Raw genomic sequence first — 72,089 nt, 5'->3', positions numbered from 1 at the left:
GTAAGTGAAATACTAGTCCCTCCTACTTAGCATGCCTAATGACTCTTTCCACTTCACCAGTTAGGTTCACACAAATCCCAGGATGAACATTCTTGACTAATTTAAGAAATTTCTTTGAGTTTAAAAGGTTTGCAAGGTCTGGTGGTGAAGGTTTAGAGTTGTCAGGTTTGTGTTTGTGTTTGTTGTTAGTTTTTGTCTTAAGTGTGTTTTTGTTTTATAAACTCTGGCTTGAAAGGGTTTGGATGGTCTAGGGTTTGGAGCATGGGGAATCTAAAATTTTCTGCTTTGATAGAAAAGGATGGTATGGTTTCTAAATCCCTTTATTTGATTTCTTGGTGGAAAAGTCTTTTGGTGACTGTTTCTAGGGTTTGAAGGGTTTACAGATTTAAAAGAAGAGGCTTTATGGTGATGAAACTGTTTCTTTTCCATGTCTTCCAACATATATGGATTGGTAATGGATGGTCTTGGCTTAGGGTAGAATGGTCTGGCATTTGGATTCATAACTGGTGAAGTAAAGAATGAAAATGAATTATGTTTGTGTGTGAATGCAAATGTAAGTGTATGCATATACGACACATATATAAGCATCAGTTAAGAAAATAAATTTTATGTATAATACTTTTTCTACTATTCATGAACAGAGTATGTCATTTAATGTGGTTTGTAAAGTTTTTAATTTGCAGAGGTAATGGTGCATAGATCCAAAATCCAGGTTGTATTTATGTATAGCTAAATGCCGTAGAGTGGGCAATGTAATGCAACTGAGATGAGCAAACAGTGACACACATGATTAAAGAATGAAGTATGGTACTGTTAAAGTACAAGTTTTGGAAAATATGAGACATAAAGTTGACAGACATAGCTGACTCTATTACTTAGATCCTATATAAATGAGTACAAGCATTTAAGAATGTTCTCACCTTAAACATAATGCACATTTATTTCAATTTTGTGATATGCAGAAATTGATAGAATTAGGGTTTTGGAGTTTGAAAACTGTCAATTTTTTTAATAATGCAATTGAAAAACAAAAGTCTCATTTAATATGTTGTATTTATTTCTCAAGACACCGTACATAAATGTTTATTAATGCAAGTGCAACAAGAAGCATGTATGACATATTTATCACTTACACACAGCAATACCAAATGATATGCAATAAACATGCAAAATCTTTGTTCCAAACTTCATTTAATGCACACCAACCAATGGGATTAATATACGCCATTTAGGATTACTTTTTGTTGTGCGTGTAAATCTGCAAATCACTTTAAAAATACGTTAAAAAGCACCGCTCTTATACCGATTGTTAGGCCTCGTATGAGTGCTATATTAAGCTAGAAGGGGGTTGAATAGCTTAATTACCAATATAAAAATTAATAAAGCGTTTTAAAATAATTTATCCCTTTTTAAAAATTTATCCAGTAGTTATGCAATTTATATGTGCGGAAAAGAAACTGCAAGGAAAGAAAGTACCACACGGTGATTTTATCCTGGTTCGCGATGACGCAACCTCTAATAGATTAGTTCACCCCTACATCCAGCCCCGAGCTCCTCTCCCAGACTCAGGATTTTCCCTTATAATAAACTCGTTTCTTTAGTAGGCGGAGAAGCCTTTACACCCTTACAAATATTTTTTTTTGATGCGTAACACCCGGGTTACCAACTCAAAATAAATATAATACCTACACAACTTATCTTAGACAATAACTCCCCGCTATTTCTTCAAAGTTGATGTAGAGCCCTTGTGTAGACTTGACTTCCTTAGCTTTTGTCGGTCTTGGATCTTAGTGATCCGGTCATGGGTCTTTTCTTTTCTTCACGGTATAAATACTACAAAATCCCCGTTAGTACGTATAAGACTTGGGTCTTAGAACGAGAATCACCTAACGTCAATTCACCTCACTACAAAACTAATAAGACAATCCACAAAAGAAAACATATATAGAAAATATGGGTTGAACTAGTATGTTACGGTACTAGCCGACATGATAGTATAATATTCAAATAAGAATATTAAATATCAACTATGTATACTTGACTAGAGATATAGAATAATATCTCAAGTATACTTTCGATTACTCCGTCTTTACAGATTATATGTTTTTCGGAGTAATATAAGAAGTCTTTTATATATATAAGCAATATATCTTATGATTTCTTTAGTTTTCTTCTTCTTTCGATTATGTATTTATAGATCGAAGAATACTTTAGTTACAATCTCGGAATTGTAACTATCCTTTAAGATCGTAGGCTTAAGGATTTTAGTATACATATGTTTTGACAATTATAGAGCCAAAGTATACTTTTAAATTCGTGCACAATTTATAGGTTCTATATAAGTCAAGATTGTGATAAAGGAAGTGCAAGTAATTGGCTTTAGATTTGTGCTTTTGAAGTTTTGATGGACGATTACGAAGTTTACTATTTATCGAATTATAATCCCACAGAACACTGAAGATATTAATGGGGATTATACGATACTTTTCATAATGATTCATATACACAAACTATGCATTAGCCAAGATCGAGATAAATAAAGTGCAAGTAATTGGCCAACTCGCATGATTTAATCCGTCTTTGATATTTGAAAAAATTGTGAAGTTTACTATTGATTAATTTATAATCCCACGAAACACTGAAAATGTTAGTGGGGATTATACGATACCTTTCGTAATGATTCTATATACACGAAATATTTTGGCCAAGATCGAGATAAATAAAGTGCAAGTAATTGGCCAACTCGTGTGATTTGTAAAATATGAAATCTCACTCGTGAGGAGTTATAGAGATTTATGAAATCTCACTCGTGAGGAGTTATAGAGATTTAAGTACTTGAGATTTATGGATCTTCTTATTTATATGTTTCTTTTTGAAGATCAAGTACTTATTCGAATTCCGAGTTCGAATCTTTGTTCTCTTTTCTTTGAGAACATTCTTTATAAGAGATCTAGTATTAGAGCTTGAGATGAACTATAGAAATTAAGTACAAAGCTCAAATAAAATAAACTCAAAAAAGAATCTAAAAATTACCACTTTTGGAAAATGGTCTGAAAAGTTCGCCGAAAAAATTCGCCGAATGTTCGGCTGGATTTTGGCACTTTGGTCGAGCTTGGGTCGTCCTTCGGGAGGCCGGAGTGTGGTAGTGGATGATCTCACTTGGTGGGAACAAGTTTTGTTGGGTGAAGCTAAGCTTGTATATCAAAAACCTTGTATATATGTATATATATCTAAGAGATGAGGTTTTTGAGAAGAAGTACGTGTTCAGAATTTTAAAGAGATGAAGAGAGATATTTCTTGAAAAAATACCAGAAATTTTATGGCTCTTTAGCTTGGTTGAAATGGGTTGGGGTGGGGGTTTATGTATATGAGAAGTTAGGTAGTTTGAATGGTGGAGATTTAAGGAGAATGGATGGTGGATGATGGAAGTGGCATGGATTGATGACATGCAAAGCAAAGTGTGTTAGTTTTTTTTTATTTTCCACTTTCCATATAAGACAAAAAAATTTATAGAGCTCAAAAACTCAGCTGATTTATTTGATTAAATATATATTTTCCTTTGGTTTTAATAATTGTTTAATCATTTAATTAATCATTAAGCATCATTAAATATAACCACCCCACAAACTCTTAAATAAATACCATAAAAAATATGATAATTACCTAAATATTATAAAATGATATCCTGCACTTTTTGGTCTACCTTGGTCAATGGTAACTAGGTCAAACGTGGTCAAATGTGTGAACAACCGCCTCGAAATTTGTGCACGGACAAATATTCTCGAAATGTTACGAAATTTTTACCATGCATAGGAAACACCATTTAAATGATGTATACAAAATTTCAAGTCATTCTAGTATGTGGAAGTTATTTATCTAGATTTAAAACAGTTTAGTCAGTCTTTTCTTCCGAGTGAAAATATCATTGGTCTTGAAATGAAAGAAATGGATCTTTTGACCAAAGTTTTGACTTGAATAAATACTTAAAATATATTTCCTAATATATAAAATATATTTGGATAGTAGGAAATAGTTTTGAGTATTTTTGAATAATTTTCTCCCAGAAATGACGATTTTACGAAACGAGAGAAAATTACGTCAAATATACATTGAATGGGTTATAAAAATGGATATTAATATTTCAATAATTAATATTAATAAACTTTGAATAAAAACTCTTTTGATGTATGTAAAAATATATTTTGGAGCGAAGAGTAAAATATTTTTGATATAGCACGAGACTTTTCAAGATTATTTCTGATATATTCCTTTTTTGATATTGTTGCCTTATTAATGTTGCAACAGAGATCTAAAAAATATCATGTCTTGATATTTCTTATTTGATCATATTACCTTAAGAGATATATTCCATACAGATATAATTTTGATATTTCAGAATAATGCTATATCTGTTTTATATTAATAGTCTTGAAAATAATTTTTGCTAGTTTGACAATTTGACTTTGATTTGGATCAATTAAAATCATGTCCTAATGGAGAGGATCTACATGTATTTAAATTTTATATTTAATCCTACAAATACCAAAATAAATAATATATCAAAGATATCATTTCATATTTATTGCGTATAATTTTATGCTAGGGTTTGAGAGTTTCGAATTTTAATTGCTGCACTTGTGTTTCTTGACTTAAATCTGTTATCACAATATGCCTATGTATCTCTAGCGTGTTGAGAAATAAGCCAAGACAGAGTTATGAGAATGAGGGGTCAGACCATTTATATATGCATTGGACGCGTGTAATTTAGGGTTATGAGACTTGGGGGAAAAGTCTCCATGTTTGATTGAGTTTAGAATTCCCAGATTGTAAAGATTTACATCTTATGTTGCTCGGGAATGCTCTTTTAAGAGTTTGGGTCTCATTCTGATTTATTTTCCCCGCTGTAATTTTAGCTGTTTTATTACCTACGAATTTAATAATAAAATCATGATTTTTAGGCCTTATGCAAGCCTTATCTTGATATAATAGTGTGTCAAGCCCTTTAACTTAACTGGGTCTTAATCAGATCATTATTTTGGGCCTTTAGAGCCTAATTAATGTATACTAATTACCGGATTTTATTAATTACGCTTCGTTAAATGAAGCTTTACAGATTTATTTAATTTAATGCATATTTATGGTTATTATATTTAAACTAATTTTTTAATTGTTTTCCTTTAGAAAATATTATATCTTTATATAATAAGTAATCTTATCCTATCATGCATCCGAGTTGGATGTGCATATTGATATTTATTTGGTATATCCTATACAAACTTGCATCATAGCCTAGCTAGAGATCCTTCACAAGATTTGTAGGATATTTGAGTTTTATTTTCTTGTCTGTTTATCAATAGATTCTTGGTCCCCTTTCACCACTAAGATATAAATCTAGACGAAAACATGTGTAGTTTTGATCCTATTGTATCAAATTTGTACATCACGCACACTAGAAATTCAAAAATATCCTTAGATTTTTGTAGTTAGTGGGACTGAAAGTGACAATAATCATATCTACAAACAACAAATAGTAATATATATAGAAAGCAGTCATTAGCTTCCATTTTGTCAAGTGACGATCTGTGTAGCTACTAGCTGCGAAGAAAGTTCCACATATTGCTCCTCGAGGCGAGCCCTATGATATATTTAGCTATTAAAATGTTGGATTATACACTATAATATCATTTTCAACGTGCTGTAAACTTGGAAAAACAACTTGCCACGCCGCGTTAAAAGATGTACCAGTAACAATCTTGTTTTATTCAACTTGATCCCATCTTTTTATTACTCCCTGGGTCCTATTTATTTTATACTGGACCTGTTTGGTAGGGGATTATAAGCAAATTTATAATTCCTTAACAATTATAGATGAGTGTTGATTTATAAGTCGAATTTATAATTTATAAACTCATAAGTTTAATATTAGCATTTTTTTCAACTTATTTTAATATTTCATTTTCTTATTTACTTTAGTTTTAAAATATTAATCCAATTTAAAATTCATAAATTAATATAATTATATTTAAAAATTATTTGTTTTAGTTCATTTAAGTAAAATAAAATATGACTTATAAGTAAAATTATCTAAACACTTATATAACTTATAAGTATTCATCTACTTACCACTAATAAGTCACTTATTCAACTTGAGTAATAAATTACTTATTTTAAAATTTCTCAAATAGGAGCACTGTCTCACTAGGTACTATTTATTTTATATTATTCTATTCATTTTTATACGATTTTTTTAAAATATCACAATCAAATTTATACATTTGAAAAGTTCCTAAAATTAGTAAAATTTTATAATATAAAAATTAACAACTACTACTAAATTAATTACATTTTTTCTTAATTTCCGTGCACATTTTATTCGTATAGAATTTAATGGGACGGAGGGAGTATTATTTATCATTTATTTGGATTAATTATACCCTCTCTTTGTTCCTTTTTATTTGTTATTTAATTTCTCTGCGCACATTATTTGATCACATAGTTTAAATAATAAATTATTAACTTTTTTATCAATAGAAAATATATAACTTTAACTTTAGTTCATAATAATAATAATAATAATAATAATAATAATAATAATAATAATATTAATAATAATAATTTCAACTACGCTATCAATGTAATTTGAATTATGTACAAATGTCAAATGATAAATAAAATTCCTAGAAAGAAAGCAATGTTCTCTCCCTGTCATATATAATAATTATGTATAAAAAATATGTCCCTGTTACTATATCATATTAATATTTTATTTGGTTGAGATAAATTAAAATAGAAGCAATGGAATTTGGAACAGGTTATAACTTATATGAAGTTATTCATATTTTTATTATTTCCTCCATTTCATTCACACCAACATAAATTATAATTAAGAGAAAGAATGCTCAACTACTTACTATACCCGTTTTTTTCACAATTTCTATTATAACATGCTTAATTTTTTTTCAAATTTACGCTCCAGTTCCAAACTATATTATTGTTCATTAATTTTGATCATTCTATTCTATTACTTTCCACTACAACCAAAACAAACTTAAGTATCTGCTTGGATGTCAACGGCTAGTGCATGTGTTTCGAGTTTCAGAATAACCTAAATTCAAAGTTAAATGTTTTGAAATTAAATTTCTTCCAGAACAAAACAGTATAATCATTCAATCAAAAAGCATAAAAAGTGAAGTATGAGGGCATGTTATAATACCCCCAAATCATATAAGCTATACTTAAGTTCAAAAATATATTTAATTTTTAATTTATAAACTTTTATAATTATTATTAAATGTGAATAATATTAAAATTCTGAGATTAGAGTCATCCTACCCTATCCATTTAACTTCATCTTATACTTTTATACTCTTTAATAATTATAATTAAGTTTTGGACACATCTCAAGCAACAGCTAGACACTACAAGAAAACAGGGTAAAACCGACCGGACATAACCGACCGACGTCGATTTGGTCACCTTAAAACCGACCGACGTCAGTGGTTGGTTATATACCAACTAAACGACACCGTATCGATAACGTGGCACACATAAAACCGACCATCAGCTGGTGGTCGGTTTTATTGAAAAAAAATGACACTGTTTTGCTGATGTGTCACTTTTAAAACCGACCACCTACATGTGGTCGGTTATATCCACAAATTCTGCAGGTTAAAACCGACCATATATGGTGGTCGGTTTTGTAGAATAATAAAAAAATTAATTTAAAGTACAAAAAAGTACCCGTTATAGAGAAAACGGTGTCGTTTTATTCTTCTGACTAAAACCGACCGCTCTAACGGTCGGTTTTAACCTATTTTTTTTAATTTTTTTGTTTATATCCCTCATTTCTTGATTTTGGCCAAAAAATTAAAAAAACAGAGGATTGAAGTGGAGGAGTTTCAGAAAATTGTAAGTTATTTCCATATTTTGTAATAATGTGTGTGTGTGTGTGTTTATGTTTGTGGTGTATGTATTAAATGTTGTTGTATGTATTTAATATTTTTATTTTTTATATAATGTTTGTTGTGAGAATTGAAGTTTGGTAGTAGATAATTTGTAAGTTAGTTTCATTTATTGTAATTATAGTGTGTGTGTTTGTGTGTTTTATGAAATACGTTTATTTCATTTATTAATGTTTATTGTAGATAATTTGTTGTATGAGATTAATGATAAATTATTTATTAAATATGTTTTTTTAATTTAAAAAAATATTATTGTAGATGGAAACCATTGATCGAAGTTGGATTGGTAATCAATTGCAAAGCGATAAAATTTCATTGACCCCGGAATATAGAATTGGTGTAGATTTTTTTTTAAAATTTGCTAGCGAAAATGGAATGAAAGATGGTACAATGAAGTGTCCGTGTAAACGTTGTAAAAATTTGAATTGGTTAAAGATTGATGATGTTAGATTTCATTTGCTCGCTAAAGGGATGCTTGAGGGTTATACCGTGTGGACGTCGCACGGTGAAAAAATAGGAAGAAAACGTAGTCGAACATCACATCACCGTTATTGTGTTCGGACCTTCGAGAGTAGAAGAACCGGTAGATTTAAATGCGATGTTACATGATTTAGCCGGTAAAAATTATCAATTTTTATGAAACTACGGATACGGGAACTATGAATGTAGAAGAAGCTCCAAATGATAGTGCTAAAAAATTGTACGAGGTTATTGTTGAAAATGGAGCACCTATTTATCCCGGCAATACAAAGTACACTAGATTAAGCTTTACCACCAAATTATTGGAATTCAAAAATAACTCGCATTGTAGTAATAAAGTTTTTGATAGTTTGCTTAAACTTCTAACGGATGTGTTACCAAAAAAACCTACATTACCCGAAAGTTATTATGCAATGAAAAAAATTATGAAGGATTTGAGGGTTGAATATGAAAAAATTGATTTATGTGAGAATGATTGTATGTTATTTTATGGAGATGACAAGGATAAAGTTGTGTGTGATATATGTGGTGAAGATCGTTATCGGGATGTTTCTTGGAAAGATGGTAAAAAAATAGCAAAAAAAATCTTAAGACACTTTCCTTTGATCCCTCGATTACAACGCTTATATATGTCGGGACATACATCCAATCACATGAGATAGTACAAAAAAAGAGATGTGAAAGATGGAGAAATAAGTCATCCCGCGGATGGAGAAGAGTGGAAAAATTTTGACCGTCGGTATCCTTCATTTGCTCAAGAGATTCGTAACATAAGGCTCGGTCTTGCGACCGATGGTTTCAACCCTTTTGGCCCTAACGGGAAAAAAACATATAGTGTGTGGTCCATGGTGATAGTTGTCTACACTCTTCCACCATCGATGTGTATGAAAAAGCCTTATATGTTCATGACCGATATAGTTCCGAGTCCAAATAGTATTGGAAAAGATATTAACGTTTGTCTAAGGCCTCTCATCGATGAATTGAAGATATTGTGGAATACCGGGGTGAAGACATACGACCAATTTTTGAAACAAAATTTTACAATGAGAGCGGCTATTATGTGGACAATTAGTGACTATCCCGCTATGAGTATGATAAGTGGGTGGTCGGGCAAAGGAAAGATGGGATGTCAAGTGTGTCTTGGAAGCGTGCAAGGGTTTCAATTAAAATATTGTGGAAAATGTAGTTTCTATGGCACGAACCGAATATTCCTTGAATCAAATGATCCACTCCGTCAAAAAAGTAATTTGTTTGGTAACGAAGAAAGAAGATTGTTTCGTGGTCGTTTGTCCGGTGAGGGTGTTAAGGAATTGCTTGATGGTTTAGTTTTTCCACCACCCGGAAAGACTAATTCGAAGGCAAGGAGTGTCGGATACGGGGAAAAGCATCATTGGACTCATGTCCCAATCTTTACGAACTCCCTTATTGGTCATCACATAGTTTACGATATTCAATTGACATCATGCATACGGAAAAAAATGTTTTTGAAAACATTTTTTTTACTATTTTCAATGCGGCAAAGTCAAAAGATCATAAAAAAGCAAGAGCGAATTGCAAGCATTTTGGGGTGTTACCACATTTGTGGATCGACGAGAAAAGAAAGTCACCTAAAGCACCTTATTCCCTTACTAGAAAACAACGTAAACTTTTGTGTGAATGGATTAGTTCACTAAAACTTCCGGATGGTTATTCCTCAAATATATCACGTTGTTGCAATGTTGAGGAGTGTACATTTTATGGATTCAAATCCCACGATTGTCACATTTTTCTTCAAAAATTATTGCCTCTCGCAATTCGTGAACTTCTACCGGCGCCTATTGCCGATGCAATCACGACAATTTCTAACTTTTTCCAAGATTTATGTTCATCCGTGGTTACAAAAACCGACTTGGAAATAATGGAAAAATCGGTTAGCCGAAGAAATGATTTTTCCTCAAAGTTGGTTTGATTCGATGGAACACTTAGTTGTACATTTAGCCGAAGAAATTAGACTTGTTAGACCTGCTTATTGGCATTGGATGTATCCGATTGAACGTTTGTTGGGCAAATTAAAACAAAAAGTCGGTAATAAAGCAAAGGTTGAGGGGTCAATTTCCAAACGATATATGGAGGAGGAGATTCTTAATATTTGTTCTTTTTATTTTGCCTCTGACACGATCCATAATAAGGTACGTCGTAACGAGGTTTTGTTTGATGTGCAAAATTCCGAGAATTTAGAAGTGTTCAAATATCCAATTCAATCTCTTGGAAAGGAAGGAACTCGATACATGAGTGATGATGAACGAGAGTTAGCGGAAGAATATGTTATTTTAAACTCTCCTGAAGTTCAACCTTATCTTAGGTATCAAATCTTACTTTAAAAAATATGTGTAATAATTTTTGTTAATGACACATGCATGATGTTACTTTATATTTTAGGAAGTACCAAGATCGTGTTTGCGATAACGCCCGGAAACAACACCTCAAGATTTAGATCGTATTGTCAAAAGTCGATTTAAAACTTGGTTTAAACAAAAGGTATTTATCTATTTTTAATTTGCATGATTTTTTTTAAAATTCTTATAATTACAACGTCTCATCGATTTGAATTATTTTTAGGTAGATAAAGATGAGGTGAAAGGACCTCGTTTTAGGGACTTACTTGAAGGGTCGGTATTAAAAGTTATGACTTTTGAGACTTGTCAAGTTAATGGATATAAATTTTCAACAAAATCTGCATCCGGTTCTGGTATTGTTGTTAAAGGAACACGGAAATAATCTTGATTATTATGGTCAACTACAAGAAATTATTAGACTTATTTATCAAGGATGCAATCATGTATATTTCTTCAAATGTATATGGTTTGATAGTGTTGGTAATGGTGTGAGGATTGATAAGAATCGTGTGATTATAATTGATATGACTTCAAGATTGAAGTCAAATGAGATTTTTATTTTAGCTAGTCCAGCCTCACAAGTATATTATGCTCCTAGTGTATTGGATCCAAAAGCGAAAATATATACGGTGGTCAAATCTAAAAGTCGCCCAATTGATGAATCTATCGTTGCGCAAAATGATATAGAGGACGCTTTTCAGGAAGATAGATCTAATGCATCGACCTCATTTTCGCTCTTTGTCGATTTTGCACAATATGGACAAATACCGTTTATTTGGCGTGAAGAAGAAGAAGAAGAAGACGAAGAAGATGAAGAAGATGATTTGAAGGATGACGAAGATGAAAATGAAGGAGAAGAAGAAATAAGTGAAGGTGACAATGAGGATGATGATGATGACGAAGATGATGATGGTTTTGACGATTTTGAATAATGTCATTTAAATTTTAAAGATTATTTTTAGTAAATTTTGTAATGATTGGGATACTTTATTTATAAGTTATAGTAAATTTTTAATGGGTTTGTGAATTTTTGGTTTTAATGCTAAATTTTTATGCGTTTACGTCCGGTTAGGGCCAAAAAAATCATAATATTTGACCATAATATTTCCCAGAAAACCGACCGTCTCCTTGACTAAAACCGACCACCTTCTTGATAAAACCGACCGTCTCCTTACGGGGTGGTCGGTTATAATAATTAAATTGGCCTCTGAAGTAAAACCGACCACTTTGCACATTTGACCTCGGTCGGTTTTAGTAGTCTTGGTCAAAGTACATTTTTAATACTTATTTTCAACGATCGAACCGTACGGATGTTAATTTCATGTCAAAATATGCTTATGCACAAAAAATTAGCACTTTTAAACGAGTACCATTACGTTTTTATAAGTAAATTAACAAATTTAATTAAAAATTAAAAAAATGAATTCGATCTAAAAAGTATAATTTTAAAAGGTATATTTAACGATCCAACCGTACGGATGTTAAATTCATGTTAAAATATGCTTCTGCACAAAAAAATAGCACATTTTAACAAGTACCATTATGTTTTAATAAGTAAATTAGCAAATTTAATTAAAAATTAAAAAAATGAAAAATATAAAATACACATGATCGAATCGTATGGACGGACTAACGCGGTGAAAACGAATAAATGTACCAAAAATTAGGCTATTTGAAAAACAGTATAATCAAAATCATATGGAATATAATTATTTCAGTAAATATGTCGGCATTCTGTAGACATAATAAGTTGAACATACCATTCGATACTATAAATATAATTTTAAAATTTATTTTTAACGATCGAACCGTACGGATGTTAACTTCATGTAAAAATATATTAATGCACAAAAAATTAGCACATTTGAACGATCACAAATACGTTTTTATAAGAAAATTAGCAAATTTGATTAAAAAAGTGAAATAATTAAAAAAATATAAATTATAAAATACACATGATCGAACCGTACGGATGAATCGACGCGGTAAAAAGAGCAAATGTACCAAAAATTAAGCTATTTAAATAATAATAATCATGTTTTTATAAGATTTTTTTAAATTTAGGGGTTTGTAACCCCTAACCCCTAAACCCTAAACCCTAAAATTAAAAAAAAATTAAAAAATTAAATACTATAAAACCGACCACTTTGGGTCATAACCGACCACCAAAAAAATGCGGGTTTTTTTTTGTGAAAAATTAAAAAACCCCGCCTAGAGCAAAACGACACCGTTTTGCATGCTGCACAGGGTTCAAGGTTAAAACCGACCGACCTGGTGGTCGGTTTTAAGTGCCAGGCGGTCGGTTTTAAGTCTGTTATAAATAAAAAGAACGGTTCACTTTTTTTTTCTATTTCCTTCTCCATCTCTCTATTTTCTCTCTATCTCTCTCTTACACTCAAAACTTCACTAAAATACTTCGATTCAATGGCGTATTCATGAAGGAGCCCCAAATCATCTCTCATTGCCTCCGGTTTCGCTCTCGATGTAAGATTTTCTTACAATTATGATATTTTTTTACTCGATTACATATATGTGTGTATGTGTATATATTTTTTGTGTTTATATATATGATTCGAAGTTAATTATATGTTTTTTTTGTTTGTTAAAGTATTATTCTCACATAAATTGATGTGTTTCACTTCAAATCAAACTTCATTGATTTTCAGTTTTTATGTAAAGTTTTGCATGTTAAACATTCGTCGGTTATGTCAATTTGTTTAATATAGGTTAAAGTCATAATTTTTGGGTGTTTCGTCGATTTGTTTACTCTTTTTAGAAGTATAAATGTATTTTTAGGGTTAATTTTTAGGGGTTTTCTCTCGTTAACACATAAAAGTACTCGAAATGGATAATTCTCACTTAAATTGAATTTCATATGATTTTTCAGTTTTCATGTAAAATTTTGCATGTAAAAGATTCGTCGGTTTTGTCAATTTGTTGAATATATGTATAAGTATAAATTTTAGGGTTATTTTTAGGGTTAATTTGTAGGGGTTTGCTCTTGTAAACATGACCTGTACTCAAAAATGGATAAATATTGCACTTTATATGTGAGTTTGGAACTTTAATTTATTATATATATAGATTAAGTTGATTTAATTATTTAATTTACATAATTAAATAATGCTCTAATTAGTTGTGTTTATTTTTATCGTTAATTTGTGAAATGGATACGTTTATATGCATTTTATGTGATTTTAAATGCTTTTTTATGTAATGTGATTTACTAATGCAAGTCGTTTCATCGATTTGTTTGTTTTCATATTGGCTAATATATTTTTATTATTTATTTTAGGATCTTTTTGCTTGGATGTTGACATTGGTTATGATAAGTCTTGTGGTGTTGGCGATGGCGAAAAAAGGGAAGGGGAAAGACAAGAAGCCGGAAAAAGATAAGGGGAAGGCAAAGGCCAACGGAAAAGCTAAAGTCGCGAGTAAAAAGGGCAAGGGCAAGGGTGCAAAGGGAAAAGAAAGGAATTTGCATTTGCAGGATGAGCGGACGGATTCGGATTCGGACCCGAATGATCCTTAATATGTGATTTTATATGTATTTATGTGATTTTAAATGCATTTTTATATGTGATTTTATATGTATTTTTATTTGATTTTAAATGCATTGTTAATTGTTTTAAATGAACTTGTAGGAACGATATGCCGCCATTCTCGAGCGCATGCCTGTGGAGGTTACACAAACGGGTGATCGGGATGAGCCGTGGGATTGGTGGATGGAAGCGTTGGAGGTCCCCCAAGGTACAAAGCCGAAAAAGAATTATGTGGTGGGGTTCCCCAATGCTCGGGCCACCGATCTCTTGCCTACACTTGCTACCCGGTACCGAGATTCCACACGGAATGAAGCCGGCTCATCCTCATCCGCTCCGAGACAACGTGAAGCCATCCCCGACAATGTATATCTTGCCATCGTGAGGAATGTGCTTACAGAGATCCGTGCTAATCCAAATCGGTTTGCTCGCCAACTTTCCGATGCGGAAATAGCTAAATTCGCACGTACCGCTCTCGAGGCCTCGGATCCATCCTCCGATCCTAGCCAAAGGTTGCAATGGAATAACCTTATCGGTGGCGAGATCATGCATATCGTGGGCTCCTTGATTGAAGATATCGTCCAAAAGACGGAAGCTCGTGTTGCGGAGGTATAATTTTAGACCTTCTTGTTTATTTATTGTTTTCATTCACATGTAAATTTTGTTTCTTCTTTTTAACTAGTTTAATTAAACTTATGTATCTAGGAAAACAATCGGCGTGCTATGGAAGTCGATAAGGATTACACGTCCGAGGATGAGACCTCCGATGATGAGGACTTTGATGATGGCGGCGGTGATGGCGGCGGTGATGACGGCGGTGATGGCGGCGGTGATGACGGCGGTGATAGCGGCGGTGATGGCGGTGGATCGTCCGATGTTGATTTATCGGATTAGTTTATATTGATCGGTTTTAAGACTATTGTAATTTGATGGTTATGGGATGTAATATAATACGTTGTGATGGTTTGATACTTTGTCAGTTTAATCCTCCGGTTATCAGAGTTTGTGAATGTTTGCGTTGGAGTTAATTACTATGGTTTAATTATGAAATTTACTAGTTTTTGCGAATGATTTTGAGTAGTATAGTTTAATGATTATCATTGTTGTTTGTTTTGGTTGTTTAGTTGTTTGGTTGTGATTGGATTGGATTTGTGTATTGATTTGGTTTGGTATCCAGGGGCTGCAGAAAAACCTGCAATTTTTTTTTAAAATCAGACCTTAAAACCGACCGACAATAGGCATAACCGACCGATAAAACCCAGAAAACCGACCGTCTGGTGACATAACCGACCACCTTCTTCATAAAACCGACGGTCTTCTTTAGAGGGTGATCGGTTTTAGGACGGTTGGTTATGACATTTAAGTTAGCTTCTGAAATAAAACCGACCGATGTGCACACATTGACCACGGTCGGTTATGAGTTCCAGTTAACATTTAAAAATAGACATAACCGACCGACTCCTTTAGAGGATGGTCAGTTTTAGGACGGTCGGTTATGACATTTAAGTTAGCTTTTGAAATAAAACCGACCGATGTGCACACTTTGACTACGGTCGGTTATGAGTTCCAGTCAATATTTTAAAAATAGACATAACCGACCACCTGCGGTAGGTTATGACTCAGTGAAGTGGCGACATATGGGCACACGTGTTACCACGTGTACACAGTGACCCCACATTTTAGTAAAATGCCCAGGCACTTAACCGACCACTTTGTTGGTCGGTTATGAGTGTTAAACCCGACCAAAAGTCATAACCGACCAGGCTAAAACCGACCACGTCCTGTGTTCGGTTATGACCCTTTTAACTGACCGTTTTGCATCTTAACCGACCGTTTTTGACGGTCGGTTTTGTCCTATTTTCTTGTAGTGAGACAAGCATGTACAATTGGTAATATCCGAGCGTAACTAAGTAGAACCTAAGGATATTTGTAACATCTTAGGTTATTATATAATAAGTGATAGCCCATAGTAGTTCACACCCAATAAAGGGAGCCTAGTGTCACGTACCGCTTAAATTTGGACCCGTCTATGCCATTTTTCATTGCGGAACTTTCTAGAGTAATCTAGAATATTATAGTAATCTCTTGTACATAAAAGAAAACTCTAGAATCCTATGGAATGTACTTAGAAAATATCTTAGATAGATATTTTAGATGGAAACTCCTAGAACCTTCTTGAGTGGTAGAATATTGTAAAAGGTTCTAGAATCCTCCTTGGAGTAGTATAAATAGAGGAGGTCCCCTCATTTGGAGGATCATCCAAGAAGTTGTACAAGCTCTCATTTGTAAATACTAGTGCTCTTAGTAATAAAAGTTCCTCTCTTTCTTCAAAATACTTTAAGTGTTCTTGTGTGTGTTCACTTAGTTGGCTAGAAAGTCTTACTTAGTAGTTCTCAAGGGGAGACAAGAGCTAAGTGTTGGCGTGGTTGAACCAAGGGAGTTTTGAGTCCGTGACAACGTGGTATCAGAGCCAAAGGTAACGAAGGGCGTAACTTTGAAGGAAGACATCATGGGAAGTGAAGGAGACGAAGTCACTGATGCTAGTAATGTCAATGACCGAGAAAGGGATGCTATTCCATGCAATGACAAGGACAAGAAGTCTCGAGGCTCAAGTAAGTCCCATCTTAACCTTGATCAACTTGCTGAAAAAGTTTCTACACTTGAAAAATCTATGAGTGAACTAATCCCATGCATTGAGCAAATGGCCAATAACTTTGAAACACTTGAGCATCATATACTTGAGGAGGCGAAAGAGACAAGGTCAGATCTTGAAGGGATGAAGAATGATATCTTGGAGCTTCAAGATCAAGGCATGGTCCATGAGAAATGCTTGAATGTCGTGGATATTAGGATGGAAGAGGCGATCAATGAGATCAAGGTTCAACTCTCAAGAATTGAGACCGGGATTCATAATGGGGGCGTGGTGACTAGGGAGGCACAAAGGATCGAGATCCCGAAGCCCAAGTCGTTCGAAGGAAAGAGAGATGCTAAGGAAGTTGAGAACTTCTTGTGGTATCTAGAGCAATACTTTGAGGGCATGGAAGTCTCAGGAGAGCAAACAAAGGTACGTATGGCTACTCATTATCTTTCGGATATTGCTACTTTGTGGTGGCGTAGAAAGCGGGCCGACATTGAGAAAGGCCTATGCACCATCAACACTTTTGAGGACATCAAGAAGGAGCTCAAACGCCAATTTTATCCAGAGAATGTGATGTATGAGGCCCGAAAGAAGCTAAGGGAAGTACGCCATCGGGGCACCATTCGTGAGTATGTGAGGGAATTCACAATGCGGGGCACATTGGATCAATTCTCTTACTCAACGCCATCGAGGCCAAACCGGTGCCGAAACCACAAGGAAGCAAGGGGCTTATGTATATGGAGGCACTTGTGAATGGGAAAAAGGCCCAAGACATGGTAGACACAGGAGCGACTCATAACTTCATTACTTTGGAGGAGGCCAAGAGGGTTGGCTTGAAGATCTCTAATGGAAGTGGGTGGCTCAAGACCGTCAATGCTAAGGCCAAGCCTTTGAAGGGAGTAGCACATGGCGTCGAGTTACAACTTGGCACTTGGAAAGGCAACGTGGACTTCTCGGTAGCCCCAATGGATGACTACAAGGTTGTATTGGGTATGGACTTTCTAAGGTACGTAAATGCTATCCCGATGCCCTATTATAATTCAATGTGTATTATGAAAGAGGGGGCTCCTTGCATGGTCCCAACAATAGAAGGCACCAAGGAGGTGAAGACATTGTCATCCATACAACTATCTAAGGGGTTCAAGAAGGGGGAAGAAACCTACTTGGCGGTAGTCAGGAAAAATGATGAACTTAAAGAAGATGGAGCCGCCCTTCCAAGAATAATCAAGGAAGTTCTAAATGAAAATCAAGATGTGATGCCACCGTAGCTACCAAAGAAACTTCCACCAAGGAGGGAGGTGGATTATAAGATTGATCTTGAGCCGGGTGCTAAACCACCGGCTATGGCACCATATAGGATGGCACCTCCGGAGTTGGAGGAACTTCGGAAGCAACTCATATCACTCTTGGATGCGGGGAAAATTAGGTCGTCCAAGGCACCTTATGGAGCACCGGTCTTATTTCAAAAGAAGGCGGATGGGTCGCTAAGGGTTTGCATTGACTACCGGGCTCTCAACAAGGTAACCATTAAAAAATAAGTATCTTATACCTTTGATCGCAGACTTATTTGATAGGTTGGGAAATGAAAAGTATTTCACCAAGGTGGATCTAAGGTCGGGATACTATAAAGTAAGAATCGCTGAGGGTGACGAGCCGAAGACCGCATGTGTGACTCGCTATGGCGCCTATGAGTGGCTTGTGATGTCGTTTGGGCTAAGTAACGCCCCAGCCACATTTTGCACTCTTATGAATGAGATCTTCCACCCTTACCTTGATAAGTTTGTGTTGGTATATCTTGATGACATCATGGTCTATAGCGATACATTGGAGGATCATGCTAAGCACTTGAGAATGATGTTCAAACTCTTGAGGGAGAACGAGCTTTACATCAAGAAGGAGAAGTGCTCATTTTACAAGAACGAGGTGGAGTTTTTGGGACATGTTATCAAGGAGGGAACTCTAAAGATGGATGGGAAGAAGATAAAAGCTATCAAAGAATGGGAGTTGCCATCCAAGGTCCCTGAGGTACGATCTTTCCTTGGCTTAGTTAATTATTATAGAAGATTTATCAAAGAGTATTCTTCCAGAGCTGCACCACTCACGGACCTTTTCAAGAAGAAAAAAACTTGGGAATGGTCCAAAGCTTTCCAAGATAGCTTTGAGGATCTAAAGAAGGCGATCACGGAGGAACCGGTCCTCACCCTTCCGGATTGTTCTAAGGAGTTCGAGGTGCACACCGATGCTTCAGACTTTTCCATTAGAAGGGTACTCATGCAAGAGGGACATCCTATTGCCTTTAAGAGTCACAAGCTCAATGACACCGAGCGGCGCTATACGATGCAAGAGAAGGAGATGACGGCGGTTGTTCATTGCTTGCGCACTTGGAGACACTACTTGTTGGGCTCACACTTCTCCATAAAGACGGATAATGTGGCCAATAGCTATTTTCAGTCCCAACAAAAGCTTACCCCTAAACAAGCTAGGTGGCAAGACTTCTTGGCGGAGTTCGACTTTTCCATAGAGTACAAACTGGGCAAGGCGAATGTTGTGGCCGACGCCCTAAGTCGGAATGCGGAATTTGCGGCTATTACTCAAGCCACGGGGGATGTTTTGAAGAATATTAAGGAGGTATTGTCTCAAGACCCCGTGGCCTCCCAACACATGAGCATGGCAATGGAAGGAAAGAAAAAAAGGTTTTGGGTAGATGACGGGCTTCTCTACATAAAAGGAGCAAGAGTTTACGTTCCTAGATGGGGAAGTTTAAGGAAGACCTTTTTAAGGGAATGCCATGACACAAAATGGGTGGGCTATCCGGGGCAACGAAGGACTTATGCACTTCTAGAAGGGAACTGTAACACCCCCAAATCCGGGGTCGGGGATCCGGGTTGTCACGAGTTCCATTTCCCTTAATAACACCCAATCTTAATAAATAATCAACTACTCTGTACTGTGACCCCACAATAAACACACATACCACAAGTTATAGTCTCAGAGATGAATATCCAAAAAAATAATCACAAGTCATTTTATTCCATAATTATATGCCAATATACCTTAAAAGAGTTTCTGAATAAATTTACATTTCTTTGCCATTATTACAATTGATAAAGATACATATGTCTGGTACATCAAAAGTTGAAAGCCTAGCCTATTGGTAGTTCCTACCTCAGCTACAGCGACAACAACGCCTATAGGAAACTGCGGAACGTTTCCTAATCGCTTGCGAATCGGGAGCTTGGTCCTGTTCATCTTTTCTATCTGTTGTTGTGTGATGAAAGAAGAAAGCAAGGGTGAGCAGCAAGCCCACCAAAATAATATGTATAATGATTAAAAATATATGAGCCTTCTCATAGTACTCATGAAAGTCTCGGTCAAAAGAAATGAACCAAGTTTGATATTTGAATGCGATGAAGTCACAAAATATTCAGTATATGTACATATATACTTTTCACAATCTTTGAAATCCTCTGACGTGTATAATATACACAGAGTTCCAGTTTATAACTGTATAAAAATATCGTTGCAAGGTGATCTCATATATCTAACCTTGTCTCAACATTTTTCCGAAAATCTTTGACACGCACAAGATAATCATTTACTAGATATAAGTTTAAAAGATGAAGTTACAAGATACTCCAATTTACTTATATCTTTCCGAATACTACTTGAACTACCACCGTTCAAGTTATAATTAGTTTCAAAAGTTCATCACATAGATGAGAATACAAGATAAGACTTGAATAGATTCAATCTTTGAAATATTATTGAATGAAATGAAGGTACGAGATATTTCATTAAGTCCTGATATATATATATATATCCATATATATATATATCTCATACATTTCCTGAAAACCTCTGTCATGTAAAGTATGAACAGAGTTGCAATATGCAATGAATTTTGGAAAGAAAAGAATTTTGGCATAAACCCGATATCTTGCTGATCAGGCAAAGATACCAATAAGTAACCTTTTCTACTAGTAGATGGATGAATCCCCCACCGGTCATCACCCTGGCCACATAAGGACCTTTTGCTGGACCGCCACCCGGCCTCTTACGCGTTGATGGACTGCCACCCAGCCACTTACACTTTGATAGACCGTACCCCGGCCTGTCGCTTATGCCGACTCAATTAGATGGACTTAGTTCCCGAACGTTGGGTAAATAATCAATTCATTTATCAAAACAGCAACCTTGTTACGAATATAAAATACACCACAGAGCTGGATCCCTTAGATTTTTGAACGAGTATTGAAGTCCCCTTCAAAAAGGAAGATCTTAAATTGGAAAATGAGTTTTGGGATCCGCTCTAACCTTTAAAAATCATTTTGAAGACTCGAAAATACTTTAAAGAGTGTTTGGAGTAATGCTGATTTAATAAAGTAAATCAGTCCCGATATATTAGAAAATATCTGAATATTATTAAATAATATTCCCATAAGGATAATCTCTATATAAATAACTTGAAGTAGAAGTTGTAAAACTTATACTTGAAATGGGTATTAAATAACCAAAGATATACTTATACGAAAGTACTATCTTTATTTGAATAATCAAAAATAAGTTTGATTATCGACACCTTATTCTTTAATAAAATAAAGAATATATTTCAGTAAATAATCGGAGTCATAGGTCCTCAAATGAATATTCAAATAATATTCAATAAATAATATAAAGTGAGTCATGAGTCCTCGAATGAATATTCAAGTAATATTCATTAAATAATATAAAGGAGTCATAAATCCTCGAATGAATATTCAAGTAATATTCATTAAATAAAATAAAAGGAGTCATAAATCCTCGAATGAATATTCAAGTAATATACATTAAATAATATAAAGGAGTCATAAATACTCGAATGAATATTCAAGTAATATTCATTAAATAAAATAAAAGGAGTCATAAGTCCTCGAATGAATATTCAAGTAATATTCATTAAATAATATGAAGTTATCGAATAAACCTTATTCGATTAATAGTTTTTAAAAAAAACCATATCAATATATATATATATATATATAAATATATATATATATATATATATCATATACTCGGGAACATCTACTCCCGGTTTTAGAAAAGGGTTCACCTTTGGGTCCCCTATACTCAGGGTATACGCAACTACTGCTTATCTCTAGCATAGGTATTATACTACTAATAAGCATTTGAACCAACAGATATATAAGTCAAGAATACGAAACAGGCATGCATATATACCATATCACATGCTCCAATATATCGCAAGAATTTGCTAATAACAAATATGCATTTATCACAAGATCATGCATATACACATATACATCACAACAACAGTTATACGGGTAGAAAACTTGCCTGAGTGCTCCCGGATAGATTTAAGCTTAGAGTGGGTCCGATAACCTATGAACAACAACATAAGTAGGAATTAGACCCCGGTCGCTTAAGAAACTAGACTTTAACCATTTAGAGTCCTAATGTTCGCTTTCGCGCTTAACGATTTACTTAAGTCGCTCGAGTACCCTCGGCTCCACCATTTTTAATAAATTAACCATTAGGGGTTTTAAAGCGATTCTTTCGCGAGTACCTTACCAACTGCCTAATCCACTTTACATAATTGTTTCTTACCCCAATTAGTCATTTAAGGTCCTTAACCAAGGTTTCAAAGTAAGGCGAGGGGTAATGGTTCGGTCGCGAAACGTCGTTACTTAAAACGGTCGTTTCTCCTAAACCGTACATCGGATTCAAACGAACCACATATCAAAACGAAGCTCGTAACATGAACTATCTAAACATGGCAATGGTCAAAACCTAGCAGTGAGTTCATGGGTCCTAATGTTAAGAACAAAAACAGTGTAAAGTAAATCGGGCATTACGACGGCTATGTTTACGCGATTTCCCAAATTTAAACCAATCCAAATCAATCACCAATCAATCCCAATTCACTCATACAACCAACATCCATCCAAAACACACTACAACAGTCCCAACACCTCAAGTTCTTCCAATTTATGTTATTCTCATCATGAACTTAAACTATACTTAATTCCTTTAACAAATCAACAAGATTCAACATTCATACCACTACCACTCCAACCCAAACTCTAAACAAACAAGCTTCATGCTTCACATATACTATATTACTCATAACCATTCCTAAATACTCAAAACTAAAGCTAGGGTTTGGAGTTTATACCTTCTTGAAGCTTCTTAACACAATCACAAGAGCTTTGAATGCCTAAAGAACCTTGATCCTTGCTTGTATAACCTTAAACTTTCATAAAAATTCAAGAAACTAAAGTTATTTCTTTGAAAGTTACTATTCACCATCTTCTTCCTTGAATTATTGGAAGAGATTGTGAAGGAATTTGAAGCTTAAACTCATGGAATAGCTATATCTATGCATAAGGAGTACTAGATAATTATCTTACCAATTAAGGAAGCTTGGAACTTGAATTTTGAAATTCGTCTTCTTGAAAATGGGGAAAAGCCGAGAGCAAGCTTGGAAGAAAGAGATGATTTTGTGTTTTTTGCTTTAATTTGTTTTTGGTTGGTTGTTTTTGTTTAGATGTTGGTTAATTACCTTAATAACCTTGAACTTTGTGTGGTTATCATTCATCCACACCTCCTTCCCTCTGATGTCATGCTTATGATGTCATCATCCCTTACTTGCCCTCTTCTTATTGGTCGGATGACCTCATCATCCCTAACCTCCTTGATTAACATCCTAATTGTTTGCCTAATGACCGCTGATCTGTTATACGGTTCGCTTAACTTTCGTTCTCGTTTCTCGTTTGAGGGATCATACCCGGGATCTTATTACCTGGGTTTCCTTAACCTTTCTCAATAAATTATAATCTTTTTATGATCCTCTCTTATAATCCTTTATTTTAAATCCTTTTTATCCTGTTACCTTATACTCAATTCTTTCCGTATCTAGTGGATTTCCGGGAAAAAATCAAAGTGTTCGGATTTGGATTCTGACGATCTTTACATACACTTATATCCCATATAAAGTACTAATAAGATCTCAGAAGATCAATAAAAGAACCCCTACATAGTGTGGCATGAAAAGTTTTCTCATTCAGCATAATCAGCAAAAACACTATTCATAAGGGTTACAAAAAAATTCAAAATTTTGGGGTTATTACAAGAACTACTTTTGGCCCCAAATGAAAGATGATGTGGAGGCCTATGTGAAGACTTGTCTTGTATGCCAACAAGACAAGGTGGATAATAAGCAACCAGCGGGTCTACTGGAGCCACTCCCTATTCCTACTCGACCATGGGAGAGTGTCTCATTTGACTTTCTCTCGGCCTTACCTAAGTCCGAGGGTTTTGGTTCTATCATGGTGGTGGTGGACATATTTTCTAAGTATGGGATGTTCATAGCAGCCACCACCGATTGCACTGCTGAGGAGGCCGCACGGTTGTTCTTCAAGAATGTGGTTAAGTTTTGGGGGCTCCCCAAAACCATCATAAGTGATCGAGACCCACACTTCACGGGGAAGTTATGGCGAGAATTGTTCAATTACTTGGGGTCCAAATTACACTTCTCTACTAGATTTCACCCCCAAACCGATGGGCAAACCGAGAGAGTAAATGCTTTACTTGAGTGCTACTTGAGGCACTTTATGGGGGCTAACAAAAGGGATTGGGAAAAGTTGTTGGATGTGGCTCAATTCTCTTATAACTTATAAAGGAGCGAGGCAACGAATAAGAGCCCGTTTGAGGTCACGACGGGCCAACAACCCCTAACCCCTCATTCCGTTGCACACTAACAAAGTGGGCAAAGTCCGGAAGCCTTGCACATGGCTAAGTCTTGGGAGGAATAAGCGGATATGGCGAGAGCATATTTAACAAGGCGGCCAAAAAGATGAAGAAATGGGAGGATGTTAGGCGATGACCAATGGAGTATCATGTGGGCGACAAGGTAATGGTCAAGCTTTTGCCCCAACAATTTAAGGTCTTTCTAAAGGTGCATAAAGGGCTCATTCGCAAGTACGAAGGACCATTTGAGGTAGTTGGAAAAGTTGGGAAGGTGTCTTATAAGGTGCAACTACCTCCCAATATGAAGATTCATCCATTCTTTCATGTGAGAATGCTAAAGCCTTATCATGAGGACGTGGAAGACCCCTTGAAGAATGATTCATCTCACGCACCTCCATTGATGACAAAGTCATTTGAGCGAGAAGTGGACGGGGTGCTGGCCAATCAGGTCATTCGGCGATGAGGCATACCACCAAGTACCCAATACTTGGTTAAGTGGAAAGGACTACCCACAAGTGAGGCTACATGGGAGAATAAACAAGACTTGTGGCAGTTCAAGAGACGGATTCTAGATGATCACACGTCGACGAGGGCATCTCTGAATTAAGCGGGGAAGAGTGTCACATACCTGCTTAAATATCGACCCTTCCATGCCATTTTTCGTTGCGGAACTTTCTAGATTAATCTAGAATATTATAGTAATCTTTTGTACATAAAAGAAAGCTCTAGAATCTTATGGAATGTACTTAGAAAATATCTTAGATAGATATTTTAGATGGAAACTCCTAGAACCTTCTTGACGGGGAGAATATTGTAAAAGGTTCTAGAATTCTCCTTGGAGTAGTATAAATAGAGGAGGTCCCCTCATTTGGAGGATCATCCAAGAAGTTGTACAAGCTCTCATTTGTAAATACTAGTGCTCTTAGTAATAAAAGTTCCTCTCTTTCTTCAAAATACTCTAAGTGTTCTTGTGGGTGTTTGATAAGTGGCATTTTATACCACTTAAAGCGTCTTATAATAGCTAGAATTGATGTCTTGAAATCCAGTATTTTGTGTATTTGATGCGTTTTTCTAGTGTTTTTGCATTTCAGGGTATAATTTGTTTATATAGGGATAATTCATCAAAATAAGCTTAGGGTAGTGCTTGGGATCAGTTGCGGGGAGTTGTGCGAAGAAATCAGCAAAATCAGAAGCAAAAATATTATTTTTCCATAAGGGTTGCAGGCACCCGCCTGGAAGGAGCAGGCGACCGCCTGCTAGGAGGCGCCCGCGTGGAGATTGGAGGTGGCCGTCTGGGTGCGGGAATTTTAATTCTGGATTTTCTAATTCGAGTTATATTGGGTTTCTGACAGCCTTGTTTCTTGTGGACTCTTATATAAACCTATTTGGGAGACGTTTTCACAAGAAGGAATGAACAAGTAATAAGGAGAGAAGATTAAGACGACCGTTTTAGCACGCAACAACGAAGAAGAGGAAGCATACGTTTATCTTGTGATTCTTGTAATTCGTTGTAACAGTGGATGCTATTTTTCTTTACTCTTTGAACCTTAATACTCTTGTGACGTACTATGTTTTTATTAAGAATTTTTATTAGTTTATATCATTGTGTTAATATCATGTTTTCATATGAACCCATGGTGACGATGAGTTCTATCATGGGCTAATCGTGATCAAGGGGTCATAGCGGATTTTTTATGAATTTCTTTAGTTAATTGTTTAATACCTTGGTATGTGGTGATTGTATGATATCTAGCATAGGTTGTGCTTATTCGTCTTATGTGCGTCGCAAACATATAAGTTAGCGTGCTAATCTCTTGTGAAGCGATAGTCAATCTTGAGATTTAGAACTTGCCATGCTAGCATAGGTTTATGTATTGTATGCATGATTAGTGGGTAACTCTAACCATTTTACTTGCCCTGTGTATTCATAATGAATAACTTGCGCTTAAATCGTTATGTTGTCAAATTCTGTAGACATATAGGGTCTCAACATAATTGATGCCTATTCAACTTCTATATTAATTATGGATGCTTGGTAGAATGGTATTCGTACAACGAAAGTTGGCGTTTATCAGTTTCGTGTTGTTCGATTAATATCATCACCATTACATGCTAAGGGTAATTACAATAACTATTGAATGAAGTATTAATGAAGTTATGATCTCATGTGTGTTTAATATTGATAATTTAAGTGTTTAATTCTCGTAGTTAATATTAGTTAATCAATCTTAATTGTTATTGTCTTGACATTGAAGAGTAATCACACATTGGTGAGTAAGTGTTAATTAAATATAATTAATCAGAGTCTCTGTGGGAATGAACTAGAAATCATTTTATATTATTTGCGAACGCGTATACTTGCTTGATTTAATTAGTGCATGCTTTGTGCCCTAACAAGTTTTTGGCGCCGCTGCTGGGGACTCGGTGTTAATTTGTTTAGTTTATGTACTTGCCATCAGTGGTCATTAGAATTCATTGATTAAGATATGTTACTTACTGCTTCCGGTTGTGTTTCAGGTACTCTAGCGAGCGTTTATGCAAACACGTTGTCACAACCACAAGATAAATCTTGATACGGATGAGGAGACAGATTCAGCTCTTGACCTTTCGAAGAAGATAGTTTTTGAAGATTCGGATACAGAAAGTGAGAAGAAAGAACCTGTAACAATGGGTGATCATATAGTTCCAGCTGATCCAGCTCTTATGGACTTTTCTCGGCCTAAAATTGATGACATTCAGTCAAGCATCATTCATCCGGCTATTCAGGCCAATACTTTCGAAATCAAGACGGGCACTATTCAGATGGTGCAGAATTCTATTTCTTTCAGAGGTGCTGCGACTGAAGATCCCAACATGCATATCAGGAATTTTGTCGAGATCTGTAGTACTTTCAAATATAATGGTGTCACTGATGAGGCTATCAAGCTGAGTCTTTTCCCATTCTCTCTGAGGGACAAAGCTAAGGATTGGTTACATTCTTTACCATCTGGGTCCATCACTACTTGGGAAGATCTCGCGCAAAAGTTTCTGGTGAATTTCTATCCAATGGCTAAGACTGTAGCTATGAGGAGTGCTCTTACTTAGTTTGCGCAGCAGCAAGGAGAATCTATGTGTGAAGCTTTGGAGCGCTACAAGGAGATGTTGAGAAAGTGTCCACATCATGGTATGCGTGACTAGATGGTGATCACTGGTTTTTACAAAGGTTTGGGGGCCCATTCTAGGCCCATGTTCGATGCAGCTTCTGGAGGCGCTTTGTGGGCCAAAAGCTATACTGAAGCCTATAATCTTATTGAAACTATGGCTGTAAACGAGTATCAAAACCCAACTCAAAGGATGATGCTTTGTAAGGTAGCAGGTATTCTGGAAGTTGATGCAGCTATAGCTATTGCAGTGCAGCTCCAAGCGCTGTCTATAAAGGTCGATTCTTTAGCCAACTATGGAGTCAATCAAATAGCTATTGTTTGTGAGCTTTGTGCAGGCTCTCATGCTACGGATCAGTGTTCTCTTGTTAATGAATCTGTTCAGTATGTGAACAACTGTCAGCGACCGCAACAGCCTGTGCCAGCTACTTATCATCCTAATAACAGAAATCATCCCAATTTCAGCTGGAGCAATAATCAGAATGCTGTTCAGCAACCATATCAGCAAGCTGCAAGTAAACCATTTAATTCACCTAGATTCCAGCAACCTCAGCAATATGCTCAAAGGCAATCATATAATCAATAAGGAGCTGCTGCTCCACATTCTAGTGCTGATTTTGAGGAGTTAAAGCTATTGTGCAAAAGTTAGGCTGTTTTTATCAAGACCTTGGAAAATCAAATCGGTCAAATAGCCAATGCCTTGCTCAATCGTCAACCTGGCACACTTCCCAGCGATACTGAAGTGCCAGGAAGGAAGGAAGCTAAGGAGCAAGTCAAAGCTGTCACCTTAAGGTCTGGAAAAGTTGCTGATACTGAAAAAGCAAAAGATGGAGAAGCTGAAGTTGTAAATTAAGAAGAAAAGCAAAAGGAGAAAGAGGGTGAACCAAGGAAGACTACTGTTGAACACACTCTGCCTGAGGATAATACAGGGGAGAAACAGCTCTATCCTCCACCACCTTTCCCTAAGAGATTTTAAAAACAAAAGCTGGACAAGCAGTTTGGTAAATTTCTGGAGGTGTTCAAGAAACTTCACATCAACATACCTTTCGCTGAGGCTCTAGAGCAAATGCCTAGTTATGCTAAAATCATGAAAGGTATTCTTTCAAGGAAGGTGAAACTGGATGATCTTGATACCGTTGCTCTGACGGAAGAATGCAGTGTTGTGCTGCAACAAAAGTTACCTCCAAAGCTTAAGGATCCAGGTAGCTTCACCATTCCTTACACCATTGGAAAGTTGTCATTCGACAAGTGCCTTTGCGATTTGGGAGCAAGCATCAATCTAATGTCGTTGTCTATCTTTAAAAAGCTGAATTTGCCTGATCCAAAGCCCACCTACATGTCTCTACAATTGGTTGATTGTTCTATTACATACCCACGAGGCATTGTGGAGGACGTGCTAGTAAAGGTGGACAAGCTCATCTTTCCTGCAGATTTTGTCATTCTAGATTTCGAGGAAGATAAGAAGATTCCCATAATCTTGGGAAGACCATTCTTGGCTACAGGCCGTACCTTGATTGATGTGCAAAAAGGTGAACTTACTATGAGGGTGCAAGATCAGGATGTGACATTCAATGTGTTCAATGTGATGAAATTCCCTACGGAAGATGAGGAGTGCTTCAAGATGGATTTGGTCGATTCTGTAGTTATTTCAGAACTTGATCATGTGCTAAGGTCTGATGCCTTAGAAAAAGCCTTATTGGGGGAATTTGACAGTGATGATGAGGAAGGCAATTAGCAGTTACAATATCTAAATGCTTCTCCTTGGAAATGAAAGCTAGACATGCCATTTGAATCTCTTGGGAATACTGATCTCAAGAATGCTGAGGGAAAGCTCAAACCATCTATTGAGGAAGCACCTACATTGGAGCTTAAACCATTGCCTGAATACTTGAGGTATGCCTTTTTAGGTGATGCATCTACTTTGCCTGTTATTATTGCATCTAACCTTTCACGTAGTGATGAGGATAAGCTCTTGAGGATTTTAAGAGAATTCAAATCGGCCATAGGATGGACTATAACAGATATAAAAGGGATCAGCCCTTCGTACTGTATGCATAAAATTCTGCTAGAGGAAGTTAGCAAGCCAACGGTTGAGCAACAGCGAAGGCTTAATCCTATAATGAAAGAAGTGGTGAAGAAAGAAATTCTAAAGTGGCTAGATGTAGGAATCATATATCCTATTTCTGACAGTTCTTGGGTGAGCCCCGTACAATGTGTACCTAAGAAAGGAGGTATTATTGTGGTAGGAAATGAAAAGAACGAGCTCAGTCACAGGCTGAAGGGTTTGCATGGATTATAGAAAGTTGAATAAGGCCACAAGGAATGATCACTTCCTTCTTCCATTTATTGATCAGATGCTCGACAGGTTGGCTGGTCATGAGTATTATTGTCTTCTGGATGGCTATTCGGGCTACAATCAGATTTGCATTGCACCAGAAGATCAAGAGAAGACTACTTTCACTTGTCCATTCGGCACGTTTGCTTTCCGTAGAGTTTCTTTTGGGTTATGTGGTGCACCTGCCACTTTTCAGAGATGCATGATGGCTATATTTTTTTGATATGATTGGAAATAATGTCGAAGTGTTCATGGACGACTTCTCTGTCTTTGGACATTCGTATGATGAATGCTTGAATAATCTTCGTTCGGTGCTCAAAAGGTGTGTGGAAACTAATTTGGTGCTCAATTGGGAAAAATATCACTTCATGGTGCAACAAGGCATCATTCTTGGGCATAAGGTCTCTAGTAAGGGTCTTGAGATGGATAAAGCCAAGGTGGGAGTCATTGAAAATCTTCCACCACCTATTTTTTTGAAAGGAATCCGTAGTTTTCTTGGTCATGCGGGTTTTTATCGGCGTTTTATCAAGGACTTCTCTAAGATTTCTAAGCCGTTGTGCAACTTGCTCGAGAAAGATGTGCCTTTCAAATTTGATGATGAATGTTTGGCAGCATTTGAGACTCTCAAGAAGAGTTTAATCACTGCACTAGTTATTACGGCACCTGATTGAAGAGAACCTTTTGAGATGATGTGTGATGCAAGTGATTATGCAGTGGGAGCAGTTCTTGGGCAGCAAAAGTCTAATATCTTTCATGTGGTCTACTATGCTAGTAAGACACTAAATGAAGCTCAACTGAACTACACCACTACTGAGAAGGAGCTCTTGGCTATAGTTTTTAGTTTCGAGAAATTTCGATCGTATCTACTTGGGACAAATGTGACAGTATTCACTGATCACGCTGTCATCCGCTATCTGGTCTCAAAGAAGGATTCGAAGCCTAGACTTATTCGTTGGGTGCTCTTGCTACAGGAATTTGAGTTAGAGATCAAGGATCGAAAAGGTACTGAAAATCAAGTAGTTGACCATCTCTCTAGATTGGAGAATCCCGATTCTACCTCACATGATAAGATATTGATCAACGAATCTTTTCCGGATGAGCAGTTGTTCACAATTCAAGAGGCAAAGCCATGGTTTGCAGACATTGTGAACAATCTTGTTAGTAATATAATTCCTCCTAATATGAATACGGCTCAAAAGAAGAAGTTTTTGCATGAGGTGAAGTGGTACATGTGGGATGAACCATATTTGTTTAGACAGGTAGTAGACCAAATCATCAGGAAATTTATCACATTCTGTGAGACGGAGGGGATATTACGAGACTATCATTCCACAGTTTATGGTGGACATTATGGTGGTGAAAAGACAGCAGCTCGTATTCTTCAAGCAGGTTTTTTTCTGGCCTACGTTGTTTAAGGATGCATATCAGTTTGTTTTAAGGTGTGATCGTTGCCAAAGAGTTGGGAATCTTACCAGAAAGGATGAGATTCCTTTGAATGTGATGCTTGAAGTTGAGGTCTTCGATATTTGGGGAATCGATTCTATGGGACCATTTATCTCGTCCTGCAATAATCAGTACATCTTGTTGGCAGTCGATTATGTCTCGAAATGGGTAGAAGTCAAGGCTCTGCCGACTAATGATGCAAAGGTAGTGTTGAGTTTTCTTCATAAGCAGATATTCACAAGGTTTGGAACGCCACGAGTTATCATAAGTGATGAAGGGTCACATTTCTGCAATCGTACGTTCACTTCTATGATGCAACGCTACAACGTGAATCATCACATTGCTACTACTTATCATCCGTAAACTAATGGTCAAGCTGAAGTATCTAATAGAGAGATCAAGCGTATTCTAGAGAAAGTCGTTTTTCGTCAAGGAAATATTGGTCTTTGAAGCTCGATGAAGCTGTTTGGGCTTATAGAACAGCATACAAGATTCCACTTGGGATGTCCCCGTTTCAACTAGTATATGGTAAGGGATTTCATTTACCTGCAGAGCTTGAGCATAAGGCTTATTGGGCATTAAAGAAGTTAAACCTTGATCTAGATGCAGCTGGAAAGAAGCGAATGTTTCAGTTAAATGAACTTGATGAATTTCGACTTCAAGCGTACGAAAATAACAAAATGTACAAGGAAAAAGTAAAAAGGTGGCACGACTGGAAGCTGTCTCCTAAGTCATTTGTGCCGGGGCAACAAGTTCTTCTATTCAACTCTCGTCTCCGAATTTTTCCTAGAAAGTTGAAATCAAGGTGGTCTGGACCATTTATCATCAAAACTGTGTTTCCACAGGGAGCGGTGGAGATTTTTGAGAATGATCCGGGCCAAGAATTCAAAGTAAATGGTCAGAGATTGAAGCACTATTATGGGGATACAGCAAACCGGGAAGTGGTTAGTGCCATTTTATTGTCAACTTGATCGCAGTACTCTACGTCAAGCTAATGACGTAAAAGAAGCGCTTCTTGGGAGCCAACCCAAGATATGAGACCATAGGAACCCTTAGAATTTAGTACTTTATTCAAAAACCCAAAAAAATCAGAAACATGAGGGCAGAAAAAAATATTTTCCAGTGACCTTGTAGGCGCCCGCCTGCTAGGACTAGGCGGCCGCGTGCTAGCAGGCGCCCACCTGCTGGTTCCAGGCGACCGCCTGCGGACCTGTACCGAGAAAAAATAGTTTCAGTCTATAAAAAAACAGAAAAACAAAAAATCAAAAACAAAACCACAACCACAACCCCCATTAACCCACAATTTCCTTCTACAACACAACCACAATCCCCACTCCTAATCTAATTTTAACCCTATCATTACCCTATATATACACACAACCTCTCCAAATACCTACCTACCATATACTTTCAACTTACAAACCCTTTCCTACACACAAAACACAACTCTCAAATTCGTATTCTCAGTTTCAATGGCCCCAAAGAGATCTCGAACTGTAGAGAGCAGCAACACCATTCCGACTGCTGATTCTTCAAGGAGTACTGCTGCGAGGCCCCGTTTGGTGGATAGGCCTGTTGAGGAGGAGTATGCTAAGCTTCTGACTAAGCCGATTCTGAAGGAGAAAGGGGTTTTTGCCATCGGGAAGGGATGGTGAGTTGTTGCCGATAATTGCAGAGAAGGGTTGGATTATTTTCTGCGAGTCACCTGAGGCTGTACCGATGAATGTTGTTCGCGAGTTCTATCCGAACGCCAAGGCTGACAAGAATGGGTATTCTGTTGTTCATGGACTTACTGTTGATTATCAGCCCAAGGTGATTCGCCGTGTTATTGGGCAACGACAAAGGAAACCCCAGGAGGAGAATTGGAATGAAAAGGCCCTTGAGGATTTTAACTCAGACTTGATTATTGCTACTCTCTGTCAGTCGGGCACGGTGTGGAAGTTTAAGAGGGGGTCTAACGATTATCGTTCTTTCCTTGCTGTCGTCATGAACAGGTGTGCTCGTGCATGAAATGCATTTATTTGTGCTAATATTCTTCCTTCTTCACATGCACATGAGGTTACAGTTGAGAGAGCCAGGTTGTTGTGGGGGATTCCGAATAAGGAGTATTACGTGGACCTTGGTGAGTTTATCTACCAAGGGATTTTGAAGTTTTTGAGGGGGAAGTCGCAGTACAATATCCCGTATGCCTCTATTGTCACAAAGCTGTGCAAGGCTGTTGGAGTCCACTAGCCTTCTTATGAGTAGTTGCAGATGCAGGCCGCTCCTATTGATTCATCAATGCTGAATACGATACAGGAGTGGACGGGTGGAGAGCCCGAGTTACATGGTTTGGGATATCACCTTCCAGGAGGACGTTCAGCAGCTGGTGCTACCATGGCTAGGCCCAGTCAAGCACAGGGGGAGGCAGGTTCTTCCGGAGGCCTGTGAGGAGATGGTTCGGGATTGGCTGATGTCCAGTACAGAAGGCTTTCGAGGAGGATGGATGTGATGTATGAGTCGCATAGTAGGTTTGCGCAGGAGCTCACCCTAGCACTTGGGACTGCATTTAGAGGCCTTAGAGCTGACATCCAGTGGCCCGTTTTTGGTGAGGATTCTGCTTATCCACCTCATGACACTCCACCCTCTGAGGGTGATGATGATTATGATTCTTCTGAGTAGGTATACCCTGTGTTCCTTTCTATTACCTTCACTGGGGACAGTGAAGATTTTAAGTTTGGGGGTGGTAGTTAGGGAACATATTTGTGTGTGTGTGTCATGTAGTTGCATTTTTATGATAGTTTAGTTCATATAGTTGCATATTTTGCCATATAGTTTTTTTTATATAGTTTTTTTTAATATCTTTATTTATCATGTCATATAGCTCATGCATATACCATGATCCCTTTTGTGTTGCTTTACCGATTGATATGTGATATTGATGCAAGTGTAGTGATAGCGTTAGAGTGATGTTTAATCTTGTTAGGTTGGCATGCATGCTAGAAACACTTGTAATTTCACTAAGTCTTAGAGTATGCTTAAGGACTAGATTGTTGTCATGATTTGATGGTTTTTGAGGTTAATCTATTGCTTATGCTTAGAATGTATATAGGCTCTTAATGATAAAAGGCATGAAAGGATAAAATTGGAGTAAAAAATGGAAATCATTGCTAGTTGTGGCTAGGCGTCAATTGGCTAGTAGCTGGCTCGTATTGTATGCGAGTAGTCTAGGGTTGAGCAAGATGGAGTGAAACGAACTTGCTCAGATATTTAAAAAAATAGAAAAAGAAAAAAAAAGAGGAAAAAAATATGGTTTAATGTATAATTGATCAAGAGTGAACTCTTTGGTATTCGAGTTATTAAGTTCTTAGGGGACTTCGTGCCTAGTAACCTAAGGCTTTTATAGTCTGGGATCCGCTAACCTAACGCTCGCTAAATGGATGCCATTTTATAAATCTTTTGTGGACCACACTCATTGCACGATCCAATAAGCATTTATTATGTGTTGAATAAAAGCAAGATTCCGTAATAAACTCCAATGATCTTGAAGTGTTATAAGTCATTTTGTGTCTAGAATATATTCATCGTATAATCTTGTGATTGCCTTGAGGATAATTAAGTTATGATGATTGATCTAGTTTTGAAGCATATCTATTAAGCATTCACACACATCACGTTTCTAGTTGTATGTTAGCTTGCGTGGTTTGATTGATCTTTAGTCGCCTAATTGCATTTGTTAATATGTCATGTGTTGGTTGGTTTAGTCATCGCGATGGGGATCACTGTATTTTACGTAGTTTGCATTCATGCATGTTTCTATTCTGTTTTTGAATCTACGACGCTTGAGGGCAAGCATCGATTTAAGTTTGGGGGTGTGATAAGTGGCATTTTATACCACTTAGAGCGTCTTATAATGGCTTGAATTGATGTCTTAAAATCAAGTATTTTTGTGTATTTGATGCATTTTTCTAGTGTTTTTGCATTTCAGGGTATAATTTGCTTATATAGGGAGAATTCATCAAAATAAGCTTAGGGTAGTGCTTGGGATAAGTTGCGGGGAGTTTTGCGAAGAAATCAGTAAAATCAGAAGCAAAAATATTATTTTTCCAGAAAGGTTGCAGTTGCCCGCCTGGAAGGAGCAGGAGACCGCCTGCTAGGAGGCGCCCAAGTGGAGATTGGAGGCGGCCGCCTGGGTGCGGGAATTTTAATTTTGGATTTTCTAATTCGAGTTCTATTGGGCTTCTGACAGCACTGTTTCTTGTGGACTCTTATATAAACCTATTTGGGAGACGTTTTCACAAGAAGCAAGGAACAAGTAACAAGGAGAGAAGATTAAGAAGACCGTTTTAGCACGCAACAACGAAGAAGAGGAAGCATACATTTATCTTGAGATTCTTTTAATTCGTTGTAACAGTGGATGCTAGTTTTCTTTACTCTTTGAACCTTAATACTCTTGTGACGTACTCTGTTTTTATTAAATATTTTTATTAGTTTATATCGTTGTGTTAATATCATGTTTTCATATGAACCCATGGTGACGATGAGTTCTATCATGGGCTAATCTTGATCATGGGTCAAAGCGGATTTATTATGGATTTCTTTAGTTAATTGTTTAATACCTTGGTATGTGGTGATTGTATGATATTTAGTATAGGTTGTGCTTATTCATCTTATGTGCGTCGTGAACATATAAGATAGCGTGTTAATCTCTTGTGCAGTGACAGTGAATCTTGAGATTTAGAACTTGCCATGCTAGTATAGGTTCATGTATTGTATGCATGATTAGTGGGTAACTCTAACTGTTTTACTTGCCCTGTGTAATCATAATGAATAACTTGCGCTTAAATTGTTATGTTGTCAAATTCTGTAGACATATAGGGTCTCAACATAATTGATGCCTATTCAACTTCTATCTTAATTGTGGATGCTTGGTAGAATGGTATTCGTACAATGAAAGTTGGCATTTATCAGTTTCGTTTTGTTCGATTAATATCATCACCATTACATGCTAAGGGTAATAACAATGACTATTGAATGAAGTATTAATGAAGTTATGATCTCATGTTTGTTTAATATTGATAATTTAAGTGTTTAATTCTCGTAGTTAATATTAGTTAATCAACCTTAATTGTTATTGTCTTGACATTGAAGAGTAATCATACATTGGTGAGTAAGTGTTAATTAAATATAATTAATCAGATTCTCTGTGGGAACGAACTAGAAATCATTCTATATTACTTGCGAACGCGTATACTTGCATGATTTGTGCCCTAACAGTGTTCACTTAGTTGGCTAGAAAGGCTTGATTAGTTGTTCTCAAGGGGAGACAAGAGCTAAGTGCCGGTGCGGTTGAACTAAGGGAGTTCTAGGTCCGTGACACCAGGGTCCAATTGGAAATAGTCCTAGGAGACTTCGGGACACGTGGTAAGATCACTGCCATCCAGATGGTCTGGATCCAGAACCTTCCAACGGTCCGGATCTAGAGGTACGATAGCTCATCACAGACGTCCACACATCCTTTGGCCCAAAATACATCACGGCTCAGATCAAAAGTACAAACCCCTAAACCCTAATGGAAAATCTATAAAAGGCTAAACAAAAGGCGTGTTGGGGGTTACTTCATCTTTACAATATAAACACATATACACACTCCATATATATTCTCGTAATTCCTATTTTACCCTTTCTTCTCTAATACCCTTTCTCATTCTCACACCGGAGGTGCCGCGGGGGTGCCACCCCCCTCCAGTTCTATTTTGCAGGAGCCCATCCTACAGCTACACCATAAACCGCCATCATTTCTGCTCAAATGGAGTTTGAGTCTGGGTAGAACAAGGAGACCACCCCGGGGTGATCTGAAATTATCATTGGCGCTAGAAGGAGGGGTCGAACCTCCGACCAGTGGTGTTCATTTTCGCTGACCTTACTCTGCCCATAAGATCAGAACACTACACTTCAGTTGGGGTTCTACTCTTGCTTTCTCAGATCTACTTTTTCCCTAAGCATACTTTCTTAAAACATCGTTAGTGGACCTTATTTATCTACCCTTGTTGTAGTGTTGTAGTACTTTTGGAGCTCATAGCGGTGATTATAAGGTATTTTAGATCTGAAATATGCGTGTTAACATTCGAGTTTACATTATCTCTAAACAATCATGACAACAAGAAAGAACAAGGCAGCCGCCTCTGTTCAGCCGCCTCCGCCCCAACCCAGGGATAAAGAAATGGAAGATTGTTAAGTGGCATTTATGTCCATTTAATATGCTCTATAAAAGCTTGAATTGATGTTTGTACTCAAGTTATTTGTATTTTTGATGTGTTTTGTAGTGTTTTTGCATTTCAGGCATATAACAGGGGTCAAGGTGATTTAGCATTAGTTTGATGCTAAAATGGTGTTAGGAAGGTGTCGTGAAGATTGCTCGTGCAAAGACGTCAAGAACCAGCTGAATAAAAAAAGCAAAATCATTTTTTCCAGAAGGTCAGCGCACCCGCGCTGTGCTAGCACGCGCCCGCGCCAGAGAAGCAGAATGTCAGCGCGCCCGCGCTGGTGAAGCGTACGGCCGCGCCAGTTCATGATTCCAGATTCCTGTATCAATTAAAAGACTGTTCTCTGGACATATGGATTAATTGGACTGCTATATTATGACAACTAAAAGACGTTTTTAAGAAGAGAGTTGAAGGAGAAGACATCGAGAAGACCTATAGCACAAATTCAACGAAGGCGAAGAAGATCTAGTTTATTCTTGTGATTCTTTGTTTTAAGTTATAATCTTGGATGCTCGTTTCTTGTTTTGTTGAACTTAATACTCTTGTTAATGTACTTTATTTATTATTCATTTTATAATGACCTAGTTTATTATACCATGCTTTCATCAGAACCCACGGTGATGATGAGTTCGATTATAGGCTAATCGTTATCGTGGGGTTCTAACGGATTTACTTATGAATTTCAATTATTAATATGTTTTGATACCTTAGTGTGTGGTGATTGTATGATATCCTAGTATTGGTTGTGCTTATTCGTCTTAAGAGCTTCGCGAACTTATAAGATAGTGTGTTAATCTCTAATGAAGAGACAGTGAATTTAGAGGTTTAGAATTTTACATGCTATCATAGGTTCATGTATTTGTTATGCATGATTCGTAGGTAATTTTAATCATCTTACTTTCCCTATGTAATCATGATAGATAACTTGCACATTAAACCGTTATGTTGTCTAATTCTATAGACATATAGGGTCCCAATATAATTGATGTATATTCAACTTCTATCTCTTTTGTGGATGTCTGGTAGTAGGGTAATCGTACAACGAAAGTTGGCGTTTACTAGTTTTGTGCTATCTGATTAGTTGTCATCACCATTGTATGCTAAGGTTAAGAACAAAAAGGCTATTGAATGAAGTAGTAATGAAGTTAGAATTTCATGTTTGTGTTATATAAGTAATCAACCTTTTTAATCTCTTAGTTAATTTGCATGTTAGTATAATCTCGTAGTTATAAACACTCTCAACTTATTAACATCTTAGCATTGAATAATAACCATACCATTGTTGCATAAGTACATTAATTGAAATTAACCTAAACCAGTCTTTGTGGGAATGAACTAGAAATAATTATATATTACTTGCGATAGCGTATACTTGCATGAATATTAGCGCGTGTTTTCATCCTAACAAGTTTTTGGCGTCGCTGTCGGGGACTCGAAGTTAATTTTTAGTTTATGTGCTTGACATCAGTGGTCCTTAAAGTTAATTGACTCGGATATTTTAATTATTTGTTTGATCATTGCTTTTCCAGGTATTCTAGAGAACGTGTATGCTAACGCGTTCTCAACTTCGAAAGAGAATACTGGGAAAAGCAAAGGAGAAAGTTGAAGAAGAAATCTTAGTTGAGAAAGAAGAAGAAGCTCTCGTTGTAACGGGTGAACCAGAAGCGAATACAAAAGCTTTGATACACTATTCTCATCCAAAGATCAATGATATTAGTCTACCATTGTCAGACCAGCCATCGCGGCTAACACTTTTAAAATCAAGCTTAGCATAATTCAGATGGTGCCGAACTCGGTTCGGTTTTGGGGTTCTCTGACTGATGATCCCAACATGCATATTAGAGATTTCATCGAGATCTGTGACACTTTCAAATTCAACAATATCTCTAAAGGCGCTATTAAGTTGAGGCTTTTCCCATTCTCTCTGCGGTATAAAGCTAAGTGTTGGATGTACTCTCTACCACCAGGCTCTATCACTAAGTGGGAAGATCTTGCTCAAAAGTTTCTTACTAAGTTCTTTCCTATGGCTAAGATTGCTGCAATCAGGAATGCTCTTACTCAATTTGTACAATATTTTGGAGAGTCTTTGTGTGAGGCTTGGGAGCGACATAAGGAGATGCTTCGAAAGTGTCCTCACCATCGGATTCCTGAATGGATGATCATTAACTATTTTTAAAATGAGTTGGGTGCCATGCTTGATGCAGCATCAGGTGGAGTCTTGTGGGCTAAAAGCTATGATGAAGCTTATGAGTTGATTGAACTGATGGATGCTAATAAATACTAGAAACCAACTCAGAGACTACCTCAAGGCAAGGTAGCAGGAATTCTGGAAGTAGATGCAGCTACTGCTATAGCTTCTCAGCTTAAGGCTTTGACGGTGAAGGTGGATTTTTTGGCTAATTATGAGTTAATCAGATTACTAGTGTCTGTGAGTTTTGTGCTGGTGCACATGAGGTGAAGCAGTGTGCTATTTCTAGTGAATCACCTCAGTTCTTGAGCAACTTTCAGAGGTCGCAACAACCAGTTCCAGCCACCTATCATCCCAACAACTGAAATCATCCTAACTTCAGTTGGAGCAATACTCAGAATGAGATGCAATAGCCTAATCAGCAGTATGCTGTAAAGTAATACACTCCAGCTGCAGCAAACTAATGAAAAATCTGAATTAGAGGAGTTGAGGCTCATGTGCAAGAGCCAAGCGGTGTCAATCAAGACCTTGGAGAATCAAATTGGTCAGATTGCCAATGCCTTGCTGAATCGTAAACCTGGTACACTCCCTAGTGACACGGAAGTTCCAGGCAAGAAGGAAGCAAAAGAGCAGGTTAAGGGAATTACATTGAGGTCTGGGAAGGTTGCAATTCCCGAAAAATCTCAAGTTTTGCCAGATGAAGATATGGCTGAGGAAGAAGTGTAGAAGGAAGCAAAAGTGGAACCAAGAAAGACTACTGTGGAACACACTCCTCCTGAGGGTAATACTAGGGAGAAATAGATCTATCCTCCACTTCCTTTTCCTAAGAGGCTGCAGAAGAAAAAGTTGGATAAGCAGTTTGAGAAGTTTCTGGAGGTATTCAAGAAACTTTATATCAACATACCTTTCACGGAAGCTCTTAAACAGATGCCTAGTTATGCGAAGTTTATGAAAGGTATTCTCTCTCGGAAAGTGAAGCTTGATGAAATATAGATAGTTTCTCTCACAGAGGAATGCAGTGTTGTGCTGTAACCGAAGTTGCCTCTGAAACTTAAAGATCCAGGAAGCTTCACTATTCCTTGTACCATTGGAAAAATGTCATTTGACAAATGTTTATGTAACTTGTGGGCTAGCATCAATTTGATGCCTTTTTCTATCTTCAAGAAGTTGGATTACCTGATCCAAAGCCTACTTATATGACCTTGCAGTTGGTCGATCGCTCTATTACATATCCACGAGGCATTGTGGAGGATGTCTTGGTCAAGGTGGATAAACTCATCTTTCCTGCGGATTTTGTAATTCTTGATTTCGAGGAGGATAAGAAGATTCTCATAATCTTGGGAAGACCTTTCTTGGCTACGGGCCAAACCTTGATTGATGTGCAGAAGGGTGAGCTCACTATGCGAGTACTGGATCAGGATGTGACTTTTAATGTGTTCAATTCCATGAAATTCCCTACTGATAATGAGGAGTGCTTAAAAGTGGAGTTGGTCAAGGTGATTTAGCATTAGTTTGATGCTAAAATGGTGTTAGGAAGGTGTCGTGAAGATTGCTCGTGCAAAGACGTCAAGAACCAGCTGAATAAAAAAAGCAAAATCATTTTTTCCAGAAGGTCAGCGCACCCGCGCTGTGCTAGCACGCGCCCGCGCCAGAGAAGCAGAATGTCAGCGCGCCCGCGCTGGTGAAGCGTGCGGCCGCGCCAGTTCATGATTCCAGATTCCTGTATCAATTAAAAGACTGTTCTCTGGACATATGGATTAATTGGACTGCTATATTATGACAACTAAAAGACGTTTTTAAGAAGAGAGTTGAAGGAGAAGACATCGAGAAGACCTATAGCACAAATTCAACCAAGGCGAAGAAGATCTAGTTTATTCTTGTGATTCTTTGTTTTAAGTTATAATCTTGGATGCTCGTTTCTTGTTTTGTTGAACTTAATACTCTTGTTAATGTACTTTATTTATTATTCATTTTATAATGACCTAGTTTATTATACCATGCTTTCATCAGAACCCACGGTGATGATGAGTTCGATTATAGGCTAATCGTTATCGTGGGGTTCTAACGGATTTACTTATGAATTTCAATTATTAATATGTTTTGATACCTTAGTGTGTGGTGATTGTATGATATCCTAGTATTAGTTGTGCTTATTCGTCTTAAGAGCTTCGCGAACTTATAAGATAGTGTGTTAATCTCTAATGAAGAGACAGTGAATTTAGAGGTTTAGAATTTTACATGCTATCATAGGTTCATGTATTTGTTATGCATGATTCGTAGGTAATTTTAATCATCTTACTTTCCCTATGTAATCATGATAGATAACTTGCACATTAAACCGTTATGTTGTCTAATTCTATAGACATATAGGGTCCCAATATAATTGATGTATATTCAACTTCTATCTCTTTTGTGGATGTCTGGTAGTAGGGTAATCGTACAACGAAAGTTGGCGTTTACTAGTTTTGTGCTATCTGATTAGTTGTCATCACCATTGTATGCTAAGGTTAAGAACAAAAAGGCTATTGAATGAAGTAGTAATGAAGTTAGAATTTCATGTTTGTGTTATATAAGTAATCAACCTTTTTAATCTCTTAGTTAATTTGCATGTTAGTATAATCTCGTAGTTATAAACACTCTCAACTTATTAACATCTTAGCATTGAATAATAACCATACCATTGTTGCATAAGTACATTAATTGAAATTAACCTAAACCAGTCTTTGTGGGAACGAACTAGAAATAATTATATATTACTTGCGATAGCGTATACTTGCATGAATATTAGCGCGTGTTTTCATCCTAACAAGTTTTTGGCGTCGCTGCCGGGGACTCGAAGTTAATTTTTAGTTTATGTGCTTGACATCAGTGGTCCTTAAAGTTAATTGACTCGGATATTTTAATTATTTGTTTGATCATTGCTTTTCCAGGTATTCTAGAGAACGTGTATGCTAACGCGTTCTCAACTTCGAAAGAGAATACTGGGAAAAGCAAAGGAAAAAGTTGAAGAAGAAATCTTAGTTGAGAAAGAAGAAGAAGCTCTTGTTGTAACGGGTGAACCAGAAGCGAATACAAAAGCTTTGATAGACTATTCTCATCCAAAGATCAATGATATTCAGTCTACCATTGTCAGACCAGCCATCGCGGCTAACACTTTTAAAATCAAGCTTAGCATAATTCAGATGGTGCCGAACTCGGTTCGGTTTTGGGGTTCTCTGACTGATGATCCCAACATGCATATTAGAGATTTCATCGAGATCTGCGACACTTTCAAATTCAACAATATCTCTAAAGGCGCTATTACGTTGAGGCTTTTCCCATTCTCTCTGCGGTATAAAGCTAAGTGTTGGATGTACTCTCTACCACCAGGCTCTATCACTAAGTGGGAAGATCTTGCTCAAAAGTTTCTTACTAAGTTCTTTCCTATGGCTAAGATTGCTGCAATCAGGAATGCTCTTACTCAATTTGTACAATATTTTGGAGAGTCTTTGTGTGAGGCTTGGGAGCGACATAAGGAGATGCTTCGAAAGTGTCCTCACCATCGGATTCCTGAATGGATGATCATTAACTATTTTTAAAACGAGTTGGGTGCCATGCTTAATGCAGCATCAGGTGGAGTCTTGTGGGCTAAAAGCTACGATGAAGCTTATGAGTTGATTGAACTGATGGATGCTAATAAATACCAGAAACCAACTCAGAGACTACCTCAAGGCAAGGTAGCAGGAATTCTGGAAGTAGATGCAGCTACTGCTATAGCTTCTCAGCTTAAGGCTTTGACGGTGAAGGTGGATTTTTTGGCTAATTATGAGTTAATCAGATTACTAGTGTCTGTGAGTTTTGTGCTGGTGCACATGAGGTGAAGCAGTGTGCTATTTCTAGTGAATCACCTCAGTTCTTGAGCAACTTTCAGAGGTCGCAACAACCAGTTCCAGCCACCTATCATCCCAACAACCGAAATCATCCTAACTTCAGTTGGAGCAATACTCAGAATGAGATGCAATAGCCTAATCAGCAGTATGCTGTAAAGTAATACACTCCAGCTGCAGCAAATTAATGAAAAATCTGAATTAGAGGAGTTGAGGCTCATGTGCAAGAGCCAAGCGGTGTCAATCAAGACCTTGGAGAATCAAATTGGTCAGATTGCCAATGCCTTGCTGAATCGTAAACCTGGTACACTCCCTAGTGACACGGAAGTTCCAGGCAAGAAGGAAGCAAAAGAGCAGGTTAAGGGAATTACATTGAGGTCTGGGAAGGTTGCAATTCCCGAAAAATCTCAAGTTTAGCCAGATGAAGATATGGTTGAGGAAGAAGTGTAGAAGGAAGCAAAAGTGGAACCAAGAAAGACTACTGTGGAACACACTCCTCCTGAGGGTAATACTAGGGAGAAATAGATCTATCCTCCACTTCCTTTTCCTAAGAGGCTGCAGAAGAAAAAGTTGGATAAGCAGTTTGAGAAGTTTCTGGAGGTATTCAAGAAACTTTATATCAACATACCTTTCACGGAAGCTCTTGAATAGATGCCTAGTTATGCGAAGTTTATGAAAGGTATTCTCTCTCGGAAAGTGAAGCTTGATGAAATATAGATAGTTTCTCTCACAGAGGAATGCAGTGTTGTGCTGTAACCGAAGTTGCCTCTGAAACTTAAAGATCCAGGAAGCTTCACTATTCCTTGTACTATTGGAAAAATGTCATTTGACAAATGTTTATGTAACTTGTGGGCTAGCATCAATTTGATGCCTTTGTCTATCTTCAAGAAGTTGGATTACCTGATCCAAAGCCTACTTATATGACCTTGCAGTTGGCCGATCGCTCTATTACATATCCACGAGGCATTGTGGAGGATGTCTTGGTCAAGGTGGATAAACTCATCTTTCCTGCGGATTTTGTAATTCTTGATTTCGAGGAGGATAAGAAGATTCTCATAATCTTGGGAAGACCTTTCTTGGCTACGGGCCAAACCTTGATTGATGTGCAGAAGGGTGAGCTCACTATGCGAGTACTGGATCAGGATGTGACTTTTAATGTGTTCAATTCCATGAAATTCCCTACTGATAATGAGGAGTGCTTAAAAGTGGAGTTGGTCAAGGTGATTTAGCATTAGTTTGATGCTAAAATGGTGTTAGGAAGGTGTCGTGAAGATTGCTCGTGCAAAGACGTCAAGAACCAGCTGAATAAAAAAAGCAAAATCATTTTTTCCAGAAGGTCAGCGCACCCGCGCTGTGCTAGCACGCGCCCGCGCCAGAGAAGCAGAATGTCAGCGCGCCCGCGCTGGTGAAGCGTGCGGCCGCGCCAGTTCATGATTCCAGATTCCTGTATCAATTAAAAGACTGTTCTCTGGACATATGGATTAATTGGACTGCTATATTATGACAACTAAAAGACGTTTTTAAGAAGAGAGTTGAAGGAGAAGACATCGAGAAGACCTATAGCACAAATTCAACCAAGGCGAAGAAGATCTAGTTTATTCTTGTGATTCTTTGTTTTAAGTTATAATCTTGGATGCTCGTTTCTTGTTTTGTTGAACTTAATACTCTTGTTAATGTACTTTATTTATTATTCATTTTATAATGACCTAGTTTATTATACCATGCTTTCATCAGAACCCACGGTGATGATGAGTTCGATTATAGGCTAATCGTTATCGTGGGGTTCTAACGGATTTACTTATGAATTTCAATTATTAATATGTTTTGATACCTTAGTGTGTGGTGATTGTATGATATCCTAGTATTGGTTGTGCTTATTCGTCTTAAGAGCTTCGCGAACTTATAAGATAGTGTGTTAATCTCTAATGAAGAGACGGTGAATTTAGAGGTTTAGAATTTTACATGCTATCATAGGTTCATGTATTTGTTATGCATGATTCGTAGGTAATTTTAATCATCTTACTTTCCCTATGTAATCATGATAGATAACTTGCACATTAAACCGTTATGTTGTCTAATTCTATAGACATATAGGGTCCCAATATAATTGATGTATATTCAACTTCTATCTCTTTTGTGGATGTCTGGTAGTAGGGTATTCGTACAACAAAAGTTGGCGTTTACTAGTTTTGTGCTATCTGATTAGTTGTCATTACCATTGTATGCTAAGGTTAAGAACAAAAAGGCTATTGAATGAAGTAGTAATGAAGTTAGAATTTCATGTTTGTGTTATATAAGTAATCAACCTTTTTAATCTCTTAGTTAATTTGCATGTTAGTATAATCTCGTAGTTATAAACACTCTCAACTTATTAACATCTTAGCATTGAATAATAACCATACCATTGTTGCATAAGTACATTAATTGAAATTAACCTAAACCAGTCTTTGTGGGAACGAACTAGAAATAATTATATATTACTTGCGATAGCGTATACTTGCATGAATATTACAGCGTGTATTCATCCTAACAAGTTTTTGGCGTCGCTGCCGGGGACTCGAAGTTAATTTTTAGTTTATGTGCTTGACATCAGTGGTCCTTAAAGTTAATTGACTCGGATATTTTAATTATTTGTTTGATCATTGCTTTTCCAGGTATTCTAGAGAACGTGTATGCTAACGCGTTCTCAACTTCGAAAGAGAATACTGGGAAAAGCAAAGGAGAAAGTTGAAGAAGAAATCTTAGTTGAGAAAGAAGAAGAAGCTCTTGTTGTAACGGGTGAACCAGAAGCGAATACAAAAGCTTTGATAGACTATTCTCATCCAAAGATCAATGATATTCAGTCTACCATTGTCAGACCAGCCATCGCGGCTAACACTTTTAAAATCAAGCTTAGCATAATTCAGATGGTGCCGAACTCGGTTCGGTTTTGGGGTTCTCTGACTGATGATCCCAACATGCATATTAGAGATTTCATCGAGATCTGCGACACTTTCAAATTCAACAATATCTCTAAAGGCGCTATTAAGTTGGGGCTTTTCCCATTCTCTCTGTGGTATAAAGCTAAGTGTTGGATGTACTCTCTACCACCAGGCTCTATCACTAAGTGGGAAGGTCTTGCTCAAAAGTTTCTTACTAAGTTCTTTTCTATGGCTAAGATTGCTGCAATCAGGAATGCTCTTACTCAATTTGTACAATATTTTGGAGAGTCTTTGTGTGAGGCTTGGGAGCGACATAAGGAGATGCTTCGAAAGTGTCCTCACCATCGGATTCCTGAATGGATGATCATTAACTATTTTTAAAACGAGTTGGGTGCCATGCTTGATGCAGCATCAGGTGGAGTCTTGTGGGCTAAAAGCTACGATGAAGCTTATGAGTTGATTGAACTGATGGATGCTAATAAATACCAGAAACCAACTCAGAGACTACCTCAAGGCAAGGTAGCAGGAATTCTGGAAGTAGATGCAGCTACTGCTATAGCTTCTCAGCTTAAGGCTTTGACGGTGAAGGTGGATTTTTTGGCTAATTATGAGTTAATCAGATTACTAGTGTCTGTGAGTTTTGTGCTGGTGCACATGAGGTGAAGCAGTGTGTTATTTCTAGTGAATCACCTCAGTTCTTGAGCAACTTTCAGAGGTCGCAACAACCAGTTCCAGCCACCTATCATCCCAACAACCGAAATCATCCTAACTTCAGTTGGAGCAATACTCAGAATGAGATGCAATAGCCTAATCAGCAGTATGCTGTAAAGTAATACACTCCAGCTGCAGCAAACTAATGAAAAATCTGAATTAGAGGAGTTGAGGCTCATGTGCAAGAGCCAAGCGGTGTCAATCAAGACCTTGGAGAATCAAATTGGTCAGATTGCCAATGCCTTGCTGAATCGTAAACCTGGTACACTCCCTAGTGACACGGAAGTTCCAGGCAAGAAGGAAGCAAAAGAGCAGGTTAAGGGAATTACATTGAGGTCTGGGAAGGTTGCAATTCCCGAAAAATCTCAAGTTTTGCCAGATGAAGATATGGCTGAGGAAGAAGTGTAGAAGGAAGCAAAAGTGGAACCAAGAAAGACTACTGTGGAACACACTCCTCCTGAGGGTAATACTAGGGAGAAATAGATCTATCCTCCACTTCCTTTTCCTAAGAGGCTGCAGAAGAAAAAGTTGGATAAGCAGTTTGAGAAGTTTCTGGAGGTATTCAAGAAACTTTATATCAACATACCTTTCACGGAAGCTCTTGAATAGATGCCTAGTTATGCGAAGTTTATGAAAGGTATTCTCTCTCGGAAAGTGAAGCTTGATGAAATATAGATAGTTTCTCTCACAGAGGAATGCAGTGTTGTGCTGTAACCGAAGTTGCCTCTGAAACTTAAAGATCCAGGAAGCTTCACTATTCCTTGTACTATTGGAAAAATGTCATTTGACAAATGTTTATGTAACTTGTGGGCTAGCATCAATTTGATGCCTTTGTCTATCTTCAAGAAGTTGGATTACCTGATCTAAAGCCTACTTATATGACCTTGCAGTTGGCCGATCGCTCTATTACATATCCACGAAGCATTGTGGAGGATGTCTTGGTCAAGGTGGATAAACTCATCTTTCCTGCGGATTTTGTAATTCTTGATTTCGAGGAGGATAAGAAGATTCTCATAATCTTGGGAAGACCTTTCTTGGCTACGGGCCAAACCTTGATTGATGTGCAGAAGGGTGAGCTCACTATGCGAGTACTGGATCAGGATGTGACTTTTAATGTGTTCAATTCCATGAAATTCCCTACTGATAATGAGGAGTGCTTAAAAGTGGAGTTGGTCAAGGTGATTTAGCATTAGTTTGATGCTAAAATGGTGTTAGGAAGGTGTCGTGAAGATTGCTCGTGCAAAGACGTCAAGAACCAGCTGAATAAAAAAAGCAAAATCATTTTTTCCAGAAGGTCAGCGCACCCGCGCTGTGCTAGCACGCGCCCGCGCCAGAGAAGCAGAATGTCAGCGCGCCCGCGCTGGTGAAGCGTGCGGCCGCGCCAGTTCATGATTCCAGATTCCTGTATCAATTAAAAGACTGTTCTCTGGACATATGGATTAATTGGACTGCTATATTATGACAACTAAAAGACGTTTTTAAGAAGAGAGTTGAAGGAGAAGACATCGAGAAGACCTATAGCACAAATTCAACCAAGGCGAAGAAGATCTAGTTTATTCTTGTGATTCTTTGTTTTAAGTTATAATCTTGGATGCTCGTTTCTTGTTTTGTTGAACTTAATACTCTTGTTAATGTACTTTATTTATTATTCATTTTATAATGACCTAGTTTATTATACCATGCTTTCATCAGAACCCAAGGTGATGATGAGTTCGATTATAGGCTAATCGTTATCGTGGGGTTCTAACGGATTTACTTATGAATTTCAATTATTAATATGTTTTGATACCTTAGTGTGTGGTGATTGTATGATATCCTAGTATTGGTTGTGCTTATTCGTCTTAAGAGCTTCGCGAACTTATAAGATAGTGTGTTAATCTCTAATGAAGAGACAATGAATTTAGAGGTTTAGAATTTTACATGCTATCATAGGTTCATGTATTTGTTATGCATGATTCGTAGGTAATTTTAATCATCTTACTTTCCCTATGTAATCATGATAGATAACTTGCACATTAAACCGTTATGTTGTCTAATTCTATAGACATATAGGGTCCCAATATAATTGATGTATATTCAACTTCTATCTCTTTTGTGGATGTCTGGTAGTAGGGTAATCGTACAACAAAAGTTGGCGTTTACTAGTTTTGTGCTATCTGATTAGTTGTCATCACCATTGTATGCTAAGGTTAAGAACAAAAAGGCTATTGAATGAAGTAGTAATGAAGTTAGAATTTCATGTTTGTGTTATATAAGTAATCAACCTTTTTAATCTCTTAGTTAATTTGCATGTTAGTATAATCTCGTAGTTATAAACACTCTCAACTTATTAACATCTTAGCATTGAATAATAACCATACCATTGTTGCATAAGTACATTAATTGAAATTAACCTAAACCAGTCTTTGTGGGAACGAACTAGAAATAATTATATATTACTTGCGATAGCGTATACTTGCATGAATATTACAGCGTGTATTCATCCTAACAAGTTTTTGGCGTCGCTGCCGGGGACTCGAAGTTAATTTTTAGTTTATGTGCTTGACATCAGTGGTCCTTAAAGTTAATTGACTCGGATATTTTAATTATTTGTTTGATCATTGCTTTTCCAGGTATTCTAGAGAACGTGTATGCTAACGCGTTCTCAACTTCGAAAGAGAATACTGGGAAAAGCAAAGGAGAAAGTTGAAGAAGAAATCTTAGTTGAGAAAGAAGAAGAAGCTCTTGTTGTAACGGGTGAACCAGAAGTGAATACAAAAGCTTTGATAGACTATTCTCATCCAAAGATCAATGATATTCAGTCTACCATTGTCAGACCAGCCATCGCGGCTAACACTTTTAAAATCAAGCTTAGCATAATTCAGATGGTGCCGAACTCGGTTCGGTTTTGGGGTTCTCTGACTGATGATCCCAACATGCATATTAGAGATTTCATCGAGATCTGCGACACTTTCAAATTCAACAATATCTCTAAAGGCGCTATTAAGTTGGGGCTTTTCCCATTCTCTCTGTGGTATAAAGCTAAGTGTTGGATGTACTCTCTACCACCAGGCTCTATCACTAAGTGGGAAGGTCTTGCTCAAAAGTTTCTTACTAAGTTCTTTTCTATGGCTAAGATTGCTGCAATCAGGAATGCTCTTACTCAATTTGTACAATATTTTGGAGAGTCTTTGTGTGAGGCTTGGGAGCGACATAAGGAGATGCTTCGAAAGTGTCCTCACCATCGGATTCCTGAATGGATGATCATTAACTATTTTTAAAACGAGTTGGGTGCCATGCTTGATGCAGCATCAGGTGGAGTCTTGTGGGCTAAAAGCTACGATGAAGCTTATGAGTTGATTGAACTGATGGATGCTAATAAATACCAGAAACCAACTCAGAGACTACCTCAAGGCAAGGTAGCAGGAATTCTGGAAGTAGATGCAGCTACTGCTATAGCTTCTCAGCTTAAGGCTTTGACGGTGAAGGTGGATTTTTTGGCTAATTATGAGTTAATCAGATTACTAGTGTCTGTGAGTTTTGTGCTGGTGCACATGAGGTGAAGCAGTGTGTTATTTCTAGTGAATCACCTCAGTTCTTGAGCAACTTTCAGAGGTCGCAACAACCAGTTCCAGCCACCTATCATCCAAACAACCGAAATCATCCTAACTTCAGTTGGAGCAATACTCAGAATGAGATGCAATAGCCTAATCAGCAGTATGCTGTAAAGTAATACACTCCAGCTGCAGCAAACTAATGAAAAATCTGAATTAGAGGAGTTGAGGCTCATGTGCAAGAGCCAAGCGGTGTCAATCAAGACCTTGGAGAATCAAATTGGTCAGATTGCCAATGCCTTGCTGAATCGTAAACCTGGTACACTCCCTAGTGACACGGAAGTTCCAGGCAAGAAGGAAGCAAAAGAGCAGGTTAAGGGAATTACATTGAGGTCTGGGAAGGTTGCAATTCCCGAAAAATCTCAAGTTTTGCCAGATGAAGATATGGCTGAGGAAGAAGTGTAGAAGGAAGCAAAAGTGGAACCAAGAAAGACTACTATGGAACACACTCCTCCTGAGGGTAATACTAGGGAGAAATAGATCTATCCTCCACTTCCTTTTCCTAAGAGGCTGCAGAAGAAAAAGTTGGATAAGCAGTTTGAGAAGTTTCTGGAGGTATTCAAGAAACTTTATATCAACATACCTTTCACGGAAGCTCTTGAATAGATGCCTAGTTATGCGAAGTTTATGAAAGGTATTCTCTCTCGGAAAGTGAAGCTTGATGAAATATAGATAGTTTCTCTCACAGAGGAATGCAGTGTTGTGCTGTAACCGAAGTTGCCTCTGAAACTTAAAGATCCAGGAAGCTTCACTATTCCTTGTACTATTGGAAAAATGTCATTTGACAAATGTTTATGTAACTTGTGGGCTAGCATCAATTTGATGCCTTTGTCTATCTTCAAGAAGTTGGATTACCTGATCCAAAGCCTACTTATATGACCTTGCAGTTGGCCGATCGCTCTATTACATATCCACGAGGCATTGTGGAGGATGTCTTGGTCAAGGTGGATAAACTCATCTTTCCTGCGGATTTTGTAATTCTTGATTTCGAGGAGGATAAGAAGATTCTCATAATCTTGGGAAGACCTTTCTTGGCTACGGGCCAAACCTTGATTGATGTGCAGAAGGGTGAGCTCACTATGCGAGTACTGGATCAGGATGTGACTTTTAATGTGTTCAATTCCATGAAATTCCCTACTGATAATGAGGAGTGCTTAAAAGTGGAGTTGGTCGATTATGTGGTTACGTTAGAACTTTATCAAATGCTAAGTTCTGATGCCTTAGAAAAGGCCTAGTTGGGGACTTCAAATAGTGAAGATGACGAAGGTGATGAGTAGTTGAAATATTTGAATGCTTCTCCTTGGAAGTGAAGGCTGGATATGCCTTTTGAATCTCTTGGATTGGAGGAGCTGAACAAATCTCCAAAGTGCCTCAAGCCATCTATTGATGAAGCTCCTACACTCAAACTTAAACCATTGCCTAAACACTTAAGGTATGCTTTTTTAGGTGATGCATCTACTTTGCCTGTTATTATTGTATCTGACCTTTCAGGTAGTGATGAGGAAAATCTCTTGAGAATTCTGAGAGAGTTCAAATCGGCAATTGGTTGGACAATAGCATATATCAAGGAAATCAGCCCTTCTTATTGTTTGCATAAAATTCTGCTAGAGGAAGGAAGTAAGCCGACTGTTGAGCAACAGAGAAGGCTTAATCCGATCATGAAAGAAGTTGTGAGGAAGGAAATTCTCAAGTGGCTAGATGCAGGGAACATTTATCCCATTTCTGACAGTTCTTGGATGAGTCAAGTTCAATGTGTGCCGAAGAGATGAGGCATCACAGTTATTTCTAATGAGAAGAATGAGCTCATCCCTACTCGAATAGTCACGGGGTGGAGAGTTTGCATGGATTACAGAAAGCTGAACAAAGCTACAAGGAAGGATCACTTTCCTCTTCCGTTCATTGATTAAATGCTTGACAGGTTGGCTGGGCATGAGTACTATTGTCTTCTAGATGGCTATTCGGGTTATAATCAGATTTGTATCGCTCCAGAGGATCAGGAAAAGACTACCTTTACTTGCCCCTTTGGTACTTTTGCCTTCATAAGAGTTTCTTTTGGGTTGTGTGGTGCACCTGCCATGTTTCAGAGATGTATGATGGCCATTTTCTCTGACATGATTGGTCAAAATGTGGAGGTGTTTATGGATGATTTCTCTGTGTTTGGTGATTCTTTCGACGAGTGATTGCAAAATCTTGGCGCCATTCTTAAAAGGTGTGTTAAAACCAATCTAGTTCTCAACTTGGAGAAATGTCACTTTATGGTGCAACAGGGCATTATTCTGGGGCACAAGGTCTCTAGTAAGGGTCTTGAGGTGGACAAATCAAAGGTGGGGGTGATTGAAAACCTTCCTCCACCAATTTATGTTAAGGGATTCCGCAGCTTTCTTGGGCATGCGTGTTTCTATAGGCATTTCATCAAGGACTTCTCTAAAATCTCTAAACCTTTGTGCAATCTTCTAGAGAAATATGTCCAGCTCAAGTTTGATGACTAGTGCCCAACTATTTTTGAGAGCTTGAAGAAGAGCTTGATCACGGCACCTGCCATAACTGCACATAATTAGGATGAACCTTTTGAAATGATGTGCGATGCAAGTGACTATGCAGTTGGAGCAGTTCTTGGGCAGAGGAAGAACATCATATTTCATGTGGTCTACTGTGCTAGTAAGACCTTAAATGGTGCTCAACTGAACTATACCACTACTGAAAAAAGCTTTTGGCTATTGTCTACAGTTTTGAGAAGTTTAGATCTTATTTTCTTGGGACGAAGGTGACAGTTTTCACTGATCACGCTGCAATTCGCTATCTCGTCTCGAAGAAAGACTCGAAGCCTGGATTGATACGATGGGTTCTTTTACTTTAGGAATTTGAGTTAGAGATCAAGGACAAAAAGGTACTGAGAATCAAGTCGCTGATCATCTCTCTCGGTTGGAAGATCCTAGTACGACTTCATAGGATAAGACATTGATCAATAAGTCTTTTCCCAATGAGCAGTTGTTCGGGGTGCAAGAGGAAGAACCGTGGTTCGCAGATATTGTGAACTACCTTGTGAGTAATATTATGCCTCCAGATTTGTCTTCTGCTCAAAGGAAGAAGTTTTTTCATGAGGTGAAGTGGTACATGTGGGATGAGCCATTCTTGTTTAGGCAAGGAGCTGATCAAATCATCAGGAGATGTATTCCATACAGCGAAACGGGGGGATCTTGCGAGATTTTCATTCGACTGTTTATGGAGGCCACTATGGTGGAGAAAAGATAATAGCTCGTATTCTTCAAGCGGTATTCTTCTATCCTAGATTGTTTAAGGGTGTGCATCAGTTTGTTTTGAAGTATGATCGCTGCCAGCGTGTTGGTAATATGTCCAAGAGGGATGAGATGCCTCTTAATGTGCTTCTGAAGGTTGAAGTCTTCGATGTTTGGGGAATTGATTTCATGGGGCCATTCGTCTCATCTTGCAATAATCAGTATATCTTATTGGCGGTTGATTATGTTTCGAAATCGGTTGAAGTCAAGGCTTTACCGACAAATGATGCGAAGGTAGTGCTTAATTTTTTTCATAAGCAGATATTCACAAGATTTGGGACTCCAAGAGTCATAATCAGTGACGAGGGATCGCATTTCTACAATCGCAAGTTCACTGCTATGATGTAGCGATATAATGTGAATCATCTCATTGCTACAACCTATCATCCTCAGACAAATGTTCAAGCTGAGGTATCTAACAGAGAGATCAAGCATATTCTAGAGAAAGTTGTGTGTCCATCAAGGAAATATTGGTCTTTGAAGCTGGATGAAGCTGTGTGGGCATATCGAACAGCATACAAGACTCCACTAGGCATGTCGCCATGTTAGTTGGTTTATAATAAGGGTTGTCATTTTCCTGTGGAACTCGAGCATAAAGCGTATTGGGCTTTGAAGAAGTTGAACCTTGATATGGATGCAGCTGGTAAGAAAAGGATGCTTCAATTGAACGAACTCAATGATTTTCGACTTCAAGTGTATGAGAACAACAAAATGTATAAGAAGAAAGTCAAGAGGTGGCAAGATAGGGGTCTAGTGCTCAAATCATTTGTGCCGGGGTAACAAGTTCTTTTATTCAACTCTCGTCTCCGTCTTTTTCCTGGAAAGTTGAAGTCGAGGTGGTCAGGGCCGTTTATTATCAAAACTGTGTTTCCACATGGAGCGGTGGAGATTTTTGAGAATGATCTGGGCCAAGCGTTCAAGGTAAATGGACAGAGGTTGAAGCTTTACCATGGGGATACGATAAACCGTGAGATGGTTAGTGCCGTTTTATTGTCAACTTGATCTCGGGATTCTACATCAAGCTAACAACGTAAACCAAGTGCTTCTTGGGAGGCAACCCAAGTTTGTTGTACATTAGTAGATAGAGGAAGAAGAAAACAAGGAGAAAAACACAAAAAATCATAAAAAGGACAAAATTCGGTGTCAACTACAGTAGCATGGCGCGCCCGCGCTGAGAATCGGGGCGGCCAAGCCAAAACTCCAGTAGCTGCACGCACCCACGCTGGTATGCGGGGCGGCCGCGCCGGTTTTCCAGAAGCATGACGTGCCTGCGCTGCCAGGCGGGGCGGCCGCGCTACACTCCAGTACCCGAAAAAAAGAAATAGAAAATCGGGGAGTTTAATACAAAACCATATCACACCCGATTATCCCTCCTCCACTTCCCATAATTTCTATTCCAAATTAATTCCATTACCCCCATTACTCCCATTAATCCCACTTCTTTTCCATAACTAATTTAATCTCCTATATATACACACACTTATACACAATCTTTTCCATCACTTTTCAATTCTCAAACACACAAATATCTCTTATACACTTCTATTCTCGCAAACTTATTCACTTTCAATGGCACCCAAAAGACAAAGAACCCAAGTTAGTAGCAGCACCATGGATTCTTCAAGTGTTGGGGGGTGTGAGGCCTAGGTTTTCAACTCCGGAGGCTGAGGCAGAGTATACGAGGCTGTTTTCAAAACCTATATCCAAGGAGCGAGGTTTTCTGCCAACAGGGAGGGATGGTAAGTTGTTAAAGATGATTGTGGAGATGGGTTAGATTGCTTTTGTGAGGCACCCCCTGCGGTACCTATGAGTGTGGTTCGCGAGTTTACCCAAATACAAAGGCGGACAAGAATGGTTTTAATGTGGTGAGGGGGTTAATGGTGGAGTACAGTGCTGAGGCTATTCAGCGGGTGATCAACTAACCCGAGAGACAGGAGGGTCAGGATGATTGGGTTACGAAGACGGGGGAAGATTTTGACTTGGAATTGATAGTTGCTACTCTTTGCATTCCCGAGACGCATTAGAAGCTTAAGAAGGGTACGAACGAGTATGCTACTTTCCCTACATCATGTATAAACAGGTATGCCCGTGCATGGAACTCCTTTATTTGTGCTAACATTATGACTTCATCACATGTGCATGATGTTACGGTGGACCGGGCGAAGTTATTGTGGGGTATTCTGCAGGGTGATTATGTGGACTTGGGGTCCTTTATTTATCAGGGGATTTTGAGGTTTCTGTGAGGGAGCATTACGGGTGCTATTTCATATGCGTCGATTATGACGAAGTTGTGTGTTGCAGTTGGAGTTCATTGGCCAGCACAGGAGCAGCTGCAGATGCCTAGTACCCCAATTGATAGTTCAACTATAGCTTTGATGCATGAGTGATACAGTGGAAAGGCGGATGAGAAGGGGTCGGTTATTTATATGAGCACTTGCCAGGTGGACGGCCAGCTGATCATACATATGCTGGTGGTTTTGCTCAGGCTAATAGAGCAGTTTGGAGAGCGCAGAGGGGTGAGCCTAGTTCTTCACAGCAGCAACAACAAGATGTTGAGGGCAGTGCTGGTTTGAGTTCAGCACAGTATAGGCGCTTGATGAGGAGGATGGATGCGATGCATGACATCCATAGTCGGTTTGTACATGATCTCACCCAGGCATTGGGGATTGCATTCAGAGTCATAGGAGTTGACATCCAGTGGCCAGTATTCGGTGAGGACTCTGTGTACCCGCTTCCTGACACTCCTGACACTCCACCCCATGAGGGTGATGACCCTAATTCTGAGTAGTTATGCCTGATTCGTTACTATTACCTTCACTGATGACAGTGAATATTTTAAGTTTAGGGGTGGTAGTTAAGGAACATATGTTTGTGTGTGTCTCATATAGTTTGCATTTTCATGATAGTGTAGTATCATATAGTTGCATATTTGCCATGTAGTAGTTTTTTTATTTTGCATGTTAGTATGTTGTATATAGTTTCATTCATTTGCATATAGTTTCATAATCCCTTAAGTTTGCTTTACTGATTTATTTATGATATTGATGCTAGTATAGTGATGTCTTATATAGTGATGTTAAGTCCTATCGAGTTGATTTGCATGCTAGAAATAATTAAAAATTTCACTACGTCTTATAGATTGCTTGAGTGCTAGATCATGGTCATGTTTTGTTGTTTGTCGAGGTTTAATCACTTATTTATATTTAGAATTTAGGATATTCTCTTAATGGCAATATAACATGGATATTTAAAAATTGGAGAAAAGCATTGGATTTCATTGCTAGTTGTTGTGGCTAGGTGTCAAATGGCTAGTAGCTGGCTCATTTTTTATGAGTAGTCTAGGGATGAACGATATGGAGCGAAACGCACTCGTTCAAAAATTTGAAAGAAAAAAAAAAGAAAAGAAAAAAAGAAAGAAAAAAATTATATGTGTTATGCATAATTGATCACGAGTGGGCTCTTTAATATTCGAGTTATTAAGTGCTTAGGGGACTTTGTGCCTAGTGACCTAAGGCTTTCATAGTCTGGGATCCACTAACCTAATGCTCGGTACATGGGTATTATTGTATAAGTCTTTTGTGGACCTCACTCATTGCATGATCATATAATCATATTTGTGTTATTATATGTTGTGAATAAAAGCATGAATCGTGATTGCCTTGGTGCGTAGTGTCATGGTTATTGATCTAGTTGTGAAAGTAAATATGTTAAGCATCTGCACACACGCACATTTATGGCTTGTAAGATGATTTGTGGGATTTGATTGATCTAAGCGAATAACTGTATTTGTTGAGATGTTGCTCATCGGTTGGTTTACTTATTTTGAGGGGATCGTTGCATTCATGTAGTCTGTATTCACGCATTTTTATTTCTTATTTTTTGAGTCTGTTATGCTTGAGGACAAGCATCGGTTCAAGTTTGGGGGTGTGTTAAGTGGCATTTATGTCCACTTAAAATGCTCTATAAAAGCTTGAATTGATGTTTGTACTCAAGTTATTTGTGTTTTTGATGTGTTTTATAACCTTTTTGCATTGAAGGCATATAACAGGGATCGAGGTGATTTAGCATTGCTTTGATGCTAAAATGGTGTCTGGAAGGTGTCGTGAAGATTGCTCGTGCAAAGCCGTCAAGAACCAGCTGAATAAAGAAAGCAAAATCATTATTTCCAGAAGGTCAACGCGCCTGCGCTGTGCTAGAGCGCGCCTGCGCCAGAGAAGCATAATTTCAGCGCGCCCGCGCTGGTGAAATGCGCGGTCGCGCCAGGTCGGGATTCCAGATTCCTGTTTCAATTAGAAGACTGTTATTCTGGACTTATGGATTAATTATACTGCTATATAATGACAACTAAAAGATGTTTTTAAGAAGGGAGCTGAAGGAGAAGACATCGAGAAGACCTATAGCACAAATTCAACCAAGGCGAAGAAGATCTAGTTTATTCTCGTAATTATATGTTTTAAGTTATAATCTTGGATGCTCATTTCTTATTTGATTGAGCCTAATACTCTTGTTAATGTAATTTGTTTATTATTCATTTTATAAAGACCTAGTTTATTATATTATGCTTTCATCGGAACCCACGGTGATGATGAGTTCGGTTATGAGCTAATTGTCATCGTGGGGTTCTAACGAATTTACTTATGGATTTCAATAGTTAATATGTTTTGATACCTTAGTGTGTGGTGATTGTATGATATCCTAGTATTGGTTGTGCTTATTCGTATTTTGAACGTCGCGAACTTATAAGATAGTGTGTTAATCTCTAATGAAGCGATAGTGAATTGAGAGGTTTAGAACTTTCCATGCTATCATAGGTTCATATATTTTTTATGCATGATTCGTAGGTAATTTTAATCATCTTACTTGCCCTATGTAATCATGATATATAACTTGCACATTAAACCGTTATATTGTCAAATTCTATAGACATATAGGGTCTCAATATAATTGGTGTCTATTCAGCTTTTATCTCTTTTGTGGATGTCTGGTAATAGGGTAATCGTACAATAAAAGTTGGCGTTTACTAGTTTCGTGTTATCTGATTAGTTGTCATCACCATTGCAAGCTAAGGTTAAGAACAAAAAGGCTATTGACTGAACTAGTAATGAAGTTAGAATCCCATGTTTGCGTTTTATAAGTAATCAACCCTTTTAATCTCTTAATTAATTTACATGTTAATATAATCTCGTAGGTATAAACACTCTCAACTTGTTATCATCTTTTAAATAATAACCATACCACTGTTGCATAAGTAAATTAATTGAAATTAACCTAAACCAGTCTCTGTGAGAAGGAACTAGAAATAATTCTATATTACTTGCGATCGCGTATACTTTCACCCCCGGAGACCAAGGCCCGGGACAAGCATTGTGGGTACCATGAAGATCATGGACATACAACTGAAAACTATTTTTCTCTGAAAATGTTCATTAAAGATCAAATTAAGAAGGGGAACATGAACCAGTATCTTCAGAGAAGATTGAACGATAAAGACAAGACCCGGGGTAGCAGCAAAAATATGGTCAACGTTGTCTTTGGCAGAAAGACTTCTCCACCCCAGAGCCCGGACATGAATAATGAGGTGATGATGGTCCAGCCGTTTGAAGAAGAGCCAATATACTTCTCCTATTCTGCTTTTCAAGGACTCAATCCAGACCACAACCAGGCCTTGCCGGTGACTCTCGATGTAGCAGATAAAGAGGTAAAAATAATTTTAGTTTATAACGGTTTTTCTACTAACATAGTATTCGAGCATACACTCAAAGGATGGAGCTCAGCCACTTGCGTATGGACCCCTGCTTTGAGGACCCCTTATATGGATTCAAAAACACAATGATTCCAATACGGGGAGTTATTTATCTTCCCATAACTGTTGGAACCGCGCCCCAGCAGGTTTCGCATGTCATGAAGTTCTACGTGATAAGTGTAGCATCATCGTACAACATGATCCTTGGCAGGCCCACAATCACCAAACTCAGGGCATTCCCTTCAATGATTCATTTAAAGCTCAAATACCCCACCCCTGGGGGTATAGGAGAGCTGAAGGAAGACAGAGACATGGCAGGGAGATGCTACGGCCAAGCTTTGATCATGGCAGAAACAGAACCAAAAAACAGAAAGAAGATAATATCCCTCCCCAAGCAACAAAGCAGAAAGAAGCATCGTGAACATCTTAGTATGAGGCCCAGATTGGATGTGAATATGATTGAAGATTCGAGGTACAGCGTAACTAATGCTGAAGCCCGCATTCAGAAGTTTGTAAAAACAAAAAAAAAGACAAAAGTCGAGCCCGCCCAACAGACGATAGAAGTTCAGCTGGAGCCCGGGAACCCCACCCGAAAGATCAAAATTGGCAAAGGCTTGGAAACCGCTTTTCAGAAAGAGCTTGTCGAATTATTAAAAGAGTATGCTGATGTGTTCGCCTGGACCCCCGAAGACATGCCGAGAATCGACGAATCTGTTGCAATGCATAGCCTGGAGGTTGATCCAAAACAAAGGCCAATCAAGCAAAAACGAAGAAACTTCACCCCGGAGAGACAACATGCAATTGATGAAGAAGTAGAAAAATTGCTGAAGGCGAACATCATTTACGAAATTAAGTATCCGGATTGGCTCGCAAACATCGTTCTGGTCAAAAATCCCAGTGGGATATGGAGAATGTGTGTCGATTACACAAGCCTCAATTCGGCTTACCCTAAAGACTCCTACCCACTACCCAACATAGACCAGTTGATTGATGCAACTTCGGGCTATGTCATGATAAGCTTCATGGATGCCTTTTCGGGATATAAGCAAGTCAAAATGAATCCAGAAGGCATTACAAAAACTGCCTTCATAACACAACGGGTTGTATACGCCTTCATCATGATGTTGTTCGGCCTAATCAATGTCAGAGCCACATATCAAAAGATGATGAACACCATTTTCAGAGCCAACTGGGAAGGAAGATGGAGTCCTAGGTCGAAGATATGATATCCAAATCAGTCATAATCCCAGATCATATCAAAGACCTCAAGGAATGTTTCAACAACTTAAGGAAGTACAACATGAAGCTGAACTCGGAGAAATGTGCTTTCGGGGTCTCCTCTGGGAAGTTTCTTGGTTTCTTGGTTAGTGAATGGGGAATCGAGGAGAACCCGGAAAAAATTAGAGCAATCATGGAAATGGCGATTCCCCGGACCCAGAAAGACATTCAAAAGTTGGCAGGATGCTTGGCAGCCCTTCGCAGGTTTATCCCAAAACTAGCGGAGAGATGCTTGCCTTTCTTTGAGTTGATAAAAGGAGCCCGGAACAAAAAAAAACTAATTGAGTGGACTCTGGAATGTGACACGGCCTTCGAAGAAGTCAAGCGACACTTGATGAACCAGCCTATATAGTCAAAAGCCAAACCCGGAGAGCCCCTATATCTCTACATTGCAGCCGGGCCGATAGAAATTTCTCCGGCTCTCATACGGGAAGAAAAGGGAACACAGAGCCCAGTTTACTATGTAAGTCAGGTCCTCAAGGATGCTGAAACTCGGTACCCAAACTTAAAAATATTTGCCCTAGCTCTTGTACACTCAATCAGGAAGCTAAGACAATATTTCCAAGGCCGAGAGATCAAAGTGATAACGGATCATCCACTCCGAAGAATCATTCACAAACCAGACACATCTGGAATATTGGTAAATTGGGCGATAGAGCTAAGCCAATTCAATATCTAGTATGTCCCAACTAACCAATCCGGAGGAGAAAAAGAAACCAACAACAAGAACGCATGGAGGGTGTATGTCGATAGCTCGATGATAGTTGAAAGGTCCGGGGCAAGCCTTATTCTTTCGAGCCCGGATGGATGAAGGGTTTTTAACACATAAACGCAGCAAAAATGTAAATTTAATCTTAAAAAAAACCAAAACCCTCCGCAGGATCCATGCGAAAAAATAATATTTAATTCGTAGTTCAGTGTGTTTACCTTAAGAGCTTTACATTAATGGAAAGATGGAGGTCTTTAATAGCGATCCAAGAATGATGAACGGAGATCCTTAGCAGCTGCTCCTCAAGTGTGAAGCACTCCACCGGTGTCCACCAAGAAAACGATGTAATGAAGGAGGAGGAGATGGAGAGAATTAGGGTTTTCTAAATTTTTTTGGTTGAGGCAAAAATAGAGTTTATAATAGTATATTTATAGGCAAAATTTCCAGCTGAAATTTTCCCATAAAATATTATTATTATTAACCCTTTATTATTCTCACTAATAATTAAAACACCTGAAAGGCATATGTCATAGCCTATTTGTTTATTCGAGGATTTACCTCAACTAAAATAAGGATGTAACAAGTAAATAGTGGTTCTATCGTCAGAGAGATCTCTCAAAGTAACATATGTCAAAGGATTAAGTAACATTGTTCATCTACAGACTTGAGGACTTAATTCACTGGAAGAAGCTCAAGAAATTGATCAAGCCTCAGTGATATAATTCAAGATTGTGGATTTAATCAAGTGACAGAGATCTCGTCAGGGTATCAATTGATTACAGGGATTTAATATGAAGAAAATCAAGACATGAAAAAACATCACATAAGTTAGTCATTCATGAACCAGACAGTACATCAAGTGTCAACATTGAAGTGGTGATATGGATTCAGTGATTTTCAGAAGATTGTCAGAAGAGTGGTTGTTGTTCAAGATTAGTATTAATTCTCTAATTAATTAATTAAGTCATATAATTTAATTAAGAAAATAAATTAGATCTGCAAAGATTAATTTATTGATTAATTGGATTAATTGATTAATTAATTCTGAATTAATATTTTTGTTTTTCAGAATTGATTTTGAATTTAAATTCAAAATTAATTCAGCAAGATAATCTTTTGTATTAGTATGACAATCAGTATGACAATCAATAGTCATACCGAAAGTCATGCCAGTTCATTTAGATTGTCCTGCCGAAAGTCATGCCAGTTCATTTAGATTGTCCTGCCGAAAGTCATGCCAGTTCAATGGATTGTCCTACCGAAAGTTCTACCAGTTAAAAGGATTATCTTGCTGAGCTAAAAGGATTGTCTTGCCAATTAAAAACACAGGATTGAATATAAAGAGCAGCAGCTGTTTGTTTTTCAACAGAGCATTGAATATCAAAAGAAAAACAGAAGAACATAGAACAAAGAAAACAGCAGAGAACTTATTGCAATTTCTCAGAACATTTATTTCTAGTATTAATTGTTAAATCTAAACCACTAGAAATACTCCTCTTGTTCTTGTGTAACTATTCTAGCGGATCAAAATCCCTAGAACTTAATCTCAAATTGCATTTAACATTTGATCCTTTTTATTATAAAAATAGAAAAAGTTCATGTCGAATTTATTCTAGATTTGGAATAATTTATTTGAGATTAATCCCTTGTAAATGATATCGTTGTTGTAACACCTTTCAAGTTTAATAATAGTTTTATTTAACTTAAATTTTGTTTCACTTTTTTTATTCCGCATTTTATTCGATTAAACGGTATTGTTTGTATTCAACCCCTCTTCTACAAACATATTGAGACCTAACAACACCTTTTAATTATTAATCCTTTTTCTAAACTCTTTAGAAATGATTCTCTCACTTGATTTAATTTCCAAAAATTAAATTCTTAATTAATAATATTAAGAACCTTTTCTTAATTAATTTATAATCAATTTAATCTTATTTAATCAATTATTAAATTTTCCAATTAATTATTTATTTCATAAATAAATAATTGTCAGCCATTATTAATTAATTCCTCCACCATTAAATCATTCTCTTTTATGGTGTGACCCTGTAGGTTCAATATTAAGCCGGTAGTAGAAATAAATAATAATAAAACTATTTTTCATTATTTATATAAATTCTCTAATTCATTAAATATGATTAAATAATTAATCATATTTATTCAACATCGTGAGGGATACTTCTCAGCATATCGCGACTATCCGGATAATACGAATTCACTGCTTAGAATACCAAGAACCTATTCAGTGAGTAGTTACCGTATAATTAATTCCTTCTACCCTGCAATGTCTCGATTAAATACAAGGCATGGAACTTGTGTCAAGCCTATCTTATTTAATCACTTGCTTTCTCATTCACTATGCTTAGTTCTATTTAATGTAAATTAGAAACTCCTTTCTAATTTCAGTAGATTAGTAGATTCCCTTGATCCCTTGATGAATAGACATGTGATGAACTGTAAAGATTCCAAACACATCTGGGAAACTATTGAGGTGATTAATGAAGGCACAGAGGAAGTTAGGGAGAACAACTTAGAAATCCTAACCTCTGAGTATGAATACTTTAAATCCAATCCAGGAGAAGGAATCACTGAAGTGTTTGAGAGGTACAATGCATTGATCAACAACCTGAACATTAATGGTAAATACTATTCAATCAGGGAGGTCAACAAAAAGTTCCTTTTAACACTGCCAACTCATCTCGAACATAGAATCACTGTCATAAGAGAAGCAAGAGATCTGAGTGAGATTTCTTTAGAAAGGCTCTATGGTGTGTTAAAAACCTATGAGTTGGAGCAGATTCAGCAGAAGGAAGTCTACGGGAAAGGAAGAGTGGTCAGCACGTCTACTGCTATAGTAGCTGAAGAACAACAACAACAACCACAACAACAACAACAATCTCAATAGTCAGAAAGAATAGTACAGTCTTCCAAGGCTGAAGAAAATGTGATAGTAGCAGAATTTGATCCTCCTACTACAAATCAATCAGGAGATGATTTTTATTCCTTGGAAGAACTGGAGCAATTGGAAGATGAGTCAATGGCCCTGATTGTCAAGAGATTCTCCAATGTCAGATTCAAGAGGAATCCCAAGTTCAAGTACAAGTCCAACTACAACAGATTCCAGAAAGGTGGATCTTCATCCTCTAACACCAGCAGTGGTGGGTACAAAACAGGGATGGTTGATCGAAGCACCATTCGATGCTTCAACTGCAATGAGTTGGGACACTTTGCCACAGAATGCAGGAAGCCAAAACAAGTTAGGAAGAACTCTTATGATTCTAATCAGAAGAGTAAATCTGAAAGGGCTTACCTGGAAAAGGGAAGAAGCTGGGATGATACTGACAGTGAAGATGAAGAAGTTGGGAATCTTGCTCTCATGTCTAGTAATGCAAACACCTCATCGTCAAGAAAAGAGGTAAAATTTACTGATGCTGAATTAGTTTATCATCTAGGAGGTTCCTTAGATTGTGCTCATCGTGATAATGAAATATTAAATCAACAAATCAAAGACCTTGAGAAAGAGGTCAATGAATTAAGACTTGTGCACATTAATCAAGATAAATTAAAAGAACAAGTATCTTTTCTAGAGAATAGAGCTGACTGTTATAGACAACTCGAAACTATTCTCAAAGACAAGATCACCGGTCTTGAGACTAAGGTCAAATCTTACTTTAATTCTTGCTCTAAGGCTAAAGAGTTCTATAATAAGCAAGCTATTAATCAAACATCTGGAGTAGGTTATGATTATAATGTTGCTATTGGAGAATTAGGCATAAACTCCCCTCCTCATGTCTGTGCTAAAGGTAGGGAAGTACCACATGTGCTTAAGGGTGTTGATGAACCCCTCTATAAAAAATCAATTGCTGAACCATTTGATGAGATCTCATTTATTATTCAAGAAGAAATCTGTGCTGAAGATCTTGCTAATGAGAAAGTTGTTTCCAAGTCAAGTGTGTCAAAGGTTCCAATCAAAGTTGTGAAAGCAACTGAGACTAACTCAGACACACATGAGTTGGATAACAAAAATGCCATGTTTACCATGCATAAGTCGCCTGTTGTTAATCCCTCTCATAAAGCATGTGGTGTTCCTGATTGTATGTCTTGTGCTTTTAATTTGATGTATGCTTATTTTAATGGTACGCATGTTTCTAATGATAAGACTACTCCTCGTCAGCATGTGAATAATAGGAAGCGTGATAGGTCTAAGACTGCTAGTCCTCCTAAAGCTAGAAAGGAGACATTTGTGCCTAAGCCTAAACAGAAATTTGTCAAGGCTGTTTACAAGGTCAAATGTCCAGTCATTGAGAAAGTTGAGAACATTAAAGTTAAGAATGTTGTTTTTCCTGATAAAGGCCAATTTTATAAGTATGCCGGACCCAACCAAGCTTGGGTTCCGAAGAAGGTCTAATCCATTTGTATTGTAGGGCATTAAACAGGTACAACCGGTAGTGTGGATTCTTGACAGCAGATCGTCAAGACATATGACCGGAGATAGAGCCCTGCTATCAAATGTGGTTGAGAAAGCTGGCTCAGTGGTTACCTTTGGAGATAACAGCAAAGGTTTAACTGAGGGATATGGCTGTTTGCTAGCTGGAAATGTTATCATTAAAAATGTGTATGTTGTGCAAGGACTTGAACACAATCTGCTTAGCATTAGTCAATTCTGTGACAACGGCTACAATGTTTTATTCGACAAGCTGAAGTGTCAGATCCTGCACAAGAAAAATGAAAAACCCTCCTTGATGGGAATCCGGAAAGGAAATCTGTTCGTAGCTGACATGAACTCTGGAAGCAATCCTGAAGTCAATTGTTTCTATGCAAAGGCATCGTCAGATGAGAGTTGGCTATGGCACAAGAGACTTTCTCATCTCAATTTCTAAACAATGAATTCTCTTGTCAAAAGAGAATTGGTCAGAGGTCTGCCTCAGCTGGAATCTCCCCAGAAGGACTGTGTGAGGTTTTCCAGAAAGGAAAGTCAAAGAAAGCAAGTCACAGAGGCACTGACACATCCTCCATAACTGGTGTTCTGCAATTATTGCACATGGATTTATTTGGACCAGTTAATGTTCTTTCGATGTCAAAGAAGTGTTACTGTCTTGTGATGGTTGAGGGATACTTCCAAGTATACGTGGGTTTTATTCCTTCACTCTAAGGATGAAACACCACAAGTTGTGATTGATCATATCAAGTTGATTGAGTTAGATTCTAATGTCCCTGTTAGAGCAATAAGGTCAGATAATGGAACAGAATTCAAGAATTCACTTCTCAATGGATTTTGTACAGACAAAGGGATTACCAGACAATTTTTAGCTCCTAGAACTCCTCAGCAAAATGGAGTGGTAGAAAGAAAGAATCGTACATTGATTGAAGCTGCAAGAACTATGTTAAGTGAATCAGGTCTTTCAATGTACTTTTGGGCTTAAGATGTCAACACTGCATATTATACACAGAATCGAACTCTAATCAACAAAGACTTCATGAAGACTCCTTATGAGATTATGAATGAATAGAAACCTTCTATCAAATACTTTCATGTATTTGGTGCCAGATGCTTCGTGCTCAAGGATGGAGATGATCGTCGTGGTAAATTCGAGGCAAAGGCATATGAGGGTATTTTTGTTGGATATGGAAGAAGATCATACAGGGTGTATATCATTGATCAACACAAAGTAACTGAAAGTGTCAATATCACATTTGATGACACTAAACTCCCTAGTATCCAAACTGAAGATCCTTCTGAGAAACTGAAGTTTGATGATATGTCAGATTCAGAATCAGAACATGATCAAGAACCTGAGGTTGTTGCTGGTGAAGAACCTGTTAATCATGATGATACTCAAGGTAATGGTGATGGAAACATTGGCAACAATGGAGATACCACTGCTACTGACGAAGAATCATCAAGTCAACCTGACAACAACTCAGGGGGAGATGCTGAAGGATCAACTACTAGGACACAACATCCCAATATGTTTCGAGGTGAATCATCAAGATCAAATCTTCCAAGACAGACTGTCTGGAATAAAGCTCATCCTTTTGAGTTGATTATTGGTGATCCAGATGTTGGAGTCAGAACTAGACGTGCTACTCAAAATGAATGTCTATTCTCAGGATTTCTTTCTGAGATGGAACCTAAGAAGATTGAAGAAGCACTGACTGATCCAGATTGGGTGATTTCTATGCAAGATGAACTCAATCAGTTTGAACATCAACAAGTCTGGAAACTGGTACCTAGACCTACACACAAGAAAGCTGTTGGTACTCGGTGGGTATTCAGGAATAAACTAGATGAAGATGGTGTGGTTAGAAGAAACAAAGCAAGACTGGTAGCTAAAGGGTATTCTCAAGTTGAAGGCATTGATTATGATGAAACCTATGCTCCAGTGGCTAGACTAGAGGCCATCAGGATATTTTTGGCATTCGCAGCATTCTCTAACTTTAAAGTTTATCAAATGGATGTCAAGAGTGCCTTTCTGAATGGAAAAATGGATGAAGAGGTGTATGTAGAGCAACCTCCTAGTTTTGAAGATCCAGATCATTTGGATTTTGTCTACTTTCTTTTCAAGGCTATCTATGGACTCAAACAGTCTCCGAGAAAATGGTATGACACTCTCTCTGAATTTCTTATTGAAAATAGCTTTATTAGAGGTGTCATAGACAAAACTCTCTTTCTAAAAAGCATAAGAATGATACTATATTAGTCCAAGTCTATGTGGATGATATAATATTTGGGTCTACTAATGATAATCTCTGTAAGAGATTTGCTAAGTTAATGCACAGCAAATTTGAAATGAGCATGATGGGAGAGCTGAAGTTCTTTCTTGGATTACAAGTAAATCAAAGGTTAGATGGAACTTTTATTTTTCAATCCAAATATCTCAAGAAACTCCTCAAAAAATACAATCTAGAGGATTCTGCATCAGCAAGGACTCCGTCAACTACAACTGTCAAGCTTGGACCATGTGAAAACTCCATTAAGGTAGATGTCACAAGCTACAGAGGTATGATTGGCTCGTTACTCTATCTTACTGCAAGTAGACCAGATATTATGTATGCTTCATGCTTATGTGCAAGGTTCCAAGCGGATCCTAGAGATATTCATCTCGTTGCTGTTAAACGAATCTTGAGATATCTTAAGGGAACACCAAATCTAGGTATTTGGTACCCTAAAGAATCTGGTTTTAACCTTGTTGGATATACAGATTCAGATTACGCAGGAAGTGTTGTTGATAGGAAAAGCACCTCAGGGAGTTGTCAATTCCTAGGTAGCAAACTAGTCTCATGGTACAGCAAGAAACAACAAACAGTTTCCAATTCAACGGCCGAGGCTGAATATATTGCTGCTGGAAGCTGCTGTGCTCAGATCTTGTGGATTAGGAATCAGCTACGGGACTATGGCTATGTATTGAACAAAATACCTATTCTATGTGACAATACAAGTGCAATAGCCATCACCAACAACCCTGTGCAACATACAAGGACCAAGCACATTGACATCAGGTATCATTTTATTAGAGAGCACGTCATGAATGGTACTGTTGAACTATTTTTTGTTCCAACAAAAGAACAAATAGCAGATATTTTTACTAAACCTCTTGATGAATCCACATTTACCAAATTAGTTGGTAAATTGGGTATGTTGAATAGCTTTAGTGATTAAACTTGTGAATATCTGAAATCTATTCTTGAATGAATTTACAAATGAATTTTTCATTATGAAAAATTCATTTGCAAATTTATTTTATCATATTTTCCATAATTTCTTGCTTATTTCTATGTAAGTTTTATTATCTTATCTTATTTATTTATTCTACTTGTTAATTTTAATATCTCAGAATATTTTATTTTCTCTAAAAATATTTTTCTATGAATTTTACTTGCTAAAATTCAACAAAAATCTATTTTTGGAATAAAATAAAATTATTTCTGAAATATTGCTTTTGTTTTTGTAAATTAATTCTGTGTATAAGTTAATGTTATACTAGAATGAAAATCGGCAAGACAATTGAAATTGTCTTGCTGAAAGTCATTTCAGTACATATATGTGTTTAATTTTATTTTTAGTTTAATTTTATACTAGAATGACAATCGGTATGACTATCGATTGTCTTTCTAGGTTATTCTGTTTTATTCATGTATTTTATACTGGTATGACAATCGGTATGACTATCAAATTGTCATACCAGTTTTATTTTTATTTTTATTTGTTTTTATTTTTATTTCCATTAGCCTGGTATGACAATCGGGAAGATAATCGGTATGACTTTCCTCGATTTTCATACCAGTTGTCCTACTTAACGTTTTTTTGTTTTGTTTTGTAATTCAATTCAGTTCAGTTTTCACTCCAATAGTTTTCTTTCTCTTGTTTCTCTCTCTCAATTCGATCAAAATCAAACCCCCATTGATTGTCTTCTTGCTCGAGTTTTTACTCAGCACATTACTGTTTCATATATACATATTCGTGTGTATAAATACAGTAAGGAAGTGTTGTCGATTTTTTTTTAAAACCAAATTTCACTTCGTTTTCCCCTCTTCAAAATCAGTTTGGTTTGTTGGTTGTTTTTGGGTGTTTTATTTAGTTAATTTTGTTTTGTGTCTTGTGCATTTTTTTTCAGATCCTTTGTTGTGAGTTAAGAACTTTAACGAGATACATTACTTTCTAAATTTTTCTAATATAATTGATTTAATTCGAATTATTAAATTTTTTTAATTCGAATTTTCTTAATATTACTCTTAAAATTCTGAAAGTGTGTGTTTTATTATATTTTTTTAATGGCTCTCAATTTCCAAATTTTCTCGCATAATCTTGTTGGTTATTTTAATCCAGAAAAGTGTGATGTGGAAAAATTTAAGCCGTGGATTAGATTTTTAAATGACCATTCGATTGTTAGCTCTGCTATTAAATCAAATGTGCTTTTAAATGTCGATCTGCTCAGACTGATTTGCACAACCTCTACTGTGGCCGATGATTTTAAATCTTTTTCATTCACCGTGGCAAACACATAGTATGTAGTTGATGAAACAGTCGTCAATTGAGCGTTAAATTTTCCAATGGACAATTTCTGTAATTTACCCTCTGAAAATGATATTTCAAAATTTTTCCATGCTATTCACTATCAGGGGATGATTAATTTAACCAAGTTGTCTAAATCCAATTTGGTTTCTGAATGGGATATTTTCTTCGATTCACTTTCCAAAGTTTTTGCCAACTGCACTAAATCCAACTTTCACATCACTTCCACTCTGCAGTATATTGGTCTTGCGGTTGTTTTCAATCAAAGGATCAATTTTGGCAAACTACTTTTACCTATTCTTCTGAGACGTCTCACTACTGCTTTACGTGATCATTCTACAAATCGTAGGGTTTCGTGCTACTACGCTCATTTTCTCATGCTCATAGTAGAACATCTTCTCTCACCTGAGCATAAAGCTCTTTTTGCTAACTCTTCAGTAGCTGAACCCCTTCCAGTGAGCAAAAAGATTTACACTCGCCAAGACACAACCTTTAAATTCATGCAAGTTCCAGTACTTGTATCTGCTTTCATGGCCACTTACATTCCTTTACCTATTTTCAATCTTTCCGGTCATGAACAGCAAGCTCAACCTCCAGTGGTTCAAACCACCCAGGCTCAAACATCAGATGCTCTTCCTCTGCAGGTAATAATTCCTCACACTCAAACTATTCCTACTTCTGTTGAAAGACCCCCAGTGGTTGATAGGGCTGACCATGAAGTTGTAGAACCGCAGCTTCAATCCCAGGTCATAGAGCCAAACACAGAGTCACAACCTATCTCAACCTCTTCCCCACTGTCTAAAATATTGCCTAGAAGGTTAGTAAGAAGTAGTATGTTGTTGGATGTGAATGAACCCTCAGCTCTG

At 37.4% G+C, this 72,089-nt stretch overlaps 5 non-coding genes across 5 annotated transcripts; all 5 read right to left on the bottom strand.

Moving 5' to 3' along the window:
• Positions 1–27,799: 27,799 nt before the first annotated feature.
• LOC141709317 (small nucleolar RNA R71) lies at positions 27,800–27,906 on the bottom strand. Its single transcript, XR_012569901.1, has one exon. It is a non-coding gene; the product is annotated as a small nucleolar RNA R71 (small nucleolar RNA).
• A 12,036-nt stretch (positions 27,907–39,942) lies between these two features.
• Positions 39,943–40,048, bottom strand: LOC141709863 (small nucleolar RNA R71). The gene has a single exon (XR_012570418.1). It is a non-coding gene; the product is annotated as a small nucleolar RNA R71 (small nucleolar RNA).
• A 3,484-nt stretch (positions 40,049–43,532) lies between these two features.
• Positions 43,533–43,638, bottom strand: LOC141709861 (small nucleolar RNA R71). The gene has a single exon (XR_012570416.1). It is a non-coding gene; the product is annotated as a small nucleolar RNA R71 (small nucleolar RNA).
• Positions 43,639–47,122: 3,484 nt separating this feature from the next.
• On the bottom strand, positions 47,123–47,228 carry LOC141709859 (small nucleolar RNA R71). The gene has a single exon (XR_012570415.1). It is a non-coding gene; the product is annotated as a small nucleolar RNA R71 (small nucleolar RNA).
• Positions 47,229–50,712: 3,484 nt separating this feature from the next.
• On the bottom strand, positions 50,713–50,818 carry LOC141709858 (small nucleolar RNA R71). Its single transcript, XR_012570414.1, has one exon. It is a non-coding gene; the product is annotated as a small nucleolar RNA R71 (small nucleolar RNA).
• Between the last annotated feature and the right edge of the window lie 21,271 nt (positions 50,819–72,089).

The sequence above is a fragment of the Apium graveolens genome, chromosome 2 (assembly GCF_009905375.1).
Source record: "Apium graveolens cultivar Ventura chromosome 2, ASM990537v1, whole genome shotgun sequence".
Classification (NCBI taxonomy): domain Eukaryota; kingdom Viridiplantae; phylum Streptophyta; class Magnoliopsida; order Apiales; family Apiaceae; genus Apium; species Apium graveolens.
The sequence above is the reverse complement of the archived record's forward strand: the minus strand, read 5'-3'. Positions and strand labels throughout refer to the sequence as shown.